This window comes from Phoenix dactylifera, unplaced genomic scaffold (genome assembly GCF_009389715.1).
Source record: "Phoenix dactylifera cultivar Barhee BC4 unplaced genomic scaffold, palm_55x_up_171113_PBpolish2nd_filt_p 000085F, whole genome shotgun sequence".
In the NCBI taxonomy this organism is placed as follows: Eukaryota; Viridiplantae; Streptophyta; class Magnoliopsida; order Arecales; family Arecaceae; genus Phoenix; species Phoenix dactylifera.
Window position 1 is genome coordinate 248609 of NW_024067677.1, and position 69856 is coordinate 318464.

At 36.8% G+C, this 69856-nt stretch overlaps 3 protein-coding genes across 11 annotated transcripts; 2 read left to right on the forward strand and 1 right to left on the reverse strand.

Moving 5' to 3' along the window:
• Nucleotides 1-12517: 12517 nt before the first annotated feature.
• LOC103718092 (protein RDM1) lies at nucleotides 12518-29057 on the reverse strand. Of its 6 annotated transcripts, none has more exons than XM_008806751.4 (4): nucleotides 28954-29040; nucleotides 28730-28805; nucleotides 22632-22781; nucleotides 12518-13292 (listed from the first exon to the last, which is right to left on the reverse strand). In XM_008806751.4, the coding sequence occupies exons 3-4, from the start codon at nucleotides 22777-22779 to the stop codon at nucleotides 12895-12897; spliced, it is 546 nt and encodes a 181-aa protein (XP_008804973.1). In that variant the 5' UTR covers nucleotides 22780-22781; nucleotides 28730-28805; nucleotides 28954-29040; the 3' UTR covers nucleotides 12518-12894. The 6 variants fall into 6 exon arrangements, with proteins under 6 accessions (XP_008804973.1, XP_008804970.1, XP_008804972.1 ...); XM_008806748.4 differs by having other exon boundaries at nucleotides 12518-13295; XM_008806750.4 differs by lacking the exon at nucleotides 28730-28805 and having other exon boundaries at nucleotides 28954-29051.
• A 58-nt stretch (nucleotides 29058-29115) lies between these two features.
• LOC103718091 (pentatricopeptide repeat-containing protein At3g22670, mitochondrial) lies at nucleotides 29116-37887 on the forward strand. 4 transcript variants are annotated; one of them, XR_001880022.3, is made up of 4 exons: nucleotides 29120-29267; nucleotides 29636-31556; nucleotides 31993-32129; nucleotides 37323-37887. XR_001880022.3 is itself a non-coding variant. In XM_008806746.4 (3 exons), the coding sequence occupies exon 2, from the start codon at nucleotides 29854-29856 to the stop codon at nucleotides 31513-31515; it is 1662 nt and encodes a 553-aa protein (XP_008804968.1). In that variant the 5' UTR covers nucleotides 29116-29267; nucleotides 29636-29853; the 3' UTR covers nucleotides 31516-31556; nucleotides 37355-37887. The 4 variants fall into 4 exon arrangements, 2 of the variants coding, with proteins under 2 accessions (XP_008804968.1, XP_008804966.1); XR_001880021.3 differs by having other exon boundaries at nucleotides 37355-37887; XM_008806746.4 differs by lacking the exon at nucleotides 31993-32129 and having other exon boundaries at nucleotides 29116-29267; nucleotides 37355-37887.
• An 11492-nt stretch (nucleotides 37888-49379) lies between these two features.
• On the forward strand, nucleotides 49380-54264 carry LOC103718090 (type IV inositol polyphosphate 5-phosphatase 7). The gene is made up of 13 exons (XM_026808850.2): nucleotides 49380-49960; nucleotides 50077-50164; nucleotides 50558-50626; nucleotides 50789-50876; nucleotides 50995-51099; nucleotides 51200-51703; nucleotides 51904-52039; nucleotides 52327-52520; nucleotides 52612-52720; nucleotides 52993-53141; nucleotides 53245-53531; nucleotides 53858-53939; nucleotides 54217-54264. The coding sequence occupies exons 1-11, from the start codon at nucleotides 49931-49933 to the stop codon at nucleotides 53465-53467; spliced, it is 1695 nt and encodes a 564-aa protein (XP_026664651.2). The 5' UTR covers nucleotides 49380-49930; the 3' UTR covers nucleotides 53468-53531; nucleotides 53858-53939; nucleotides 54217-54264.
• The last annotated feature ends 15592 nt before the right edge of the window (nucleotides 54265-69856 follow it).

The following is a 69856-nucleotide window of genomic DNA, read 5'->3' on the forward strand; positions in this document are numbered from 1 at the left end:
GTGTAGGATTCGTTCCCTTTCCTTTGTATATATACGGTTGTTCATGCCACATGAAACATACAAAAAAATCTCTCCTTTGGTGCCTCTTGTTACCACTCTTATCATGGTATTAGAGCATGCATGATCCTCTAGCTTCTGCTATGTCTAACACCCAATCATCATCTTCCACCTTTGTCATGTCCGACAATTCTTCTATTTTCAATTAGACATCCCAACCAGTCATGGATGTCTCATCTCTCTATTTTCTTCACCCGGCAGATCATCTGGATATTATTCTAGTCTCGACTCTATTTAATAGAGACAATTATCCCACTTGGAAAACAAAGGTATCCTTGTCCTTATTTCATGAGACGTGACTTTTCATGAAAATATATATATATATTTTCAACACAAGAATTTGCCAAATTCACCTACTTCTGTTATACCCCTTCTTGCTCCTAAACATATACCTCCACTTGATTTTTTTTTTCAACTTCATCCATGTCTCCCAACCATACCAACTCATCCTTGCCTCCTCTCATCTCTCAATCTTGCCCTCAACATACCTATTAGCGCCCTACCAACCTTTAAGACTATATATATCTCACCCTCTCCTCCACGTCCTCCACGGCTTCACCTGCTCGTCGGCACTCCTCGGGTATGGTTCATTCCTTGTCTTTTTTGCTTTCATATCATTGTTTCTCTAACAATTATTTGGCTTTTCTATCTGCTCTCTCTTGTCACACCGATCTTACCACTTACTCTCAAGTCATGCGTCACCCTCATTGGCGTGACGCCATGATTACTAAAATTCAAGCCTTGGAAGCTAATCATATATGGATCCTTCAATCCTTTCCTCCTGACAAAAAGTTTATTAGTTGCAAGTGGGTATTCAAAACTAAGCTTAAGGCTGATGGATCCATTGAGCGTCAAAAAGCTCACTTGGTTGCTAAGGGTTACACTCAAGTTGAAGGATTTGATTACCAAGATACTTTTGCTCCTATTGCAAATTTAGTTACAGTACATTGTGTTCTTACCATTGCTGCTGCCCGCAATTGGTTTCTTCATCAATTAGATGTTAATAACGCCTTTCTCCATGGCGATTTGACTGAAGAGGTCTATATGCTTCCTCCACCAAGTTATTGCAAGCAGGGGGAGACTCGTGTTTGTCACCTTTGCAAGTCTCTTTATGGTCTCAAGCAGGCATCTTGCAGTTGGTTCTCCAAGCTTTCTTCAGTTTTAATTTCTGCTGGGTTTCGCTATTCTCAAGCTGATTACTCATTATTTACTCTCACCAGGTTTCTCTTTTTATCCTTGTTCTAGTTTATGTCGATGATCTCCTTCTCGTAGGCAATGATATTTCACTAATCACCAAGTTCAAGACTTTATTTGTCGGCCAATTCAAAATCAAGGACCTTGGCACATTAAAATATTCCCTTGGTCTTGAGGTTGCTTACTCCCTAGTTGGTATTTTTCTTAATCAGCGCAAGTATACCTTAGATATCCTCACTGACAGTGGACATTCAAGTGCACGTCTTGCTCACTTTCTGAAGGAACATCTCAAGCTCAATGACCCTGATGGTGCTCTCCTTTCCGATTTGGGTTCTTATCATCGTCTAGTGGGTTAGTTGATTTACCTTACTATCACCCGCCTTGACATTGTCTTTCCAGTGAACATTCTTAGTCAAATCATGCATCAACCCAGATAACCCCACTACAATGTTGCTATCCATGTTTTGCGCATCAAGTCCTCACTAAGCTAAGTGGTTTTCTTTTTTGCCACCAACACTCTCCAAGTTTCCACATACTCTGATTCCGATTGGGCCAGTCGTCCCTTAACTTGGCATTCCACCATTGATTTTTTTCATTCAACTTGGCACCAGTCTTATCTCTTGGCACACTAAGAAGAAATGCACCGTCTCATGCTCCTCTGCTGAAGCTGAGTACCATCCTTTAGCCTCTACCACATATGAACTCACTTGGCTTAAGACCCTTCTCCATGATCTTACTGTGTCTCATCCTCAACCAGTGCTCCTTTATTGCAATAATCCAACTGCTCTCCATATTGCTTAGAATCCTATCTTTCATGAATGTACCAAACACATTGAGATTAATTGCCATATCGTTCACAAAAAATTATGTGCTCGCCTCTGCTCACGTTCCCACCGGTCAACAACTTGCTAATATTTTCACAAAAGCCTTGAGTCGTGAACATTTTCTGGATTTACTGCAAAAGTTGGGCATTACGGATATGCATACTCCAACTTGAGGAAGAGTATTACGAATATCACACCTTGCACCAATCTGTATTTTTCTTTCTTGATGCATATTATGTGGAATTTAATTCTATCATATTATGTGGAATTTGATTCTGTATAATATGTGTTTTCTATTCTTGATATATATTGTGTGGGATTCGTTCCCTTTTCTTTATATATATACGACTATTCATGCCACATAAAATATACAAAAAAAATTATCTCCTTTGGCACCTCTCGTTACTACACTTAATCATGACATGTAGGGTTAGAAACTTAACTGGTCGACATTTTGGTCAAAAAAAAAAATAGAGTATGAGTGATGCCGCCTCTTCAAGGATTCCATCTTCTTGTTTGATATGAAGGATGAATTGGAGGAAGGATGGATAAGGAGGAAGAATAGACGAGGGAGAGGATGGATATTGGTGAAACATGGATGGATGAATGGAAAATATTTTTTCCTCTATTTGGTATAGAAGGAATGAAAGAAAGGATGGATGATATTTGTATAATATTTTTACAAATAAAAAAGTATGATTATTATTAATTTATGACACTTATTTATACTAAAGAAGTAGAGAAATATAAACTTATAATCTACATAATTTATAATTATATAAAAATTATATAAATAAATAATTTTATTTTAATTAATTTAACAAACAGTTTTATAAATTAATTATATATGAATTATTTTTTATATATTAATCATATAAATAACTAATTAATTTAAAATTTAAGTTGAAACATTAATTAATTTTATATAAATAGTCAACTAAAAAATAGTGAATATAAATAGAAAACATATGATAATTCTAATTATTACTTCTAATTTGGAAATTATGTCCTAAAACTAAAATAATCAATAAAAGTAAGGAAGTGTTGAGAGGAAGAGGGACGATCGTGCTTATGGAAGAACTAATATTTAGAATTTTATTGCACCTTTTGTGGACATTTTGAATAAAAGTTTTCAGAGATGAATAATGTAAACTATGATAGTTTTGGCTTTTTGACTGGTTAAATAACTATTGCTCAACAAAATATCCTAGATTTATAGTTCTCTCACTGAATTTTGTCAGTTTAGTAATTGAAGACCACTACTTGTTGTGGGAAAATTGGTCACATTTTCCATTTGCTTTCAAGTTGTAAACTACACTACAAAAAAATCAGGCATTGCTAAAATGTGCTGGTAGTATTATTACAGATGCTTTCTAAAGTGTCGCAAAAACGTCAGTTATACTACCGATGAAAACCAACATTGCGATGCTTTTTGAAAGCATCGGTAGTTATAAAAAACATCGACGCTTATAAGCATCGCTAATCGCCGACGCTTTTTAAAAGCATCGACGATGAAGCATTTTATATCAGCTATGCTTATTTGCGTCTCTAATTAATGACGCTAATAAGTATCGTTGATATACATTTTAACGACGCTTTAAAGCATCGTAAGAGTTAATTTTTCTTAAAAAAATTAAAACTCTGTATATAAATATATACACCAGACATATATACAACAGAAGTCATATAATAACACATGTCACAATTAAATAGATCAATCGAAATATTCACATTGTCAAATATGATTACTTTTATATTGTCAATTTACATTTATAATATGCTTCGAAAAACATAAAAAATATACATATAAAACTTCTAAATAAATAGTCTAAGAGCTATCAAGGGTCGATCTCATCATCATCATCATCTCTACGAGTACTAGAAATATTAGAAGGCTACAAAAAAATAGAAACTTTCGAAGTTAAGAATATAAGAATCATTAAGCTCATACAAAAATAAATAATAATTAAGTAAAATATTCAAATAGATGTAGTTATTTATCCAAGGAGGGACAAACCTATGCAACAAAGATGCAATCCAGTCAAGCTGAGCCTCAAAGATTGTATCTCCGTTTGATGGCTCTGCCTCATCTCCTCCATCTTTGTTTGATAGCTTTGCCTTATCTCCTCCATCGCTGCCTTCAAACTACAAATCTCACCAGATGATGATGACTCCTCAACACGCTCTGCAATAAGGAATGTAGCCCTGTCCTATATTTTAGAAAAAAACAATCATATTAATGTTTGAAAAAAATGAAACTAATAGAAAATCATTGCACAAATCGATTATCAATACTTACAACTATCTCTCCCGACTCCTTTTGGACAAAGCTACCATCTTGCTGGGTGTAAATCATCTTGCAAAAATCCACGTCACTAGGCTCTCTCCCATGCTCTTCCATCTACAACAAAAAGTATATCGGCAAGCTATATATCATCCATGATACATGATATATGATAGAAGATACACGCATACAAATTCAAGAGTTTCATCTCTATGAATATACGATCGAGTAGTTTGATATATGACAGAGTTTCAAAGAAATATACAAATTTATCTCTACACCTTGCATAACTCTTGGAGCCTAATGTGTGAGGAACCACCTGAGATGCTTGATATGTCTGCCAAACAAAGTAAATAATGTAATATAATCGATGAATATATTTGCATTCTATATTAATAATAAATACAATATAAGGTATTAAGAGAGCATACACAACCTGTCCTCTCTCGAAAAATCAGTACTGAACAAGCTCCCTCCACTAATGAGGGTATACATCAAGAGGACAATTACAAGCAACCTTCTCCTCCAACATACCCTCACCCTTATAGTCCGTCTTTAACTTTTCTTTATAGTCTTTCCATTTGCAGTTGAGGAACTTTAGCACAAGGAGCATAAACTTACTATACACCAAAGTAAGGAATGTTATAACAATGTTAAATCAAAAATTATAATTCTAATAGTAAGCAAATTAACGCATAATATCAAGTTCAATTATTTACTTATACAACTCTAAGAAGGTCAATCGGAAGCATATTTCACTTCGCATAGTTAAGCGAACACAACTGACCTTTCCGCGCAACCGATCCTAAAAAACTTGCTAAAATGCTTCTAGCCCTCTTGAAAGGCTGGCCTAGTTCGTTGCATCGGATGGTGATCTTCTCACTCTCACGAAGCTACCACACATTCCTTGCTCGAGTGGGTCCTTGTCTCATCCTCACTCTCTCCCATCCATCTATAAAAATGTAATCAAAGATGCATTAAAAAAATGAAGGCAAATGAATTAAAATATTTAGATTGTAATAGCAATTAATATATAATATTTCAATCAAATTATCTTGGATCTGAAAGTCACCCATAATATCATTCTTGTCTGGGTAACCAGCAGGAGGCTCGTGTTGGGATTAGGGCTCTTGCTATGACTCGGCTCGTGCTTCTGGGGCTCATGGGGCTACTGGAACTGTTTAGAACATGATCTCATCTGAGACTGTTGAAACTCTACATCTCTGAATCGTTTTTCTCAGCGCATGTTGTTATCTTATATGCATAAATAAGAATCAATATCTTAAATGATAATTCAATACTAAATGAATTGCTAATAAGAAACAACATTTATTAACTAAAGATGATAAGAGAACACAATAATTCATGCAATGTATACATCATAAATATTTCTTACCATTAAGAATCAAGATTATTGCTTTCTTATTCAACATCCATCCTAACCAACTCGTTGTAGCATTTAGTTCATCAGTTGGCTCAACATCCGTTCTTGCCTTCATAAGAAGATGATGGCAAAGTAACACCTTCCGGAAATGCATTCTTTAATAATTGAAGCAGCATAGTGAAAGACTTGCTAGACCACCCATTCAAATATTTCAAATGAAATAAATACACGAAAAAAAAAATTAAATTTTTTTTTACATTTGGATATAGTTCTTGATCACAATCTCTCACCAAGTTATGATATTGAGCTGTGTCATTATTAGATGAATGTATAGATTCCTCAACATACAAAGAATCAATAAATGTATGCTCATCACCTATTACAGTTGCTTCTTGTCCTCTACTAAAATCTATTAAAATTTTAATACAATGTCCAAGAGCATCTTTGAGTAAACCTTTTATATTATTTTCTCCTATATAATTTTTTTTCATGTTACTGGATCCAAAACTAGAGATGTGTTTTATATAGGAGGGTTGGTTACATGGAGACGACAGTATGGACTCTCCATGAAATACCCATTCATTATAACCTTTTAGAAAACCATTCCATACCAAATATTCTTCAATAGTTTTTGAAACGAGAGGAGAATAATTCGCACATTTTCGATATGGACATAAAATCTTTTCATTCATATTAGCTTTCTCAAAAGCAAATTTAATAAAATTTTGAATTCTATCCAAATATTATTTGCTGGATCTCAGCTTATTTATCCAACTTTTATCCATTCTATTAAAATACTGATTTGCAACTTATCTAAAAAAATAAACAAAAAAAATAATCTTATATTCCATAAAAAACATATATGTACAAGAGTTGTATATATATAGATACATATATACATATGCATAATAAAACATATATACTTTTCTTTGTACTGAACAACACAAGCTCACTACACACCCAGCCTTCCTCTACCAAATTCTACGTCCAAATCCGGAATCACGTTTTCCCTCGAGTCCAAGCCTTGGATCACCCAAACTTCAGAGACCCCTCCTCCAAACAAGAAACAAAGGATATAATTAACAAGGAGTAGTGATTTAACTCAAATGACTGATAATCCACTCTTCAATGATGCCTACAATTTTAAGGACACACAAGCTAGATTTTAAATGTGATGGAGGATAAATATCAACCTTGTCTAAATAAAGTTATCCTGCAAGATATTAAAACAAACAACAAACCCCATAGCCCCATAAAATTCAAAGTTTCAAAAACATTCCAAATAGTCAAACCCTCATATTCTCCAACCCTCTAATATGTGCTTCACCTCCACTCCCCACCAAATTAGATTCCTACTTCTGCATTCCAACATTATAAAAGCTTAATGTTACTAAGCCATCATCATGCCCATCCTCCTCTCAGCCCACTCCATTCTTTACCTCTATTTCTCTACATTGTTGACATCTTATTAAATTTAACTAGAGGCCCTCCCCCAGCGCTGCATGTTCCTAATTTCCTAGATTTGGTTCAATCAGCTATCAACCGGATGGCAAGTGTGTTGGACTCCGTCACCTGGAAAAGAAAACAAAAATGAAATAGAAGGAAATGAGGGATCTTCCTCCAACCATTGATGACAAACAACTAAGGGTTCCCCATGGCATTCAAAATGACATAAATAGCCGCAGCTAATGTGATAGAACAATAGTAAATGGCTGGGAGGACGAAAAGGTGCAAATGAACTAACCTTCTTTCTATAGGATTGAGGACGAGGTGACAGAGAAGGAGACCAGGCGAGAGGCGATGGAGAGGAGACCGACGAAGAGGCTGGTGATGGAGGAGGAGGTCAGGCAAGAGGCCACGGAGGAGTAGGCCGGGGGCTAGGAGAGGTTGATGATGGAGGTGGAGGCCAGGCGAGAGGAAGGAAGAGGAGGCCGGGGGAGGTAGCAAAATAGGAGAGAGAAAATTTAGAAAGGCTCGGGCTGAGTCAAGCTAGGGTTTGAGTGTCTTTTGGCTTCTAACGACACTTTAAAGCATCATATATTTTACGACGCTTAGAAAAAGCATTGGAAAAATAGTTTTAGCGTGCCAACACAAAGAAGTGTCGTCGAAAACTAATAACAAAACGATGCTTCTATATAGCGTCGGCAAAGTTGAGCCCACTTAATCTTTTCTCGATACTTCTTTCTAGCGTCAACAATATTCCATCGCTTTTTTCAGTTATTCCCATGGTCCCATTTCATAGGGGATCCATGCATGACCATTAACAACAATTTGTTTATTTACATAATGTCACCAACTGGCCTTTGTTGAAAGAATTGATGTTAGGAATAGGCTTGAGAACAAATTTATCTAATGCCTTTTCCTTAATCAGCATAGGACCTTTTCTCCATCAATTTAGACTTTGTAATAGTTTCCATGGGCTTAATGGAGACTTTATCAGTTACTTACTTACAACAAAAATTATATCTTTTTGTTGACCAACAATTTGTGAAGGAAATATGTATTGTTAGAAATTTTATCAAATAATTGATTTGATAAATTAAGTAATGTGCAATGTTTTGATTGACAATATTTTGATCACTTGTGCTCTGATTACTGGTCTAGTTTCTAGTTGACCAGACCATGATGCATGGCTTTGCTGGAAATTGACAATTGACATGATCATTAGAGGAGACTTCTGAGCCTTCTTTTTTTGATAGAAAACTACACTAAATAATGACTACTACTGACGATAAATACCTAAAGTAGTTTTCATGATAGATTTCATGGGGAAGTCTTTCTAAAATGTTAGAGGAGTCTTTCTGTAAATGCATAAAACATCTAATTTCAATTTACTTAGATTTCCATATTGAATTGGACTTTGATCCTTAATTTATTATGCGCCTTTAATACTTCTAAAATCACATGTATAAGGGTAGTCTAGTGCGCAAATCTTTGCTATTCAAGGTCATTAAATGTACACAATCATACTCCCACATAAAGAGAGGTTATTCTTGTAAACCCATGACCAAGTCACGATGAAGCTTCCCTATTGTTGCACCAAGGCTCCCCCTTAGTCATTTGTAAATTATAGCATTTAATTTTGCCACCTGTAACATTGTAATTTTAGATTCTTTTTAAATCTTTCTAATTTTGATCTTCAATCCTTCAATGGATGTCTTTGGTATTTTTAAATCATATTGTAATTATTTGAGGGCATGCTTTGATTGTTTTGAAAATTATAGAAAGAGATGGTAATGAATTATAGATCAAATCATGGAAGATCTTAAAATCAAACCATGGCAAGCATTGTGGCAACATTTATTGATCATATAGCAAACTTAAAGTCCTCTATATCTGCTAGATTTCTTATCATTGATTGCTTGATTGACAGCTGATTTTAAGCAATTGATTGGAAGAAAACTAAATGTATCGACACTTTGTAGGTTAAATTACATTGTTTAAAATTTTGTGCTCATCATTCATGTATCATATGGCAAGAAATTTCACTACTAAATGTATCAACATTTTGTAGGTCAAATTGCATTTGCTTGGTAGAAGCCTAAAGAAGGCCATCAAGTTTTGATGTGTTTTTAGTTACATATTGGAGCTAGTCAAATAAGCGTTCTCATGATAGTTCAAAACACAGAAATCTATTATACCAGGGTTTTCTAGAGTACATGTATCACAACTCTATCTACCATTTTAAAAGTTTATTTATCATAAATTAATTTTTTTTGATGTAACTAGTATTCAAGTAAATAATTAAAATAAACATCTTGATTCAAACAAACTCTACTAGAATTGCATTTCAACTTGCACAATATCTCTGGGTGGACTTCTGTATCCTCTTGACTAAGATGGTGTATTGGATGAAAACAATGCATTGTCATTGTTCCAACCCTTCAACGAAGATCAAAAGACAACAAATGCATTCAACAAGTTTTTAGGGATGCATACATATTTTAGCATCTTGAAATATAATGGCAACTATCAGGTTGTTTTTATACTACTTATCTCTTAAATTGAAAAGTTGAAGGTGCCCAACCAACAAAAATTTCTTTTTGAGAAACATGGTTGAGCACATCCACCTGATATTTCACAGACAAAATGAAATGAGAAAACAAAGCATAAAAAAAGGGTAGAAACAAGAAAAATAAAAAATAAAAAAAGGTAAAAAAAAGAAGAGGAAGGAAGGAAGAAGCTCTCTTGCCATCTACAACCTGATGTAATAAACGACAATGACTAATTGATACACAAGAATGATGTGCACAATCGCTAATTTGAGACCGCCTTCTAATATGAAAACAAGATTGAAGTTCATCTAATGTTATGCTACTTAATTAATATTTATGAAAGAGGTATTTCTAAAATTTAAAGAAAAAAATGAAATTCGAAATGCGACATAAAAATTTCAAATTGTTAAAAGCTAGATAGGTGATTACCTTTAGATGTAATAATATAAGGATTTCTAGTATCATTATAAGCACATCAAAATTATAGATTTATTGCAGCAGTTATGTAAGCTTTTTCTTGTGAGCACTAGCATGATTGTTAAGTTCTTGGATGCATTAGCTTCTCTAGAGACCACTTATGGAATGGACCTCCAGTAAAAATTTTCAATAGATGACAATTAAGCATATAATTGCATGCACTAGTCTCTCCACTAAGCATTGTGATATTGTTGGTGCCTTTTTTTCTCGATTGAGGTGCAGTCATATCGAGTGATTGCATGGGCATGCTCTTGGTGTCTGAATTGGAACAAGATAAAAGTGATACTAGGTCTAACTATCTTAAGCTTCATGAACTTTTACTACTGAGGCACTATATTCTCAGAGAAGAGGTAACCGGGGCTATAGATCTATGTTACAAAGTACTAACTAAGGATAAATTAAGATAAATAAAAGCAATTAAAGATAAAGGTAATATAAAGAAACTAATAAGCGCTTGATTGGTGAAGGACCTTCTAGCATTAACTTTGATACTTGTTCTTGTTAGTTTGTGTCATGTGGGCCACTATGATCATGCATGGTAGTTATCTTCCTTACCACTCTCATATTCTTTGCAATGCCACCATTTTTTTTCCACATTCTGATTAGTAGTAAGATAAGTGTCACTACCCAATTCTGATACTTATTTATTTGAGCCACGTGGATCACTATTATTTTGCATAACAATCACCTCCCTTCCACTACTCCTATATTTTGAATAGTGCAACCATTTCTCTATATACTGGGTAGTGGTGTTAGTCACCTCTTGGGTTTTGCTCTATTAAAAGACTGTCTTAGACTGATAACTCTTGCTCCCTTTGATCTACACCCTACTTACGCAGCCTGTATGCTTGGTATATCAGTTTGCACCATTGGTGTATCGGCTTACATCTCTGATACTTTGGCATGTATCTTTTTGGTGTATCAGCATGCCTCCTTAGTATATTAGCCTATGTCTTTAGTATATTGGTCTTGACCCTTGATGTATAGTCTGCATCTTTGATATTTCAGTCTGCATCTTCTTTAGTATTTCGGCTTGCATCCCTAATGTATCAACCTATATTTTTGATGCATCAGCTTACACCCTTAATATTTTGGCCTATACTTTTTTTGATACTTGTCAAGAGGTTGGTATGTTTCTAGTAATACTTGGCCTACTAAATATGTATTCTACCTATTGCCTGATTCCTTCAACCTGCTAATTGAGTATAACTTTCACCAATTATCAAACACAACTTAGATGCGTGTGGTTGTTAAATATTTCAGATTGAATTATTAGTGACAATCTAAATTCTAAAAAAAAGACTGAAGATGACTAATTCATGAATTAAACTGGCAATCTGTCTCTCTCTCTCTCTCTCTCCCTCCCTCCCTCCCTCCTCTGATATTGGGTACATGGTTCAACTTTGGTGTCATTCAAAGCAGATACGAGACTTTGAAGCCTTGAACACCCAGCTGTTGCCCCAATTATTATCTTCTTAGTCTCATTCTCGTAATATTGTGAAATTTAGTAGCTTTTCAAATTTGTCAATTTGCTTTCCTTGCACAGTTTTACCGGATTGCATTGGCAAATAATTAGTAAGTCAAATTAAGAGCATGATAGACATGGTTATGGAATCCTGTCATCAAAGTGAATGAGGAATTATTTAACTCCAGGGATAGCAGAGATAGCTGATCCATCTTGAGTACCTCATGCAGTTATGAAATACAAATAATTGTTGCTAAAAATTGGATGCCTAGTAACCTAAACATAAAATTCCACTAACAAGTTTAATCCAAGGAAGAGACTTCATACATATATTATGCCTTCTTCTATAAAAGCAATATAATTGCTGGAAATTTATCAGCAAAAATTATACATATCCTAGGAATGCTAAAAAATGTCTAAAAGAATCATATTTGGGCTATTTCACACACATTGAGCAACAAAGCTGCAAGTTGCACCATCTGTGTTTTCATACAAATAACTGTTTTTCGCTATTCTCAAGATATATTTCATTTAATGTTTTCCAGAAAGAGGACAATACCTCTGAAGATAATGCACATTTTGGAAGAAATTTGGATGACTTGATCATGCTATGATCAAAAGATAATTGCATCTTTATATTAAAAGAGAGATTTCTGAAGTGCTATAATGGAGACCTAGAGGGATTTTTTGATAGATAAGAAGCAGCATTTTCTGCCTATTACTAATGTAGAAAAACCCTTTAAACCAGAAGAGTCGGAAAGCGAAAGGTTGCAGAAAAAGAATATTACATATAATCCACAACTTGGTTAATCTTAGTCCAGCACAAGACACCACCAGTCAAACATGATCTGTTTTAGACTTCTAATTTATTATTCATATGTTGATCCACACATGATTTGCCATGGTTACAAAATTAGGTGGGAATAACCTAATCAAGCACATTTCAGTAGTCATTAATCTACCCTATTAGGCTAAAATAGACCCAACAAACCTTCAACACATACAGCAATATTTACTGGCCATTAGCACTTAGAAGACTTCATGAGCTCGACAAAAATGCAACATTCTTTGCTGTAACTAGGCTCTGAACTCTTAAATACATTTAAACTGCATCTATTGAGCAACATGAAATGAACAAGCTTGAAGTATGCATCAGCTAACCATCAGACCGATCCCATGAAAAATGTTAAATGGATGCAGCCACATCAGCATCATCATGAATCAAAGCCTGAATAGATGCCACTCTCCCTCAGCAGCCTCTTCTCCTCTTCAACATAGTTCTTCCCTCTGCTGGCCTGACCAAGGTCTCGCTTTCGCTTCTCCTTCTGTGAAAAAGAGAGGTTCTTCTTCTCCATATTACCTGCCTGCAAGTTTGTTTGCACATTTGAAAGATTCTCGCCTTGAGCAATTGTAGCTCTAGTACGTTCACGTTCTTCATATGATTCCTCATCTTTATCTGCATCACTACGTTTCCCTGTTGACCAGGACCAGTTTGGCTCTTTCTGTTCAACCCTTGGAGGGGGCACCTTCAAGACTGATGGCCCACCATGATAACCATGCCTGCTTAAAGCTTCATAACTCATACCACCAAGCTTTTTCTTTCTGGGTTCAGCTGCTGTTCATGGAGCTAAAACATGAGTCAAAAAACAAAAAGAGACGATAAAAGAAACAGAAAGGAAAAAATTATAAAAATAGACACAGTATGAGAATTTAATGAGGAATCCTTCTCCAGTTCTTCGCTCCAATATAAAAAATATTTACAAGCTTATTGCATTAAGACAAAGTCAAAAAGGGTAACAAAAGATACTACAGAAGAAAGAAATTTTTTTTTCTCAGTTAAAGCAGGAGCTTGCGAGGTGTTTGAACGATGGCTGCCTCAGCTCATGGGAAGATGGGGTCAACATAGGCATGATACATGGGATCAGAAGCCCAGAATTTAGCTAAATGGTGAGGGGAGGAGGTAAGCCTGTGGACTTCTTCTGTGACCCAGATGAGGGCCTCAGCTTTGGCAGGATGGATGATGGTATCCAGTGGTTGGTGTTCATCCTCACTCCCAACCCTTGATAGGTCCCACTGTTTCAGCAGGACGTTGGTCAGATAGTGTAATGGCTGCCCGTATAACTGCTTCACCGATTTGGCCAGTCCTTGCCAAGATGTAAAAGGAATGACAGACCCCCGGTGAGCAGGAATAGGGATTTGCTTCATATACTCTTGATACATTTCTGCCTTTCTGATCAGGGCACCTGCAGCATTTAGGACATAATAAGGAGAGATCCTGGGCAGACTAGACCAAATGCAATTCCTGAGACTCCTAACGCAAGCTGGAAGTTGGTACAGCCACCCCCTTAAAGACTCCTAACACTGGTTGCTGAAAAGTAAAAGAAAATATAGCTTTCACCATGGAAAAGAAAACTAAGGATTTTCTGTTGGTTGCACAAAGAAAATGAAAGAGAAAGCTGCAAGGTAAAGCTTAATTTTGTTAGAGTGGTACTGTTTCTATCTTATTAAGGTTGCTCAGAGAAAGGATTATCTGAAATTCACTCCCAAAACCACTGCCCCTTGCAGACGAAAAATCTTAGGGTAGGTAAAGAAAATGTATGCTTCATATTTTCTCTTGAAAATCTCCTTTCTTTTTTTCTATTTCTTCAACTGAAAAAAATGGAAAAGAAGATTCCAAACTTACCTTCTTTATTCCAGCTTTCTCAGGAATCAAACAGGGCCTAAAGGTGCTGATGATTGATTCACAACGCATCGGGAACTTCCAATACAGGCCCATCGGTATAGCAAGGCAAACAAAAATAATGAAAAAAAAAGTACTACAGATAGACTCATAATCTGAAATATTTAAGCACTCATGTTTTAAAAAATGAGTTGGAAAGTAGCCATGCTTGTCTTTGATTTGTAAGCTACAGCTCATTAAAATGGATCTGTCTGTTGTCATAATGGCTAGGAAGATCCTGATAAGCAATTTCTTTCAATTTTCTATCCTTTTTTGTGCAATGAGTAGAAGGAACGTGGTTAATATCCTGACAAAATGCCACTTTATAGTGCTAAAAAATTACGGCAAAATAAATAGGACAGATCAGTAAGGGGGTATCTATGTGCGTGCGAGTGCATGTGCAAGTGGAAGCATGCCTCTGTGAAATTAGCCATTACATAAGACCTTTCCCATAAGACATGGGATTGAAGAGCACAGCTGGGAGTTCCAGAAGGCTCCATCAATAGATTAAACAGATGTTACCACTACTTGTTGGCCTGTTGTTAACAATATAGAAATGAGAGGGACTTAGACAGGTAGGGAGATCTAGCTTATTAGTCACAGTTAGCCGCACCCCCCCCCCCCCCCCAAAAAAAAAAAAAGAAAGAAAAAAAAAACTGCTGCCAAGAAAAAAAACAAAAAGCCTCCAAAATTCCCCTGACCTTGGAAAAGTCTAGATGTACAGGGAAGATGCCAAATTTTGATGTAGGAGCTGTGCTCATCTCAAAGTCTTACAAATAAACAAAAGAGCCAAATGAAAGCAATCCCTCTAATTTAGAAGGAGAAAGAACTGATTCACATCTCACAGGAATCAAAACCATCCTGCACCACTAGCATTGAAGAAAATCATTATCCACTAAGAGTGGTAATACTTCATTGTATGTTCTCTAAATACTTCAAAAATATGCTAGACACATCACACCCTAGGTCTCTGGCCAATTTTAGAATGGCATGAGGCCAATGCATTTTCAAGAAAACATGGCCATCAAAATTAAGTCAAGACCAACTTTCTTGAGAGGTAACAAGCTAAAAATAGAGCTAAAGTTATTTCGTAATGCCTTAATCACTCTAGAAAAATCAACAAACCCAATCTCCTTGTACGAATAAACCAACCATAAAGTTATTGCATCTGATGATCATAATACTCTTTTTATACAAAATTTTCTCGGATATCAGCTGATTCCCTTCTAAGACAACTGGCAGAATTTCCTCTTGATATTTGTATTGAAATGTCTTTTTGTATGGTCACATTACCATGCCATCCAACAATAACTTCAACGCAACAGTTACATAAAAGTGTTCCCTTCAAAGTTGCAAGTAAATGCAAACAGCTTTAGCCACCCTGCATCCAGTTTTTTCAAAACTGCTGGAAGGTGCCTAGGCGGGCTGCCTAGGCAGTTAGAGAACCCAGACCGCCTAGGCAGTATTAAAAGATGATATGCCATTTACCCATTGATCTTCGCACATGACCGAAAAAGAATTGCATCCCTACTCCAAAACTTGACCTTTTTCATGCCATAGACCTACAACCTTCAAGAAAATCCCTTTTCACTACTCGCAATGACTTTTTACCAAAAAAAGGCAATTGAAGCTATGGAAAATCCTTTTTAACTACTTGCAATGACTTTTTACCGGAAAAGTAATCGATAATTGGATTAAATAGGTATGCTACTTCGATAAATGCTACATCGCACCATGAATTCCTTTCCCAAATTCTGTCGAATTCTTTCTGGTTTTTCAACAAACCCCTCTAGCCATTCTAAAGAACAACATTGTCAAAAATGCGTAACATGAATTTGATAAGGAGGAGCTTCTTAGCTATGAAAAGCATTTATTCTCCCAGGAAGACAGCTTGATACTATTCTTTCAACAGTATCTCTTTAGAGAAGGATTTAATGGTGCCCCACAAGAATCCCAAGCGGATAATGGGAAGACAAGCATGCGGACAACTCATTCTTGCCAAATTATATAAGCACTATAACTTCATAATATGACTGCCTTTCAAGTACACACGCCATCTTAAAACAACAAACTATCCAAGATTCTAGAGAAATATTCTTCTTAAATGTCCAGTTTATTTCAACAAAGATGAGGATGTCAAATGCAATAGGAATCCAGAAGAAATATATGCTTTGGCAACAAAGAGGGGCTAAAGAGGAAAGTGACAGGTTCCAGATCACTGCTGTTTATTTATCTGCATGTTTCAACTCTCGAGGACATGTGAATGGCACTAAAGTAATTGCTTATACTGAGGTACTAGGACTAGGAGAAGGAAAGGTGGTTGTGAGTTTAATAATGATGAGAACATGCAAGCAACTGAAAAACTAGTGAGATAATGTAGGCAAGTAGGCAAAGTCAAATCCCTAAAATGAGAAAAGAGACACAAACACACAAGCCTTCTCAAAAAAGAGTTGAAGGCAGACAATGATAATGACTGACTCCATTCGCCCTCACCGCACACATATTCACATGCACAAGTAAAGGAAGAAATTTGAAGAGGAAAATTAGCACCAAAACTATAGAAGCAGAAATCATCAAAAGAAACTCTCCAAACAAGTGGGGAGACAAAACAAAAATCAGACAGATTAAAGAGAAAATTCTAAACTGTATGATTTATACAAAAAGGATAGACAACAATGTGTAAGAACAGAAAAAGAACAAGGAGATGCTAGCCACCATGCCTAGACACCCCTGCTTGGGGCCCATGCCTGTCTAACCAATGCACCTGTTTTTTTGCACCTGTTTTTTCAGTTAAATTATGATATCAAATTGCCCTTTCATCCATCACTCTAAATCCTCTTTCTTGTGTCATTCCCGAAAAACCACAACGCCATCAGGTAAATCTCAGAATTCCAAGGCTGGCTTTCTTCCTACATCACTTCTCTCTGCTCCTTGCTACTCTGTTATGACCAGAGCAACAGGAAGGTGAGCGCCACAGGAAGTTTGAGCTGAAAAATTGGTTACATTAAAAATAATGATCTCAAGGAATCCAAGCATGGAAAAGTGTTTATGTTCAGAGGAGAAGCTTAAGCATGGAAAGGCAGGCATGTTTGGAGGGGAGGCAGAGGAAGTGGCTTGTTTTTTTTTTCCCTTTTCATTTGGTTTTCAATCTTTAAGATGGCTGATTTGCAGTCAGTCAATTTGGAGTCTGCCTGGTTTGCTGCTATATTTGCTGTTCTCAGAAGTTTGAACCTGTATACATGTTGAAGAGTGAAGAGTTTATACTAGTTTTCTAAGATTTGGATTTCTTTTGATGGAGGCATTTTGTGGCCAAAGTTTCCGAACCCAAAAATGAAAAAGGAACTCCTAGGGTTTGAGCAAAGGAGTTTGATGTTGGGACTAATTTTTTAAATTGTGGAATATGCTGGAAGGTTTTGCTCGGGTATAAAATTTTGGGTGGCAGTTTTTGATGGCAGAAAAGATGGTTAAGATTTTTTTTCTTTTTCAAGGGAGATGCTTGAACAAACATGTAAGAAGTAGCTTTTTGGCTCAGCTATAGGAATGTTTTCAGATTTTAGCTAGTAATTCAAAAGTTCAAAGATTTTTTAAGCCCTTTGATCTTGCATGGGATCAAGGTATGCTGAACCATGGCCTATCGGTACCGGTTCGGCTTGTTCGGAACCGGAAACGATATCGGGCCCGTACCGAAACGGATCCAGCCGGACCCAGAGAAGACGAAGGCCTAGAGAGAGCGAGCGGGGGAGAGAGCGAGCGGGGGAGAGGCCTCTGTCGCCCACGGAGGGCCGAGGAGGACGGCGGAGCCCACGACTGCAAAAAAAAAAATTAGAATTTTTTAAGTGAAATCGGCAAGCGATTTGCCGACTTCACTTAAAAATTCCTAATTCCTTTTTTGCGGCCGCGTCCCCTGTTTCGATGCGGCCGTAGCCTCGGGCTCCGCTGCCCCCCCGCGGCCTCCGCCGGCCCCCCGCGGTCCTCCGCGGGCGGTGAAGGCTTCTCCTTCTCCCTCCCTTCCCCGCTTGCTCTCTCCTTCTCTTCTTCTTCCCGGCTCTAGCTGGGTTCGGCCGGTACGGGGCCTGTACCGTTTTTCACAGTTCGGACCAGTATGGTACATGTTGAACCGGCCGGTACAGGCCGGTTCAGCATACCATGCATGGGATAGAGAAACAACTATTTGACTTCAATAGATCTACAACATACTATAAAATCAATCCCAAATTGAAAATTTTAGAGCCCAAAAAAAAAATAGAGGAAATGAGATAGAGGAGAAGCACATCTTATTTAGGCTTGGATTTTCCTTCAATCACACTGAATCGGTGTGATTTTGCAAATTGGAGGAAAGGGGGAGTCGTTTAGACTTTAAAGTCTAAACCAAACAAAGAAGAAGATGTTGGAAAGGTCGAACACCTTTTAACAAAAGAAGAAAAGAGGGAGGGGGCTGAGTTCCGACCGGGTCAACTCGCGATCTTCCTTCAATCGCGCTGAATCGGTGTGATTTTGCAAATTGGGAGGAAGGAAGAGCCGTTTAGACTTTAAAGTCTAAACCAAACCAAAAAGAAGATGTTGGAAAGGCCAAACACCTTCTTTTAACAAAAGAAGGAAAGAGGGAGGGGGGCCAGTTTTGAACTAGGTCGACTCGGTGCGAACTGGACGGTTCGCACTGAGTTCGAAAGGAACCGGCCGGTTCGGAATGGTTCTGGCCGGTTCCGGTTGGTTCGGAACCCATTCCGGCTGATTCGGGGCCGAAACCTTATTTAATAGACGAACTGACCTGTTTTCCCAGGGTCAGCTCAATACGGGCCGAACCAGGCGATTCGGTCTGGTTCAGCCTATCTTGGCATTGTTCATAGCATCACTAACAAGTGATGCTAGACCTCTGATGACTCCAGCCACAGCTTAGCAAGATTGAATTGCTTTAAGTCAGGCATGTCTTTGATCCTATTATTTTATTACTTTTTTTAAGATAATATATGTATCCTATGAACAAAAAGTCATCTGAAATAAATGACATAACTCTTTAAATTTGCTCCAATAGCTAGTATGTTCACTAAGAAGACCACTAAATTCTCAAGATGGTCCAAACCACGAGCCAATAGCAATATCTATCTAGACACCATCATTCTTCATAGTTGCTTGATATTCGTCAACTTGTATGTTTCATTGATTTAGGGACTCTCATGATGAACTTGTATCACTTCTGCTAGAAAAATAAGATAATGTTAAACAATGTTATAATTATTACAAGAGTGCATAATATCTTTTTTTTTCCTTTTTTTGTAAGGAAAGATGGGGTTAACACACAAAACAAACCAGAAAAACAAGTTGCGAAAGAAAACAAGGGATCAAGAGGGATGGGGGTTTAGGAGGGAGTAGGAGGGTCACAAGGCAAGGGGAAAGCAAGCAGAATCTACATCCTCCCTGTCCTTATCTGATAGAAGAGAGATCCACAACGAGATGTGAAACACCATTCATTTCTAGATTTCCTCAGTTGTCTTTCTGACTCAAGTTTTCTAGCAAATGTGGTGTAGTCCTGGAAGTAAAAGTTCGTAAATAAACAACAGAACAGGGTTAAAATACAGCAAGATTGAATAAGAACGAGAATAATAGATTTAAGAGTTTGTATACCAGTAACTTGTGAAAAATAATAAGACAGCTGTTAGCTTTGGGTCCAAAAGACTATTTATACTAGGGTCATGGCAGAGCCCTTGATGACAAATAACCTCCATCTGATCTTAGCCATCAAAATTCATTTAAAGTCGCATGCCAGTCACATGACTCATTAGTATAAACTAGGAATATTACTGCTAAAAATAAAACTAAAATGAAGTAACAAAAGAACATATTAAAAGTAGCTAATTAAGAGAACTGCTTGGGTGCTCCTGCATCAAAATAGCAGCTACAACCATGTCCCACATCATCCGTGCATTGGGGTGTATGTGGGAGATTCTCCAAGTATAAATATATTCAACGCAAGGAATGAAGTGAAGATGGAAGGTGAGGGAATCATGGATCATACAAGTCTGCAAACAAGGAAAAGGATGAAGAATAAGGAGATGAGAAAAGGAGGGGACAGGAGGGGTGGGGTACAATGATGGGGGCAGCCAAAGAGCAGAAGAGGAGAGTGGGTTGAATGAACAAGGTCAGACGAGAGGTGATACAATATAGAATAGAGGAACAACGGGATTTGAGCACAGATCAGAAACAAAAATATTTGAGAAACTGCAAGGTCTAGTCTCTGGTCACACCCCAATTTTTAGGGTCCTGTTGACCAATCCTAGGTGATAGAAGGAAGGTGTGGAAGGCTAGGTGCGGCTGCCTAGTTTCTCACAAAAGAAAAAGAGAGAGAGAAAAAAGAGAAATTTTCAATAAACAGTAACCATAACCATCTAGCCTTCTCCCAACAACTTTACATAGGAGTGACAAACCGATATCTGGCCACCATGTATCCCTTTAGTTACGAGGAAGAACAAGAAGAAATGATTATGGGTTATGAACTTACAAGCAGTACCAGCAGTTTGGATGGCCAGTCAAACGGAATGATAAGGGTTGTCTCAGAATCAAGCAAATGTTCCAAAAACCAACTAAGGAAGCTTGATGATGTATCAAAAGAAGCTATAATGATCACCGGATGGCAATGGAAGAACAGGCAAGGAGGCAAAAACAGGATAGAGATAAGACATAGCCAATGTGGTGGAACAGTAATTCACATTTTAGTAGGAATTCTACACCATGTTTTGGATGGAATTTCAGTCCAATAAGAGCTCTAGTATTTTGAGCCCTTACTTAACAGGTTTTTGAGCAACAACTGTCTCTCTTTAACAATAAGTTAAGGTTCAGAACCACTGATTTATACACTGTCAGTTTTTACAGGAACCTTGGTTCTCCGATTTTATGTGTTTTCAATCAACTTTGACCTAGTTGCCTATAATGGGATGCTAAAAGAATTATAAAGCATAGCGCATCTTCTCTCTTCTATTTCTTCTCCAAGGACTCAGTATGATGAGGGAGATCTCCTAGCATGGAAAGTTGGAAAATATTACAGAAGTTATTTAAGGGAAACAGAGCTCTTACTGCGTGCATATTCTATTCCTTTTTATTTAGGATGTGGTCCGAAGAGATCTTTCAATCTTCTTGATTTTAGGTATTTAAGTTCTTATTGCATCAAAATAAAATAGAGTAAGGAAAAATTAGCTCCTTCAAAGAACACAACATGGGTGGGCTGCTTTTTCTTCACCATCGGAACAACAGATAGGTGTTTATCCTTTCAGGTATTCCCTTGCCTTTTATGCTTCTTTGTTTGTTCTTGTTCTTATCCTTATTATTCCTTCTTTTCTCTTCATTATTTCCTTATGATTGAATTGAAATCTGAAAACTCAATGAAGCCTCGCCTATCCCTAGATTCCAACTTCCCAATATAATCTTGAATCTTGGCTCCATAAAACCCAGGTAGCATCCGACAACCTAAATATAATAATCTTTTCCTATGTAATTGTTAAAATCCAGAAAATCTGAATAGACTTGATTGTTACTCAGGCTACAAAAGCATTGATTGTTACAGTTCTAATACTGTAAGAGGATCCCAATATTAGAACTGTATCAGTGCAAGTTCAGGGAAGCAGTCAGCAAGCCACAAGGCAGCAAGCAGCATGCATGATACATGTTGTTTTCCCCACTGGAATTGCAGAGGAACAAACACTATTGCATAGGTGCAAGCCATTAATAACAGGCAGCATGGATGGGATGACTGGTCTAGTCAATCAGAAATAGGCACAGCCCTGGAGCTTTTTCTGTATAACCTGCCTTTCTTGTGTGGTCTTGCTTCGACCCTTCCAGATTTTCATCTCTTCTCTTTTCTTTTATTTACATGATAGGTGTCTCCTTGTGTACCACCTGGGATGTTCCTCCTCCCTTTGTTTATACTTACATTGTATGACATCTCCTTTTGCATTAATAATACTAGTTTCAACCAAAATTTTTGCACAAAAGCAGGATAGTGTAGGGTGTTGCTTCCTAATAATATTGGAGGCCTCTCAACTAAAATATTAGGACAATTACAGAAAAGGATCCAACAATATAAAAATAAAACCAAGGATTTGTTTTCTATAACAACTTCTAAAACTAGAGAAAAGATATTGCTCTTCTAAGTAAGAATCTCCAATGCTTCAATTCATGAAAAAGCAGAAAGGACCATTTCACAAGCTGCAAGAAATAGATTAAAGAACCAAGAATGCACACCTTCTGGCTTGATATCTTTGGATGATTGAGAACCTCCATTTTTGGTGCTACGCTTTGAGCTAGCCAGTTCATCATCATCAGAATCTGAGCCTGAAGAATCAACAGAAGATACTGGGTGCGACTGTTCCCATGGGGCAGCCCGCTTCATTTCTGAATGAGCCCAAAAAAACAAAGTAGAAGCAAACCATCACAGTATACAGATCTCAGAGAATATGCCTAGTTCAAATCAAATATGGAAATGAAGATATCAAGTTTTCTACATTTAGGAAGAGAATAGGTCACACCCTTATATTAACAATCATGTAAGAATTCTTAACATACGGTAATCAAAATGAATTCTTAAGTAACTAAGATCTCAACATTCAAGCATGCTTGGAAAAAGTAATATTAAAAAAATTGACAGCAGGGTGATGGTATGGTGAAAGTGAGTGGACCTAAAATTTCAGTCAGCCTGAACTTCTGGGCTTTGCTAAATGATTACAAATTCATAATCATCCCGGCCATTTCAACTATGATAACTCGAATAGAGTATAAGAATTTGAGTAGGCAATCTGAATCAAGCAATTTTTCCTCAAGCAGCATTCTCACATGATTATTAAGAAGAAAAGATCCAAATTGGAGGGCTGAAAAAACCTACTCAATTGTTATGTGTGAACATTACATTGCAGAGGATATCTCCCTAATTCTCCCCTTCCCCAGCAAAGATTGAAACCAAGAGCAATTTTTCTACCCAAACAGTGCCCTCTAACAGTAAAAATAAACCAACCAGATTTTTGATCTAAGGGGGAAAAAACCTTACATATCTCCTTTCAAGTCATAAAATAATACGAGGATGGTAAGAATGCCTTGAAACAATGGGGAAAATTACATCTAGACCTCATCTCACATCTTTTTCCCCCCTTTATATATATATATATATATATATATATATATATATATATATATATATATATATATATATATCCTAAGAGACAGTGAGACAGTCAGAATCATCGTTTCACAAGCACACATCTTTGATTTCAATAGATACCCCTACATCAAGCCCATGGGAAATCATGATAACTGTCCAATTTTAAGGAAGAACGGACAATTTTCTCCGGAAGAAGGTAAACTATAATCCATCGAAGCTTCAAGAGAAAAGAAAGAAAAAAAAAACTAGAGAGAGAAAAAGAGTGGAAGGAAAAGATAGAAAGATAAAAAGAGGAGTACCTGAGGCGACCGGAGGGGGGAGAGAGAGAGCAACGGAGAGAAGCCCAAGCTTCGCTTTGGATTTCGACTAACAGTAAGGACTCATTTGGTTCGCGGGAAAAGAAGGGACAAAAATGTGGTCAACGGAAAAATAAAGAAGACCTCTTGTTTGGTTCAAGTTTTCAAAGGAGAGAGACGGAAAAGTAGCATTCTTATGGGAATAAGATTCTCAAGTTTCATGAAAAATAAAAATCCATAAAGGACATGGAAAAACTACTTGTCCATTGGTTGGAAATTGAGATCCTTTTTTTTCCAAAGCTACCCTTAAGCCATCAAAAACCATGAAAAAGGTCTTTCCCTTTTATTAAGGGTATAATACATATTTTACACAACTTTTTCAGAAAAGTAGATGCTCAACCAAGCATAAGCCACTCTAAAATGTACCACTTTTTCATGGTCAACCAAACATGCTAAAACCATTTTTCCAAGCATCATATTTTCAGAAATCAGCTTTTCAGAAAAAATATTCCGGCAAGAAAAAATTCTTCCCGTGAGCCAAACAAGTCCTAAGAGAGATCTTGCGGAAGCTCTGCTCTAGTTCTGGTACAACCTATAATCGATTACTAGAGGTGTAGATTGATTTCATAATAATCAATTATGGTGCGATTGATTAGACACTTAAGCAAATACTCATCATTCCAAAAGATCATCATAGAGGTATATGAACGTAAAACAGAACATGATAGATATATTATTAATGAAGCCTAATTAATGAAATATAACTAGTGCAGCAAACTGAAAATAACCACAACAGAACAATAAAAAAAAATACTGCCAGTAAACTCAGACTCCAAGGATGTAATAGATGGCAACGATGGTAATGATAATGGGTGGAGAAAATGATTGATGGACGAAAAAACGAGGGCTGAGCAAAAGATGGTGATAGAACTAGTCAGATAATTATCTCTGTGAGTTTGGTCCCTCCAATCCAATAAGAATCTTCAGGTCGCGCTCCACCAAAGTATCGAGATGAAGGATGACAGGGTCAAGAAGGTGGCTCCAAGAAGAAATAGGTCAAGAAGCAGGATGAAAGTAGAAGGAAAAGGGTCTCTCAAGGCTTCGCCCACGGTGGCACTCACCATTCTAGAGTTTCTTCTTCTCTTTTTTTTTTGTTGTCCTCTCTTTTTATAAGCCGAGTTACTGTTCTGTGAATAGTAACCGGGTCGGGTTACTATTCACGTGAACAGTATTTTTTTATGCTGTTTCTGCATATTTCTGCGTATTTTTTTTCTCTTTTCTAACTTTCCTTCTTCCATACATGCACAATTCTATTTTCAAGACTATCATCCATCCTCCTCCGTTCTTAGAGATGAGTGATGATTGTGGGCATTGAAGAAAGGCTAAGGCTCAAGCAATTAAGTATGGTGATTTGGAGTTAGATTTTCTATCACACCAAGGTGGACCCTTTTTGCTTGGTAGTACTAGTACATGACTCGACTGAAAATCCAAGGCTAAACATGGCTTTGGATGGAAAACACAAAAACAACAAAAAACATAAACTAAGTATAAGATAGAGTCCTGAGACTATATCAAGTTCACATCAGAAGCACCATTCGTATATGTCGGGCTGCAAATGTGTCAGGTCCGGTAGGAGATTTGAGCGGCTTAGATGCATAAAATTAGCGGGGGTTAAACTCAGGGGTGCAAGTTGGGTTGGACCCAAGTTGAACCAACCCACCTATCCCGTTTATAGGGTTATTAATCTAACCCTAGGGTTGGATTAATAAAGTTTTAAGTTTAACTTGGACTCAAAAATCCGACACCAACCCTTATCTAACCTGAATCCGGTCTGACCTAATCTAACACAACTTAATCGACCCAATTCATCATATAATAAATAAATGAATAAATTATATTTTCAATTTATTATATTTATATATAAATATATAATTAGAATTTGTGAACAATTGAGGTCCCCCATTCAACAAATATTAATTCAATAAAAATATTACAAACTTTTTCCATATCTTCAAATTTCTATTTGACTCGATTTAGTCCAATTAATATAGCATAACCCAACTTAATCCAACTAATCTAGCTAGACCTAGCCAACTCAACCCAACTCAAATTTAGCTTATAACGGGATTGGGTTTGGTTGAGTTAGAGAAATACTATCTCAAAAACGGGTTATGTTGGGTTAGAGTTTTGAGATCTAGAGAGGGGTAGGAATAGGTTGCTCTTAGTCCAACCAAACAGTCCAAATTGCTACACCATCCACTCTATATCCAATCCACACCTTGAGGGCTGATGCCTACCAAGGAGTGTTGAACCAGCCCGTACCAGCCAGTTTAGCCCATACCGAACCGGTCCAGTCTCTGACCAGTCCGGTTCAGCGTTAAAAATTTACCATCCCGTACCGGCTAGGCCAAATTTTTTTGAGCTTTTGGAGGCCAAACTAGTGGTACCAGTTCGAACCGGTCCGAACCGGTACCGAACCGGTCCGGTGACCGACCGGTACGCCTACCGGTATCGGTTCAACGATCCTTGATGCCTACCCAACTTGATCCAAATATAGGGCTACAAACGATCGGGTCGAACTAAGGCATGCATGCCCTCGACCCTATCCAATTTCATATTCAAGTTATGAAATTGAACCAGAACGCACCCATTAGTTGATCGAGTTGGATCGGGTGAGTTCGGAATGCTGCTCAAATTTCTTAAAAGACAAGGTGAAGAAAAAAGGATAAACACCGACCAGTTACTTTTATGGTGAAGAAAAAGCGGCCCGCCCATGTTGTGTTCTTTGAAGGAGCTAATTTTTCCTTACTCTAATTCATTTTGATGCAATAAGAACTTAAATACCTAAAATCAAGAAGATTGAAAGATCTCTTCCAACCACATCCTAAATAAAAAGGAATAGAATATGCATGCAAGTAAAAGCTCTTTTTCCTTTAGATAACTTTTATAATATTTTCCAACTTTCCATGTTAAGATATCTCTCTCGTGATGCTGAGTCCTTCTTGGAGAAAAAATGCGCTATGCCTTATAATTCTTTTAGCATCCCATTACAGGCAGCCAGGTCAAAGTTGATAGAGAACACATAAAATTTGAGAACCAAGTGTGAGGACCCATGCAGGCATGTGTTTAGCCTCACATCGGTTATTCACTGGGTAGATCTTGAGTACTTATACAGAATCAAAGAAGCCAACTAATACTTTTTGGCTAGCCTTTTTGGATGAGATCTTAGATTGTTACAAATAGTATCAAAGTGGATCCGACCCATAACCTATGCGAACTAAGGGACACTGCAGCACGGATCCATTGGGGCTAATCACGGGCCGATCGTGGTGTTTGTGATTAGATTTAAATAGATTTGAATTCTTAGCCTAACGAAGACATCAAGGCTTAAACAGGGAGAGTATATGAGGACGAGTGCGGGCGTGTGTTTAATCCCACATCGATTATTCGCTAGGTAGAACCTGGGTACTTATATAGGATCAAGAAATCCAAATAATACCTTCCGACTAGCCATTTGGATGAGATCCTGAGTTGTTACACCAAAGGTCGTGTAAAAACTGATAGTGACTATACATCAGTAGTTCTGGACCTTAACTTATTGTTAAAGAGACAATTGTTGCTCAAAATCCTATTAAGGGTTCAAGATACTATAACTCTTATTGGACTGAAATCCTATTCAAAACATAGTGTAGAATTACTGCTAAAACGTGAATTGTTGTTCCGCCATATTGGGTATGTCTTATCTCTATCTTTTTTTTGCCTCCTTGCCTTTTCTCCCATTGCTATCTAGTGCCCCCTATAGCTTCTTATGATACATCATCAAGCTTCCTTAGTTGGTTTTTTGGAACATTTTCTTGATTTTGAGACAACCTTTATCATTCTGTTTGACTAGCCATCCAACCTTCTCAACACTTTTGTCATCATTGATGGTGAGATGAAACCCCAAGTCAAACCATCTCATCAATCAAACCCACATCACACCAAAGCACTCTGATTTTTCTAAATGTCAATCATGTCACAAGAGTCGGAGCCAAAATGCTGAAATCCAGCCTTCACTAAACCTCCTCAAAATCTTATCAACCAAACCCTTTGAGATTTTGACAGTGCGATGATCAAGCATTGCAAATACTGCCCATGGAGACATAAATTTGGACTTTTAAATCCTACTAATGTTGTAGAGATTAACATCTCTAATTTCATGATACACAATTTTAATACCAGCCCTCCAATCATGAGCCCTCTTATTATTGAGGGCACAATGTTTCAAGCCCGAACCATTGATTGAAATGATAAATGAACTTGGTCACAAGGAAGCAGTACAACAATTGAGTCAACTAATTGAACTGTGATATCATGAGAACATTATTTATTGTTAAATACTTACATATATGAAAAATTATAAATATAAATATAAACAGAAAAATAGTAAAAAAAACATTCGTTAGCATTTTTCTAATAACTTTCAGCACTCCTTATTGTCCATGACATTGCAATAATGCATAATGTCATAGCAACACCATAGATAGAGATTCTAAATGAACCATTGTAGGTAATATAAATTCCAATTCATTAAACTAAATTTGGTTTTTGTCAGATCTACCATAAACCATTAATTAAGGAATTAATTCATAATAAAGTAATAAAGAAACGTAATTAATGTGACCGATTCATTGAACTAAATAACTAAATATGAGAATGTGGGGAAGGGAAGGAAGAAGATATATTCTTGGAGAGTTGTGAAACGATGAGAACCAACCGCGGTTAGGTCTTCAGGCTGACCCCTAACCTTTACCATGTGCACCCTTATGACCACGTCGTGATTCCAAGCAAGAAGAGGGCTAGGCATTTACTCAAACATAAAAGGGGCATGTTAGGGCACGTTATGGTTCTACCTTCACTTTGGTGAAGAACTAACGTCGAAGGAAAGGAAAAGTCGCTAGCTTTTAGCAAGAAAAGAGCTAGTCATTTCTGCAAACATGTAAACGACATAAAAATGTATCGCTATAGTTTCGAACGTTAGGGGGTATTACAATTCCACTAGGGAAAAGTAGAGGGAAAAAAGAAAACATAAAGAAGAAGACGACCCCGGGGGAGAGGCGGGGGGAGGAGGGAGTACCTAGTGGCCGGTGCCGTAAACGAAGCAGGAGCGTCGTGGGAGAGGGAGACGGGAGAGTGGTCGAGCTAAAACCAGCCCTAATCCCCGATTATGAACCGGACTTTAACAAATACCAAAAACCGGCCGGTTCGAGCACGATTTTTTTTTGGGCTGGGCGGGGGAGGGGGACCGGGTTGCGAAAAGCCCGTGTGACGGAAACTGGACGAGCTTCGGCTCTCCTTCCGCTACCATCCATCTCCCTCCCTCTCCACCGCCCACCGCCGGGCCTCCACGGCTGCCGGACCGCCGTCGAAACTGGCATTCCACTGCCTCAGGTACTTTCTCTCCTTTTCTAGTTTTTCCTTTCCCTTGTTTCTTTTGTTTTTAGGCTTCAATGTATTAAATTTACCTTCTACTACAGATTTTTTTTTTTTTTGAAATTCTTGAAATTGAGCGTACATTGTGACCCATTCCATGAGGGGTAAGGAGGTGGGCTTCTATAGGGATGAAAAATGTGTGCTTGCGCTGGTTATTCTGTGGTAGGGTTTTAATAGATTCTTTTTCTTCTATTTTTTTCCGGAGAAGTGATTTTCTCGTATCTTGTTTGTACGAATACTGCCCCATGTTTGTGTTTTTTTTAAAGAAATACATATATCCTTTTGATCAATGCATGTAATCTCATGACCACGGTGCTTGGCAACAGGTCATTTCCTACCTGGAATCTGGTGTGGCTATTGCTGTTGTTGATCCGGTCGTATACTTACTGACAGTAAAGTTGAAATCTTTATTCATTGGAGCACTTTTCTGCAAGTTTTATTGCTATATTGAGGTCAGTCCTGGAAAAAAATCGAGCTTTCTGATTGCAAATGCCAAGAATTCGATTGCTTTTATTGGGTGTTGCAGTATTGCTTTTTGTTTAGAATGGCCTACTGTCGCCGAACTCTTATGGCATGTTTGCAGTTTGGAGCTATAAATCAAAGAAGTTCGGTTCTTTATGAGCTTTTTAATGGCTTCTGTACTTATTCGCCGGAGCTGCCTGATTGGTTTAAGTTCCCGCAGGCCGAGCAGTCTTGTGTGGATTCTGACGATGATTTTGTGCTCCCAACCAAATTAGAGTTTTTGGAAGATAGTGTGAGTAATAGGACTCATGATTGCAGAACTGATGTTAAAGTTGCATGTCATGATAGCAAAAATGTTGATCTTGATGGTATTAGTAGGATTTTGAAGTCTAAGTATGCATCTCCTGAGGCGGTCTTTGTAGCACTTGATCATTGCTCTGTCAAGATCTCCGAAGGTTTTGTCAATAAAATTTTGAGGAGGTTTAACAATGACTGGGTTCCAGCTTTTGGTTTCTTCATGTGGGCTGGTGCTCAAATTGGCTACAAACATTCTTCTGATTCGTATGATGTGATGGTTGACATTTTAGGAAAATCAAAGCAATTTGATGTGATGTGGGGATTGATTGATGAGATGGTTCAGCTTGGGGGTTTGGTCTCACTAACAACTATGACAAAAGTGATGAGAAGGCTTGCCGGAGCCTGCAGATGGAATGAAGCCATAAAGATGTTTCATGACATAGAGAAATTTGGTGTTAAGAAAGATACTTTAGCCATGAACATACTGTTGGATGCCTTATGTAAGGAGAGGAGTATTAAGCATGCGATACATGCCTTTCTGGAGCTGAGGAATGAGATACCTCCTAATGCGAGTAGTTTTAATGTTATAATTCATGGGTGGTGCAAAGCACGAAAATTAGAAGAGGCATGGCAGACTATGGAGGAAATGAGAAAATTTGGTTTTAATCCTTGTGTGGTTACATATACTAGTCTGATTGAAGCGTATTGTATGGAGAAAAATTTCAGGATGGTTGATGCTATTCTTGATGAGATGCATGCCCATGGATGTACTCCAAACGTTGTGACTTATACTATCATAATGCATGCTTTAGGGAAGGCAAAAGAAACCCATGAAGCTTTGAAGGTTTGTGACAAGATGAGGAGAGATGGTTGCACACCTGATACTTCATTCTATAACTCTTTAATTTATATAGTAGGTAGAGCAGGACGACTACGTGATGCCAATGACATATATGAGGAGATGTGCAAGAATGGAATCTCTCCAAATGTAAATACCTACAATACGTTGATTTCAGCTGCCTGTGATCACTCCCAAGAAGAGAGTGCTTTGAAGCTACTTCTGAAAATGGAAGAAAGCTCATGCAAGCCCAACATTAAGACCTACATCCCTTTACTGAAACTATGTTGTAAGAAAAAATGGACGAAACTCCTCTTGTATTTGTTGGCATATATGTGTAAAAAGGATGTTAGCCTTGACCTGAGCACCTATACTCTTTTAGTACATGGCCTATGTCAGAATGGAAAATTGGATCAGGCATGCCTGTTTTTTGAGGAAATGGTGTCAAAAGGTTTTATTCCTAAAGAAAACACATACAATATTATAATCAAGGCGCTTGAAAGGGGGAATATGGAAAGAGTGAAGGCAAAGGTTCAACAATTGATGGTGCAGGCACAAAGCACAAAACAACCTGGTTATCAGTTTATGGCTGACTATCAGATTGGATGAAGACCAATTTAATTGCCATGATAGATTTCTCTGGTGTGCAAGTAAGTTCCATCTTTTTCCACCATGCCACATAGAACCTTTATCTCTTATTTCATCCCATGTTTCACTCATCTGTCTCACAATGATACCGAAGAATGTTTAAGTGTATGAGAAAAATGTCCATCTTGGTACATCGATTGAAAAAAGACCAATGCATTTCTTTCTTCAATTTATCCCCTATCATATGTGCACAAAGTATTCATTCAGAATTACAACTTTGTAAGGACATTTGTCATACAATTCCTCTCTTGTATTACTTTTTACATACGCTACTTTACTTTTGTCTTAGTAATTTATTTTTTGGTAGACTTAGTTACCTATGGATGCCTTATATATGCAAATCCATGTTATTCATTCATTCCAATCAAAGGCAACATCTTTGGCATCAGAAAATTTCCTTCATTTTTCTACATGATTCCTATATTGTTTTTCATTCAGAAAATGTGGAAGGCCCGCCTCAGGGGTACAGTTATACCCTGTCTCTTCTGATGACTCTTCATACTCAGATTCTGATGATGATGAAATGGCTAGTTCGAAGCATAGAAACAGTAATGGAGGTTCTCAACCATCAAGAGGTATCATGCCAAAGGGTTTGACTTCATGGTGCTTGGATCTTTTTCTTGCAGCTTGTGAAATGGTCCTTTTTGCTTGTTTGTGAATTTAAGTTTTGTTATTTTTTAGAAGAACAGCAACTTTTCTCTGGTTTTACAAGTTACTCAACAAGAAGATAAATGATAGAGAACATCAAATTAGTTAACAGATGGACAGGTGCTTGTTATTGTTTATGTTGTGGTATCCTCTTTTGTAATTGTTGTAGTATTTTAGTTTAGAGGCCTCTAGTATTACAAAGTGACACGCTGGACTATTCTGCATTGGAACAAAAATTTTAGTTTAATCTAGTATTATAAGTGCAAAGAAGATACCATCAATGGAAAAAGGGGAAAAAGATAGAAAGAAGGAAATAAATAAAAATAAAGGTTTTAATGCCCAGGTGGTACACAAGGAGATGCCCTACAATGAAAAGAACAAAAAAAAATAAAAATCTAGAAGGGTCAAAGCAAGATCACAAGAAAGGCAAACTTTAAGAAGAAGAAGCCTCAGGGACATGCCCTTTTTTGATTGACTAGATTATTAATCCTGTTAATGCAACCTCTTCTTAATAGCTTGCATGTATGCTGTAGTGTTATGCAATTGATATTTCATGCATACATGCATATGTACATGCACGGTTCTTGTATTGGGATTCTGTTACAACTTGGAAATTAACGAAGCTAAGAGTTTATAGGAAAAATGGCTTCTGCATTTCAAGTCTGGGTAAGGATCATGTGTATCCTGAATTATTGGATTTTTAACAGTTACAGAGAAAAAAAAAGACTAGGAAATTGAGGATGCAGGATTGTACCTTGGTTATATGGATTCAACATTTAAGACTTACAACAATTGTTGGAGAGTTAGAATCTAGGGCTAGGTTAGGCTCAATTAACTTTTCAGATTTTACCTCAGTTAAAAATAATAAAAGAAAGGCAGGAATAATGAGGATAAGATCAAGAGGAAACTAAGAAGCATGAAAGGCAAGGGAATACTGAAAAGCATAGACCTATCTGTTGTTCAAGTGGTGAAACAAAGCAGCCTACCTATATTATTTTCTTTGTGTTGAGTCCAAGCCAAAAGCTTAAGCTATAAGGTAGCTGGGCCCATAAGTATATGAGACCAGCTAGAGTCCCTAACCTATTGAATGAAGGACCATTTCTTAACACCCCCTCTCACATGTAGAGCCCAAGGGACGAAACCTGAAGAACAGTGACATGCATTAGTAAGTCAGAGAATGAAAAATTTGTAGGGTAGAGGGATAGCTGGCTCTAATATCATGTTAAAATCAAAATAAAAAAAAATGTTTGTACCATTAGGTGGATGAGCCTCTGAATACATAAGACCAACTAGAGCACCTACTCCGTAACCTATCCGATGTAGGACCATTTCTTAACACTTTGAAGGAGCTAGCTTTTCCTAACTTCACTTTATTTTGACATAATAAGAATTTTAGTACATAAAAGAAAGATGAAAGATATCTTGCGACTGCATTCTAACTGAAAAACAAAAAAAGGAAAGAATATATATGCAAAGCAACCCTTCTTCCATTAGTTACTGTTAATATTATTTTGCAACTTTCCGTGCTTAGGCATCTCTCTTGTAATACTGAGATCCTCTCCAAGAAGAATGAAGAAAGGAGATGTGTCATGCCTCATAAAAAGATCTTTGAACATCTCATAATAGGCCGCCATATCAAGGTGTTAAATACAGTGGGATGGTGGGGCATCCCACTGTCCCAAGTGTCGAGGACGGGGCATTGTTCTGAGTGCCGGGACTGGGCACCATCCTGAGCATTGGGATGGGACGAGTCTTGGTAATGGACCGGGATGAGACGGGACATCCACCATCCTGATTGTCAAGACACAGGGCATCCTATTCCACAGAAAATCAGGATGGCCCTGTCCAATGGTTTTTTAAAACCTTTGAGCTAGATTTGATCCCTGTTTTATTGAAAGATCAGAAGATACACAAAATCATAGAACCAAGGCTTTAATGACAACCAGCAGTGACTATGAATCAATTGTTCTGGACCTTAAGTTGGTGCTAAAACAGGCTTAGTTGCTGCTGTAAAATCTGTCATGTAAAGGCTCAAAAAACCAAAATTCAAATTGTGTCCAAATTATATCCAAAACATGGTGTAAAAGTTACTTCTGCAATGATAGTTATAAGTTATAACTATTCTACTCTGCTGGTTTCAACTTGATGCCACTTTGGCTTTTTTATGTTTTTCTTCCTTGCTTTTTCTTCCACTAGTGTCCATTATACATCACCAACCTTCCTTTACTGGTTTTGGAGCATTTTGTTGAGCTTTCGAGAGAACTCTTCTTTATACCACTTGACCGACAATTCAACTTGTTGACATTACCTGTAATTTCATAATGTGAAATCAGTTTGTTGATGTTTTTTCCTTATAACTAAAGGCATATATGGTCGTTGGTCATTACATAAGTCCATCACTGTTATTGAAAGTTTTTCTTTCTCTATTTGTAACATATTCCTATCTACTTAGAAGTGACTTTTCATTTCTGCCTATTTCTCCTTTTAGCTCCATTTGTCTGGGAGTTTTCATTGATTTTCTTCCTCTTACATGTGCATGCATGCAATTTTTCTTTTTTTGCTTTTTGGTGTGTGTGTCCCGGGGGGGGGGGGGGTGGAGGATGAATCATTAGGACCAAGGGTTGCCTTACCGATCAATGTCGTACCATACCTAGCATACTATACTATACCGATACCAACCAGTATGCAGTCTCATACCATACCAATACTTGATATGCCTCGCCGTCTCATATCTTACCACGTGCCGACGCTGTAATAGGATGGTACCCATATGGGACTGAGACGGCGAACCTTCATTAGCTCCTTTTGCCTTCAGCTTTTTATTGAGAATGCTCATGTCTCTATGCTCATTTTAGGGATTTGGGTGTGCCTTCACTATTTCATAGTTCTTTAGTAGCTTACGTCTTGGTTAAACTAGGAACCCCTTTTCCTCCTTGAAACCCAATTCCTCAATGTAAGCGATTACTTTGGTGTTATTTATCACCATACATGTCCATCTCAAGGCTTGAAACATGCAAAGACATAAACAATTGGAATTTGGAGCTCACCACTTTCTTCTGATCTTTCTTGTTGGCAAAGTAGTATATATGTTTCCTATGCATTTGTATATGACATGCTCATTTAAAAATAAACTGGATATTTTTTACGAGTATTTTTAGTTATAATGTATTCTTCTAGGGTGGCATGAGGACTTAAAGAGAGTGACCAAAATCAAATTGAGGTTTGTGAATGAAAATATAATGCTTAAAGAACTCGCCAAGGATAAGTTCTCCATGTGCTTGTCTTCCCATGACCCACAGGATTCTTCTGTGGTGCATCATTACATCATTCTCCATATAGAGTACATTATTGGAAAGAACAGTCTCAAGCTGTCTTCTTGGGAGGAGAAATGCTTTTCATGCTTAAGAATCATTTTCTTATGAAGCTTCTGCTATTTTCTTGACATTCTTGGTCTTTCTTTAGAATGTCTAAATGGAGATTGCTGAAAAGCTGGAAGAAATCCAAAGGAACTTGGACAAGGAATTGACGGTGCTAGCTAGCATTTCTTGATGTAGCTTACCTGTTTATTCCCATAACAATATATGTTGCATTGATAGCTGGAGATTCATGATGTGCGCCTCGTTTTGGAGTGTCATTTAAAATTGGGAAGAAATTAATGCATTTGGGCATTCGGCCTTTAATGAAGAATGTGGGGAGGAAGAATAAGCTTAAATTACTCTTTCTAGTAAAGGTCATTTTAGAGTGGTGAAAAAGGATTTTTCTAAAGCTTGTAGGTCTACTATGTCAAAAAAGTGGTAAGGATTTTCTTGAAGGCTGTAGGCCTATGGCATGAAAAAGGGTCTACTTTTAGAGCAAAGATGTAATTCTCTTTTTACAACTTCAAGGGCTTATGGGTAGACGACATATCATCTTTTGATAGCTTGAAGATGCTAAAACTATTTGGATTTACTTCCGACATTGGTCATGGTACTTTATGTTACAATGCTTGCTTAGAAGTTATTGTTAGCTGGTATGATAATCTGACTATAAATTAGACTTAAAATTATTGAAAAAGTTCAAAAAGAGCAATTACTAATTAAATATTCTTGAAAACTAAAAAAATAGGCATGTCGATATAGAACCGGCACGCCCTACTTGTATCGATATTGGTTCGGTACCGAACCGTACCGGCCATCGACGGGTATGGGTCCCGATACCAGTTCGGCGGACCTTGCAATAGATAGATTCACTTAGATAACCTGTAGCTTCATTACAAATCCAAAGACAAGCATGGCTACTTTCAAGTAAGTAGTAAAGCTGTTCGGTTTTCAAAGGCTAGAAATTTGAACATAGTGCTTACGAGGATCCTCGTAGCCCTTACCAACAACAGATAGATTTACTTAGATGAGCTGAAGCTTCACTACAAATCCAAAAACAAGCATGGCTACTTTCAAGCAACTAGGTACCCAGTTCAGTTTTCAAAGTGCTGATAGCTAGAACGAAAGGTTGTTTCAGGCTATGGGCTATCAGCAGTTCTATTTGTCATTGATTTAGGTGGACCAATGAGCTTGTAATGAAAGTTTCCCGTGCATTACAAATTAACATCAGCCCCTTTAGGCCCTCTTTAGTTGCCAAGAAAGTTGGAGGAAAAAAGTTTATGCTGGACTGTCTTTTTTCCATTGTTTTATTATCAAGTGGGGAAAAAGAGATTTTCAAGAAGAAAAATGAAGCATAAATTTTCCTTTGCCGCTACATTTTCCTCTCCAAGGGGTGGTATTGTTGGGAGAAAACTCCGGAAGACCACTTTTCTTGAGCAGTTTTAATAAGATTATAACATCATCACTCTAAAAAAATTGAGCCTTTCCTCTACAACTCTCTGTTTCATTCTCTCTTTTCCTTTCTTACTCCTAGGAAAATTGACCCTTTGATTTTCTTGACCTATTCAGTTTTAATTAAAATAAATCTTTGCTTTTCTTTTCTTCTCTTTTCCACCAGTGCAAATTTTGTTTTCCTCACACTCTCACAGCAATTACTATGAGGTCAACTCTCCATGTTTTTTCCGCTTTCTAAGGGACTCATCTAAACTGACAACTATTTTGCATTTAGACTCTTAGAAATTGCAATTGATCTGGTGTTCCCAGGAGTTCTCCTTTTTATGTCCCAAATGCTGCAGGTGCACCAATCAAGGCAGAGATGTTTCAAGAGTAGATGAAGCAAACCCCAATTCCTGCTCTCTGGGAGTCTGTGATGCCAGTTGCATCATTGCAAGCACTGGCCAAATCGGTGAAGCAGTTGTATTGGCAGTCATCACACTATCTCACCAACATCCTCCTGAAACAGTGGGACCAATTTAGAGTCAGGAGTGATGATGAACACCAGTCATTGCATACCATCTTCCATCCTCCCAAAGCTGAAGCTATCATTTGAGTTATGGAAGAGGTCCACAAGCTTACCTCCTTCCCTCACCATTAGCTGACTGTGGGCTTCTGATCCCATGTATTACACCTATGTTGGCCCCATCTTCCCATGAATTCGGCTCCCCATCGCTGAAACACCTTCCATGCTTGTGCTTTAACATCAAAGACGAGTTTCTTTCTACTGTTGTATCATTTTATTACTTTTTTTCTTAACTGTCTTTATGCTTTATTCTTGTAAATATCTGGTTCTGGATTGGAGTAATGAATTGGAGAGGGGTTTTTCATTGAATTCTCGTGCTGTTGCCATATTAATAAGGCTTTTCATTAGTTTTTAATATTTATTTATTTATTTGTTCACTCACATAACATGACATAACTCAGCTTGACATCTCTTGGATCTCTCAAGATAGAGCATCTAGCTCATGGAATGTGGTACTGTCCCAAGCTTCCTACGGGTGTACCAAACCGTATCGAGGGTGGACTGATATGGTTCCACCCCTTGATTCAAGAAATATGGCAAGGGAGGGAGAGAGGGAGAAGGAAAGAGGGGAAAAGAGAGAGGGAGAAAGGGGGAGAGAGAGAGGCCGAGAGAGGGAGAGAGAGCTTCCGAGACCCACCTCTTTTGGCCGCACAACAACAAGGGCAGAGTTTCTATTTCAAAACAAAATAGAGGCTCGTGCCGACTTTACTTTAGAAAAAAAATGATGGAGCCTCTATTATGGTGCAACTAGAGGAGAGGGGGGCTTTAAAGCCCTCTCTCCCTCTCCCTCGCTAGCTCTTGCTGTGTCAGTATAGATACAGAACGGAACAACATAGCACTGTACTATTTTGTACCATCGGGCAACTAATACAGTTCCCAATACTGGTGCAGCATGCTTTGATCCAACTGATGTTAGTTTGAAGCATTGGCACTTGGTGCAGGATTTGGAGTGTTCCTCTAAAGGAAAGTTTAATACTAGTGTTGATGCTTTAACCTCCAATTATTTCAATGGCCAAATAAGAAAAGATTGAAGTGCCTGGAAGCTTCGTATAAAGTATTACTATTTGTCATCTTTTTCTTTGATATTACATTAAAAAGTTTAAATAATGAAAATTGCCGTGTGCATCTATGTATTTGCTTTTCACATTTCATGAAAGATACCCAATGTTGGAATATGTCTAGAGGTTAAATTTCAGAGAAACTTGGAAATCATGCCTACTATCTAGGTAATACTTTTGCGATACAGGAGTGAGCCATGTAACATCCTTGCTTTTGTTGAACTTAGTTCAATGGCATGGCATTGTTCTTGTTGAACTTAGTTCAATGGCATGGCATTGGATCGACTCAGAACTCGACTGAATCAACTTGAATTGGCAAGTTTTCGAGATGACTCGATTGGAGATGGCTTGTGTTAAGCTCAGAATTTGAATTGATCTTCACTTAGCTGAGTCCCTGTTACTTGAAACTCAGTCCAAGTTGTTTGACTCAATCAAGTTGTGGTCATTAATCATAGTTCATTGCGATGTCATCCTATTTTCCAGATTTTTCATCCAACGCAATAATCATTGGAGGTTGTTTTAGTATATTTGGTGTGAAAATATAGCAATACAAATAGAATGTGGGTGGGTGGAACTTCTTTTGCTCACCCACCCTATAACCCATCATTCTTAGGTCCCTTCATGTGTTGAAGGGGTTTTATTGGCCGCCCTCTCCTAGCTCTCGAGGTTAACATGCAAATAGTAGTAGTTGATAGTATGTGAAACAATCATTGGTGTCTCTTAGCTTTTTGTCTTAATTATTAATGAAATGTATGTTAACTATAGCAATTAAACTTAGACTAGATCAGCCTCTTGGACCTAAAAACTAGTCAATCTGACCCCTGGGTGGTCCGATTTCATAATAGCATTGGATATGCAATCAAACCGGTCAAAAGCTATCGACCGAGCTGATTTGAGAAAAATTAGCAAACTACGTTGGTTAAACTATGTGACTCGAGGCTATGTTCTTGCTGGGAATTAGAGAAAAACCCACTCTACCACCATGATAACACTTGCCACTTTTTAATTAGGATGGCGTTTAATACTTATTCTATTTTTAATAGGTATTCATAATCAATTATTTAAAATATAATCACCTCTTTTTTCATTTTATAGAAATGATATATGCTCATTTTATTCTTTTGATATTTTCAAAACTTTACTATTTACATTTTTAACAAGTCCATAAATTTTGCATATTTTCTACATTATATATTTTTTATTTTTACATAAAATAAATAATTCATGATTATTTTCTATTTATTAGTGAAGCTAAAGAGTATTCTAGGATGTTAATCCAGTGTAGTCTATGGGGAATGGAAAGAATATCAAATCATATGACACGTTTCTCTTCCCCCCTAATCTCATTGTTTCATACCTTTTTCTTCGAGCTAAGATCAGTTTGTCAGCGACATCCAAATGAACAGAGAAATAGTTAAGGCACTGAGGCACCTTGCAATCTAAGATTTTTTAGATGAAATTAGTTCCTAAATCTCAATGTAATGTCCCTAGTAAGCTATGTATGCAACCACACCTGAAAATCAAGGGGAAAAAGTTAAGTTTTAAACTAAAGATTCATCAGACCCTAAGGCCTAACATATGAATTGAGTCATGCTTAGCATAGATCCCATTTTCAGAAAATTATGAATGTTGTTTATAGCTCATGCTCCACCATTTGATATGATTGTTCTCATCAAGGAGAAGAACATAGGACCTTCTCATGAATGAACCCTCGAATGGCTGACGTAGCATCTCTGCGCATTAATTGCGAGCCACTTGATCAAATATCTAGTAGATCATAAGACTAAAAGGATCTCAAAACCTCTGTTGGATCTTAACTCTGAATTCCAGCATAATGCTGCAATATTGTGTTATGTGCTCCTTATTTATATTTTTGTCATCTAAATTCTGAACTTCAATTATCAGAAAGCTAGATGGTCCAAAATTGCCTCTCTAAGGTCCTCCAGTAGTAAATTCTGATCACAGAGATTCGGAAAGTTAATCATCATCTACTGAAGCTTAAACAAATAGTCTGCAAAATTCACTGAGTTCTTGTGATGCAATTACTTTGCCATGATCAGCGTTTCTTGAATCGACGCTCAAAATCTTGAGTTGGGATCTGGATTCAACTGTGCCCATGATTTTTGGTTTGAACAACTTCGGCAATCTCAATTGTTTCAGCTTCAACTTCAGAACATATGATTGAAAATTAGAATATTAATACATTAATTAAAATGAAGAAAAATTCAGAAACTGTGAGTAAAAATAAACTACGAAAGAAATGAAATAATTTTGAAGTGTAACATTATTATTTTGCTCCACTAAATGCATCACTTTGCAGGTTTCCCACTGAAACAATCGATTTAATATTTTAAAACATAAAATTGTAAAATATAATATTTAGGGTCTATATCATTTTATTATTTGATGGCAATCTAGCATAACTTTCACTGAGTTTGGAGCAAAACTAAAGCCTTTTGTTTCAATTTCGGAATTTTTGGTCGAACTTTAGACCATACCTTCTCCATTCGATTCTGACTTGCTTATTTGTATATGTCATTGATAGCATGATCTAATTAAAATTCTCTGCATGTTGTTGGAGTTTATTGTTGTACTCTGCATTACTTCAATATCATGGAGATGTTGCCGAGTCACCAATCCTGATGCCAGATTTTAACACTCTGGTAACAAATCTATGCAAGTTGATGAACTTGTTTATCCTATAAAAGGTTTGAATCTGAATTTTATACCATGCAATTTTTACTATACTTCGAATTTTTCACTTTTTTTCGCACAGATAAATTCTTCACATAATCACATGCATGTACCGGAAATGTTATAAAGCTCAAAGGTGAATTTACAGACAACGCATGTAGCAGAAAGAGTAGAGGAAGATGAAGAGAGAAGAAACACAAACTTCAAACAACGGCAGTTGGAAAATTTCATTTTTAGGGTATCATTTTTTCTGAATCTTTTATGAGTCCAAGTGGTCAGCATGTGTTTTTTTTTTTATTATTTTTTTTTTTCTGTTTAAGAGGGGCCTTATATGCTTTAAATATCTTTTGATCTACCAGTTTTGACTAGAGATAGAGTGGTCACTTTTAATAGTGGCAGTCCACAATTTTATAAAATGGGTGCACAACTTATCCCAGCCGTCCAAATATATGGATGCAATTCATTAGCCTAATGGAGATAAGTTATACAACTAATTCTTAGAATCTTGGGCTACTAATACTAAATAGAGCATGATTGTTCTCTAATATCAAGTCATTGAACCAATATGTATATTTTATAAGGAATATTGTCTAAATATAAATAAAAACAAACAAACCCCTATGAGTCATTACAATAACCTTGAGCAAAGTTCTAGTATTAAATCAAGATATGGGAAACCGATTTTAGCCCTGAGCAGGATGCACCATGTGTCCTTAAAAATAGACTAGGACGGGCTGATACCATAGCTAAGCTAGCTGATACTAAGTCCAACTTGACCAAATTGGCTCTTTTGAACAGATAATGAGAGAGCATGCAGAGGCCAGCTCTCCTCTTTCCCAATCATGGGGAGGTGCTAGGGTTTGGGGCTATGGATCGAGCCAAAGAAAGAGGTAGAGAGGGGGAGAGAAGGGAAGCTAAGGAAGGCTAAATCTAATCCTTCCTCGCACATTCCAATTTTGTTGATGCTAGAATCATTGCATAGGTCTAGTAAGCAGTCGTTCCTTTTTCTTCCACTAATTATCTAAAAATGAAGAAAAATAGGAGAACTCATGCCAAAAGTTTCCTATTTTACTTGAAATTCGAACATGTTGTAACTTGTATCACCCAAAAAAATCACTTATAATTAATTAAAGATAACAAAAGTTACAAAATGAAAAAAAATAAAAGCATAAAATATAGAAGGTATAAATAAAGTATCTTGACATGGTATTGAGATGCATCACCACTGCATTATTAGGATAGTACCATATTGGTCTAGTGAAAACTAATACCATTGTCTATACCATATAGGGGTGGCAATTGAGTCGGGTCGGGTTGGATGCGAGTCGAATCAAAAGATTATCAATCCAAATTCTACCTATTTATTAAATGAATCAAAATTTTAAATTTGAGTCCGACTTGTTTATTAAACAAGTAACCTAACCCGACCCACATAACCTATTTATTAAGCAGGTCAAGTTAAGTTAGACAGGTTAAACGGGTTAGACAGATTTTTAATAGGTTAAATAGATTTAAAGAGGTTAAATAGGTTAAGTGTATTGTTTAAGCAGGTCAGAAACAAGTTAAGCAGATTTCAAACAGATTAAATAAATTAAACGGGTTAGGTCATAACCCAACTCAATTATTAAATAGATTAAACGGATTAAATATTTAAACCTGAACCCAACCCATTTAATAAACAAATTTAGAAAGGTTGATCCATTTACGACAAAAATCTGTTTATGTCAAACCTAAACTTGCTTAAAGCAGATCGTTCATAGATCTGGTTGACGGATCGGCTCATAAATTGCCACCCCTAATACCATATCATATCATGCCTACTCGATATAATATAATGAAACTTATCTACATCCTCACAAACATCACACTGTAGAACCATGGTCTAAATAATGGGATATCTCTTTGATTGGACATGAGATATGACATGCACACCTTCAACATCATTATCAATAGGATTGCTTCAAAACAAAGCATTTTGCTTGATTGCAATCTTCCAAGGTGAGAAACTACTTCATTTGGCTTCAACTTATCAATCATCTCTTGTGATACCATGTCACACTCACATTCCCGGCACAGTATTTTCCAACAAACACCATAGAGAGAGAGAGCAAATCGTGAAGGCTGAAAAGAAAAAAGAGAGCATATATATATATATATATATATATGTTTATGTTAAAGATTTCAAGGGTGCACAAATGCTTCTTGACTTCAAACTAAAGGCGCTTCTAAATTGGGAACATTCCACGACTTTCCTAAAATGCTTATCTGCCTACCTACCTATCCAGAGTTATAGTTTCTAAAAACTATATCATACAAAATTCTACACTGCCGTCAGTCATTCAATCATTTCCCATTGTCTTTTCACATGATAAAAAGGCATTGTTGATCTCTAGGCATTCAAGGTATTTAGTAATTGGAGTTGCATAGAGTTGTAAGCAACAACTCTACTTATAGTATGCACAACTATATTTCAGCATTATTTTGAGCTTGGCCTACTCTTATTTTGTTCCTGGGTTGGGTTAGGTTAGGTTATTTGCACTATTTCTAGAACATGAGTTATGAAGAATATTCCGGTGCACGAGGCTCTTGCCACTGTTGAATCTAGGAAAAAGACGTCTTGCAACTTCATCTCCATGTTCAGTAAAACTATTTCTCTGTTTCCAACCAGTAACATCCAGATCTAAAGAGAGCAACTTTGCAATTGCGTTAAGGCCCACCATCCTTCGATAGCTTCGAGTTATGGCACCAAAAATCATTTAAGTACATAATTATGTGAGAAGGGAACAAAAAGATGGACTTACAGAGAAAACAACTCTTAGTTGGAGTTTTTGCAAGCAAAGGCAATTCGTGGTTTGTTGGAAAAAAAAACAAAACAAAACAAAAATCAGTCGATGGTTTCTTTTGGTGGGTTAAGAACGAGATCTAGACCGACCCACTCAACTTGTCCCCAACTGAACTGGGCTGAAAGCCCATAAACCCACCCCATATTTGTTGCCTTCAAGGATCACACAAGCCATTACCTCCAAATGGATTATCTAAAGAATTGCCTTATTAGCATCATGGTAACTTCCATGCTAGTATTGATTAAGTTCTATGAGACACACCCCATGTTCAAACACCACGCATGAAGCACACATTTCTAAAGCACCCAAATTCAATATCTTGAAAGCGACTGGATTTGATGGAGACAATCACATCCCCATCACAGAGATGTTTTGAGTCCCTAACCATCCGATCACATATGTGAAATTGGGCCCCTGTAATCATTCAGTGCAGTGGTCCAAGGGGAGAATGTTTCTTCTCTTGGTTGGGGAACAAAAGAGAGTGACTGAATTGAGAAAAAAAAGGAGGAGGAGGAGGAAAAGAAAGGAGTTCACTGTTGCAATATACTAGATATACTTGTAGGCTAACATTTAGGAGTATAAAGGGTCTTTGGAGATGTATACTTCTTTCTATGTGAAGAGTTTTAGGACAGTGACACAGAAGAAAAGGCCAGAGTGAGTACAGAAACCTCCCTATCACTCTATTTTAGATATAAAACCGTTAAAGGAGCGAAAGCTTAGTAAGATTGCTAAGAAGTTCTCAAAGCTGAAAAGCAAAAGGAGGTGAGGGATACTTTGCCCACAGTACGGACCCAAGATCTTTGACTGCCCCAACTCTCCTATGGCTTTGATTTTTGGATTCAAATTCATTAAATACTTAAGATAACCCCTCCAGGCCAAATCGGAAGTAAAGGGGGCAAAATGGAAATTGAATAAGTTGGGCATTCCTGAACCATGCAAATGGTAGTATGATGATGCATGTGTATGTGAATGTATGTGTCAGCATGGCCTTATGTTTGACAACCAAGATCCTCTCTGGTGCGGGCTATGCATCGCAAAATGCCATGCATCCCTGGATGGCCATCAGGAGATGAACGACCATCAAACAACGTACGTCGTGTATGATACGGCACGTGCTCGTGAACTGCCTCGTTTGATGGATGGCTGCACATCCCTCTGTGGTGCTGTATCTGCACAAGCAACATGCAGCCTATGCTTCCACTTTGCAACCGAACGAGAGAAGTATTTTGTGGAATATTGCTTGGATTCTACATGGTAGTTATAAACAAGCAAGTTAGGAAACTAGCCTGCATTGAGCATCAAAGTTGGAGAAGGCCTTTTTGACCCATCATGGACACAAAATCCTACATTGTTCCCAAGCGAATAGACTGAACTCTAATAACCAGGGCTTCTTCCGCTGTACCTTTGCTCATATCTTGCCTTTTCCATAATAGAGGTAACTTGGGATGTGAGAGAAAGATAAATGATTCAACCTGATGAGGGTAACGAGACCAACGTTTCAGTGGGGAAAGATTCCGGAACATTTGCTTTGTTTTCACTCGGTATAGCATGCGCGATACTTCGTGTTTGTGTCTTCCTCCTTTAAACCAGTGCACGGTCCAATCATACTGTAAATTTTTTTATTATTAAAAAAGAGAGGGGGTTATCTCCTACCCACCAACCTCGGGTGTCGATAGGACAGGGCATTAGGTACCATAGCCCAGTAACATTACTAGCTCGACTAGTTGCTATGTATGTAACTTGGGGGAAATTAAAACCAATTAAGTACTGTTCTAGTCTTTGTCATCCAACCAATGTATAGGCTACATGGCAAAATGCTGTACAACCCTCGATGGTTGCCAAGAATATCATGTTTTGTTTGATGGCTGTCCATTTTCTAGTGATTGCATAATACTTTATTGTACGATCCGTACATCTTCGTTTGTCATCTGCCCTGATAAACCCGAGTTCAATCTTACAATCTTGTTGGTCGGTGGAAGAGAGAGAGGGTTGAAGGTGGAATAGATGGTTGTGATGCACCATGGACATGGATCGAAAGGCCAAAATGGTTCAAGTCATATAGATAAGGTTCAAATCATAACCTTGTCATGAAATAATAATGTGCTTGTTGAACCTAAGCCCATGTTGTCCTACTTGGATCCCATCAAGGACTTGTGGAGACCTCAGAAACAAAAAAAAAAGTAAACAAGAGAAGATTGGTGGAAGAAAGATCTCCTCCTCACCCATTCCAGAAGTGCACTTAAGGCTAGGACCTAGACATCTCTAATTCCTAGCCTCTCCCAATGTGATACCACCCTTGTCCCTTCTATCCCCCCACTTCCCCCATCTCACCTAAACCAAGGGATTCCTAAGACCCACAGACTGATAAGAGTCTAACAAGGACATTTTTATTTTTTTTTACTTACCAAACACATGCAAAAAAGCCCACCATACAGTAATTTGTTTTGGCCAATATATGATTTTGGGGGTTGATTGGATTGCTTGATGGACCAATCTATATGGACAATGCCCACTCATTGCGCATCTGATGGAATGGTGATTGTCCTTATTTTGTCCACCTACCCCAATGACAGAGAGCCTGTTGGAATTTCCAATTTGGCCTCCAGTTATCCATGAAAGATTTTGTGCTTCAAATACAATCCCTAACCTATGTTTCATATCTTAGAATGTCTCCATGATGTACGTAGCTAATCACACATAAACTATGTCATAGAATTCTATAGCCGGTTTACCGTTATGATTTTTGAATATTTTATTTTCTAATTCTCGCGAATGTATTTGTAATAGAAAGATACAATTTTTTTTCAATTTGACAAAAAAAAGGTCCATTCATGTATTGTAGTAGAGTGGCGAAGTAGAAACTTAATTCCTAATTCCTAAGGAACCTAAACTGCACTCAAGACAAAATTGGATGCTATTTAGGAACTTAGATTCATTCCTAATGTTATTGAGAGTTTAGCCAAAATAAATACATAAATTAAAAACTAAAAGAATAGATGAGCTTCCATTCAATTTTTGAAGTCAGGTGGTGGCGTTAGAGTTAGGAGCTGTGACTGAACTTGGAGAGTTTTTCTACTAGTTAGTTATATTTAATGCACGAATCATATAGTTTATTGCATTGTTTGATTGGCAACCATGGTTCTGCGTGAAGTAAAGAACACAATACCCCATGGTGGTCAAGTCTTTGAAAGCTTGGTTGTTGGGCAGCTCAGGCACAGGACGTACTTTGCCAAGCTTGGCAATTGATTGGGCAAGTAGAATATTATAATCTTTTGAAGACAAGGGCATGATTGACTGGATAAGAACCTACACTATGGACTATAATTTAATCAATCCATCCATACTATTAATGCGAACTCTTAAATTCCCATCATAGAATTGTTCTTTCTCAGCCTTGAGCAATCATGGGAAAGGAGGCCTGCAATAGTAAAAATGAAGGGGTCAAAATCGAAAGAATGAAAACCTGTGCCTTAAAATATCATCTTCTTTTATATATATATATATATAAATGCTCCTTGATCTATTTATTTCATTGAGAAAGAGACAATTTTTAGAATCTTTCTTTGTTATTTTCGCTAGGTTCCATAGGAACAATATTCTACGAAAAAAGAATTCCAACTTTCTAATATAGACATAATAATCGATAATACAACGGATTATCATATATTTTCTCTTTATAAACAGCTATAGTAGTTAGTTTCAAATATATATATGCATGTGTACGCGTGCGCGTCACTAATATCACTATGATGACAATGCTCAACCGAGGAGTCCTCATCTTGAGGAAGTGATCATCCTTTTCTTGCCAAAAATAGTTTTCCTTGGACCTTGCATTTTAAGTTCATTTGATTCTTTGGCTACGAACTTGACCAGCTTATTTGTCTCCACGACCCAATGCGCAATTGATTGCTTTTTTTTGGAAAAAATAAAGAGTCATTGGGCAACTTTGTTGCTGATTGTTGCAAATCTGGAAAAAAAAAATCCATGACAGTAGAACTGGAGGACTAGTAACTATTTAAGCAAAAAAAAGAAAAGAGAAAAAAAGCTAACTAAACCTTGCAAACTCAATATGGCATTGGGTTAAATCAACTCATACTGGAAAAAAAGCCTTGACTAGATGAACACATATGTGGGTGTTTGAAGCACTCAAGTAGAAGTACTCAGAAAGTTTCTAGAGGACACAAATTAGTTTCACCAGAAAGCTACACATTTGCCTTCTTCTACTTACCCCAAGCAAAGCCTTGATCCAAGATGCATAACAAGTTCCAAAACTCTATAAAATGTGGAGTCACCTCTCAACATTCAAACTTTATAGTTTATAGGAAGAGTAGTCATTTGTCCTCAAAACCCCAAATGAGCAAAACCATATGAAGGGCTCCAGACATAGTAAGAGAGCAATCCTCAAAGACCACAACTGCTCAGAGCTCTAGAGACCCATCTATTCTCCATCAACACCCACTAGGGTTGCACATCACTCAAAAGCCATGCCCTAGCATCCCCACAAGCCTTAAGCTTCCCAAACCCTAAAAAAGGCCATCATTCCCCATGCCAAAAGAAAAAGGATAAATCCCTCACACATTCCCTTGCCCAAAACCAGTTCACATACCTCACCTTGAAAATAATGAAAGAAAAATACAAATTTCATCAAAAGAAAAGAACAAATTAAAAGAAAATAAAAAACAGAGGGCAAATCTCTCTCCCACGCCCATACCCATGCAAACGCACATACCCAAACACTCCGAAAATTCTTGAAAGAAAGGAAAGCTCTCTCTCTCTCTCTCTCTCTCTCTCTCTCTCTCTCTCTCTTCCTTTATATCTTTTGCCTTTAACTGCTTTCTTCCTTCCCTGCCCCATGGGAAGACCATGGGGAGGAGGGTACAGCTAACTGACCGCGGGCAGTGGGTGTGGGGGAACATTCTAAAGACTGGCTGGGCCCGGGCAGCAGACGGGGCAGCTCTTTTTTTTTTTGTTTTTTCTTTCACATTCACCCATTTTCTAATATTAGATTTATTTTCAATGTTTTGTTTCCATTGCCCTGTTTGGCTTTGGCCTTGGACTTGGAGTAAAAGGTCATTGCGACTCATGCCGAGAGAGAGAGAGCGCTCCATTCCAACACTTTATTCTCTTCAAATAGATACTTTAATGAGCTCCTCAAAACAAGGATTTGAAGGAGAGTACAGCCTCCCTCCCTCCACGCCTCCCTCTCTCTCTCCATCTCTTTTACTCCTCCTGGCTGCCTTCCATTGTTCTCTTCTTCTGAAAAATTCTATTTTTTTTCACTTCCACGCATTGGTTTTCCAGCTCCCACTGCTCCAATCCTAATAGCTTAGCTTCTTTACTTCAATATCCGAGCCTCCACTTCCAAAGCCCATTTGGGAAAGAGGGAAAAAATTTGATTTTTCCTTTACTAAAGAGACTGTGGCAGGGATCCTGTTAGGTTCCTTTGGTCCTCTCAGACAATAACAATTGGAAGTTTAATAGTTCAGTAAGGGAATGAAAGGACCCAGCTCTTTGTTTTCCATCAAATCTCTGCTTTCCTGTGTGCTTCTGTGAAGAATCCAGGAAATAGTGTTGGAAAGAGGATTGGGCTTGTTTCTCTTTTTTGTACTCCTCTTCTTTTTGGTAAAACATAGAAAAAGATCCAATTTTTACTGCTCTCCTCCCTTCATTCATTCCAAGTGAGACCCTAAATTCGTGGAGAGCTATACGAGGGGAGGGGGAAACCATTGCTTTGCTGTATGAGGGTGTTCTGAAACAATGAGAGATGAGAATTCAAAGAAAAGCAAGGTGTTTTGAGTGCTTCTAATTATCTGTTGAGTAATTTTTTTTTTAAAGAGTCGCTGCATTGTGTCTCTTAGATTTTTAGTTTAATCCTGTTTTCTCTCCTTTTTATGTGGGAGAAGCTCTCATGGTCCAAGTCTCTGGTTAGGAAATGGTTCAACATCAAGAGCAAATCTCAGGACTTTCATGCAGATGATATTGTCGGCCGAGGTAGCTCTCTCTTGTTCCTGTTCATCTCACAGTTCTTTTCTGGTATTTGGCGTCATTTCTTTACTTTTTAGTAGTGGTTTGGTTCATTCTTCCTAGTGTTTTAGTCAAGGATACTAGCTCCATTTCTGAAACAGTACAGATTGGTTCATTGAATCTTCTGTTTCCTCTTGACTGACTTCCGAGTTTAATTAGTAGTAGTCCAGTCTTCTCTTATATTATTTCTCCATACTCCTTGTTTGAATTTTAGTTTTCTGTTAATTAGCACACTTGGTTGTTCAGTGACAACTGGTTTTTCTTTTCCTCTTAAAAAAAAAATGAAAGGCTAAAAAAAACACTTTTCTGCCCAATTCTTCTTCATCTTCCTCTTTTTTTCGAACGGTGCGTTCTTTTCAGGAGGTGAAGATGAATGGAGGAGCAGCTTCTCGGAGAGGGAGACATACACAGTCAAGAAAAGCAAAACAGGTAACACAGTGCCATGCTCGCAGACTAACAGCTTTGGACCACATCAAATCAGCCGTTAGCTTTTCTTTTTGTTTTCATTCTTTTCGAAATTCCTTTGAATTGTCTGCCTACTCGGATGAGCTTCCTACTTTTCTCACTGCAATTTTCCAATTGAGCCCTCAGAGAGATTGTGCAAGAGGAATCCTGATCAAGTTCGGCGAGGAAAGATTGACCTCGATGCAGCTGAAGTCACAGAGACTCTGGACTTCAGGCAATTCAAATCAAACCCCTGAGAACCTCACTCATCTCTCAAGCTTCTTACTTTCTGTGTTTCCCAAGTATAGGATGCTATGCTAATTCTCACTGGAATCCTCTCTTTTGGTGAGTAGGATATTTGTTGCAACCTGGAATGTAGGTGGGAAGTCCCCACCAAATTATTTGAATCTTGAGGACTGGCTCCATGCCTCACCCCCTGCAGATATATATGTCTTGGGGTATATTCCTCACCTCTACATATATTATTGAATCTTCGAGTATTCGATGAACAGGCTGTGGAACTTCGACCGGCTAACTCGAACCTCTTTGATTTCTCAGGTTTCAGGAGATTGTACCTCTGAATGCGGGGAATGTTCTAGGTACAGAAGACAATGGCCCTGCAAAGAAATGGGTGGCTCTCATTCGAAGGACTCTGAACAATCTTCCAGGCAGCAGCAGCAGCAATGGCAGCTACCACACCCCCTCTCCGATTCCGAACCCAGTTGTGGAGCTGGATGATGATTTTGAAGGCTCATCATCAAGACAAAGGAATTCATCTTTCTTCCACCGCCGTTCGTTCCAGTCCCTGAGCCGTAGCATGAGAGTGGATGGAGATATCATGGCCCCACAACCAAGGCTGGAGCGCCGGTACAGCGTCTGCGATCGGGTTATGTTCGGTAGCAGGCCGAGTGATTTTGATCCTAATTTCAGATGGAATGGGTCTTCTGATGATGAGAACATTGGCGGGGAATCACCCAGTACTGTCTTCTTCTCGCCAAAATCTTATGGTTATGGTGCATCCTCATCTGTGGAGGAGAGAGATAAACCAGGAGGGCAGTCTAGGTAATCCCTCAGAAGATTGCATTCTCTGATTCAATTGAACATCTGCATGTCATATCATATCATCTTTCTTACTTTAGTTTCCACTCCTGCAACCCTGTGTAGTTGATTTTGGATGTAAGTTCTATGTTATGATGATGATTATTGAGTCACATACAACTCCCCTGGTTTAATCTTAAATTCGATCTTTGTTGTGGTACTAGATATTGTTTAGTTGCAAGCAAGCAGATGGTTGGGATATTTCTCACAATATGGGTGCGGAGCGAAATCAGAGATGATATAAGGAACCTGAAAGTCTCCTGTGTTGGAAGAGGATTGATGGGTTATCTTGGAAACAAGGTAAAGTGTTATTTATTCTCATTTATTTCCCCTACATACATCCTTGTATACCTCTGGTTATTAGGAGGCTTACCTTTGCTAACTCAGCTATTTGATAAGCTCATAGTGGAGTTACATCTTGAATTATATTAGGTGTATTTAGTTTGGAGATAATGATTTTCTTCTATATTTGGTAAAGCTTTTGCTATGATTTTCAGTTCTGTTTAGAGCAAAGTGTTGTGTTTTAACAACATTTGTTTTGTGAAAACATTTATTTAGAGAAGACAATCTTTAACTTTTCCTTCCAGGGTTCAATTTCGATTAGCATGTCTTTGCACCAAACAAGCTTCTGCTTCATCTGCTGCCATTTGACCTCAGGGCAGAAGGATGGAGATGAGCTACGGAGGAATTCAGATGTCATGGAGATCCTGAGAAAGACGAGGTTCCCGCGAGTCCATGGACTAGGCGATGAGAGGTCACCTGAAACTATCCTTGCGCATGAGTAAGCTAATTCCTGCTAAGTAGCCAACTAAATGAGATCAATGTTCACTTATTTTCTACTAGTTGCTCACATATTTTCCGCTCATTTGTAGCCGAATTATATGGCTTGGGGATTTAAATTACCGAATTGCTCTTTCGTATCGCTCTGCAAAGGCTCTTGTTGAAATGCGCAACTGGAAAGCATTGTTGGAAAAAGACCAGGTAGTAGGGTAATCTCTTTCTTTGTTTTTTTTTTTTTGGTAAAGCTATCCATCTTGCCACAATTTTCAAAGTACTGAAACTCTTTCCAAAGGGTAGAGGATTTCTTGCAGGTATAGATAATGCTTTGTTTCTTCTCATGCTTTACTTTATCTTCTTTATATGAGGTTTTGGTGAAGGAAGATTTTGTGTGTTTTAGAGAAAGACATGATTCTTCTAATCTATAATTTATTCCTTTATCTGTGGTCCAAACCTTTTATTTTTTGAATAAACAGCTTCGGATAGAGCAAAGATGTGGCCGAGTCTTTGAGGGATGGATGGAAGGAAGAATATACTTCCCTCCCACATATAAATATTCAAACAACTCAGATCGGTATGCTGGAGATGACACAAATCCAAAAGAAAAACGTCGAACACCTGCATGGTTAAAACTAAACGCTTACCTTTTTTTCTGAGAAAATTGGAGAAAATTCTCTGACTTTTTATGCTTTCACTGAAGAAGCTAATTGAGTTTGCATGTACTGTAGGTGCGATCGCATTCTGTGGCATGGAAGAGGCCTCAACCAGCTGTCTTATGTTCGTGGAGAGTCCAAGTTTTCTGACCATAGGCCGGTCTACAGTATTTTTACAGCGGAGATCGATTCCATCAACCATAGCCGAATTCAGAATCTGAGTTGTTCTAGCTCTGGGGTAGACATTGAGGAACTTCTTCCATACTCACGTGGCTATACAGAACTCAGTTTCTTCTGAAAAGGTGCAATGGAACAAAGCTTATATCAAAATGGAGGGCTGTACTCCTTTTGATCAAAGAAAGGTATTTTGGCTCCACACATATTTCCAATGATTTCGAACATAAATTGAAGCTATACACTATGTCCTCTTTGTTTCCTCTTTTCTTTTTCCTTTTTGAGTTATATAGGAAGATGCACACAAGCATATGTATGTATATATATACCTATATATTTTTCCCTCATCTGGTGAATGACAAGGAGCTAGTACCCTTGAACTCGTTTTATTACATATAAAACATGAAAGGGGAGTTGTTATACCAGTGGAGATATAGGAAGATACTTAATAGAATTGATTCAAGCTTATAATTCGCTCTAATGTGGTATCTGACATTTTCTACAAACAAACTAGGATTTTCTGAATCTGCTGCATCTAGCTGAAGAGTAGCAACCTCTCTAAGGAGTCGGAATATATAAATTGCCCAGTAAGACAGGTAACTGTCCTCATGCAAACCATCCTTTTGGTAAAATCAATTCTTGATATTCAGTTTTGCCAACATTATAATATGGATGATTTTTTATATATATATATGCATTCGCATCTTCGACTGCAAACAACTCTTGGTCCTCTAGCTTTTTTCATCAAAGTTTTGTCTATACATCAATTGGACAGCAAGGATCCATTGAAATTTGTATACTAAAACATTTATCTCGTTCATCTATAATTCTATTTAAACATGTAACTGACTTCATCTATAATCTTGCTTGCAGAGACAATAGGAAGAAGAGGCTATCCCTCAATCAATAATCTAAAGGCAGCTTCTGTAACCCTCTTCTTTTCTTATTGACTTAAATTTTAGTATTGTTTTAGAGTTCTCACCCTTTTGAATGCCTCACTGTTTCCAACAGGCAGGTGTGCATCACGGTTTTGTGATATAGTCTTGATCACCAAACATGTTCAGTGAAAGAGCTGTTTTCTGCGCTAGCTCGCTAACTACATCACTCGATCAGCAGGCTGGTTTGACCCTCTCAAAAGCCTCAATCTCTAACGAACAAAAAGGCGATGCGCATCAGCAAATCGATCAAGAACTAGCTTTAGTCATCATTTATTCTTTTGCAAGTTAACAAAAAAGAAATGGTGAGCCCGCATGATAAAAGAACTCCTGAGAGGCATCGACCAATATTAGCATGACAAGTGGGCGTCGTCAATTATACCGTTCTAGATTCTTGATATGATTCTTTTGGTTAGGTTGTAGGGGAATCTTGCAGTTGAGGTAGCAAAAGGAGGATAAAAATTGATAATCAAGTGTATAGTTCTTTTTCTATTTTATAAGTTGAAAAAGGAAGTGAAGATCTGAATGCATGCTCATAGCCGTGGAGATAAAGATGTGTAGGCTATTATATTCCATTCAGAGGGCATGGGGTATGGTTTTAGCTGAAAAAGGCTATTCCATTGATTTTGTGTACAGAAACCTGTCTCCTGCTCTTTTTGTTGCAAAAATTATGACAAGCTAGAGAAGGACAGATATGGTGGGCATACCTTCTTTTTTTTGTAGATATATGGTGGACATATCCTTGGACATGAATTCGGAACTGAGAGGAAAGGACACAAGGGCTGGAAAAAAATTGTATCAAATAAAATTTCAACTTTTTAATGGATGGTGGAGGGTCTTAAACTGGGTCCAAGTGTCAGCATTTGGTCACATAAAGATTTCATTGAATGATACTCATACAAAGACACTACATATTGATTTTCTTTATGTTAAAATATGAACATACCCATATTGAATAACCAAAACTATCTCATTTCCATATTTTTGTATTAGGTTGTATTGCAATTTCTTGTTTATTTGTTTTTAACGAAATCTCCTGACTTTTTGTAGCTGAAGAAATTAAAATTTCCTTTAAGTTCTACCATCTACAATGATGTTCATGTATAAAGTTGATGGGCTTCAATTGTGCATAAATCCATCAATTTTAACATCCAGAACAGATCTAGCATAAGTATTCATGAGCTGTAATCAACTCTAAATTTTTGTTTGATTTAACAGAAAATGAATGAAACAGTTTGTCATTTCTTGTTCTATCACTAGACAGAATGTATTGGATGGAATACGGTTCGAAAATAAAAACATAAAAAAATGGCATTAGGGATCAGTCGGAGGCGGGTAGGAGCAATTTCAACAGATGGAATAGTATAGTATACAAAAGATGCTTTATGCATTCCAATTCTGTATTTGAGCAAATAAACTCCAATTCTGTCGAAGATTATCTCTAAAGGGAACCTCTGATAAGTATAAAAGACAATATTCTCTTATATGACTAACCTCAAATTTTAGTCTACTAGCAAAAGACACATGCAATGCACGTTAAAAGAATAAATTAATAAGAAAGAATTCAAAGATTGAAAAGAAGATAAAATTCATGAGTTAAATAAAGAGTATCAATATTGTTGTTAGTTTTTAATTTTAGAAAAGTCCAACAATTGGGGACGTGGATAGGAGATGGATAGAAATGTGTAGATGAGAAGTAGAGGATTAAATAAAGGCATACATGGATTAACTTAATCATATTTTTCACAAATATTTTGGAAGAGAGAAATTAAGACTATTCTAGCCACAAAATTTGACATACAAAATCTCAAATGATATATAGTATATATATTTAAACTTTTAAAGTAAAAAATAATAATAATTAATATTGATAAAGTTATTAATAAAATCATACTTAATTTTTTTATGGCATCTCTTTCTCCAAAGTCAAAATCGTGCTTTCCTTCGTGCCTGCATGGATATGGATTAGTCTATTTTCTTTTTGTTTGGAGGTATAAAGTTGACTTATTAGCTTGACCCGGATTTAAAACATTTATCTCATTCATGCTTAATTCTGTTTAAACATATTTATATGATGGCATGACTTTCTTCCACAAAGGGGGGGGGGGGGGGGGGGGGGGGGGTGCTCAACTTCACTTTTTGGTGCTGCCAAGCAATTTTTTCCATCTTCATTGTGTCTATATGCCAAGGTATTTCAATTAATGTAGAAGCGGAACCATCGGCGCATAAATAAGTCTTATTGTTAGAAATATTAAATTAGATAACTTAATTTTAAATTTTTGGTATATGTAAATCAGAATTTTATGCAGAGTGTTGTTTTTAAGCATAAAAGCCATTTTTTGCACTTTGATACATGATTAGGAACAAATATATATTTTTTACTATAAAACATGGTACACAAATAACTTTGCTGCATGCTTCTTTCAAGGTGGAGTCCAACTTATATCGGCAATCCACCTAGGGTTGATTGAACCTATGCCTATCTTTCCTGATGAGAGTAAAAGAATAGGCAATGGAGGGTTATGCAGATTATCAAGTAGTAGTATTGTGCACATCCAATGCACATGAAAAGAGACTAAAATGTTGAAAATAACAAAATAGATATGATTAATCTATTTTATGATATTTGAAAAAAATTAATAATGGGTTGAAACTGGGCAATAGCCTAATGAAAAGTTTCCATCATAAAAGTACTAGCATTATGTACGTGCAATGCGCATATCCTTGTAAACAAAAAGAGATTTAAAAAGTCTAGGGGTTAGATGAGCCGAGTCAAGCAGAGTGTCGAACTGCTTGGCTCAACTTACTTAGCATGGCTCAATGTATTTGAAAAGCTTCTCGAGTCACTGAGTTTGGCTAGAGCATAAGCAAAGGTTTAGGCAAAGTTTTCCACCAAGACTCAACTAAATTTTGAGTTGAGATTCAATTGAGTCAAGGTGAGCTTCCTCATTATTTTCGAATAAAGCCAATATTCAAGCTCAGCTCATTTATCGAGCATTTAAAAAGTCTTCAAGCTCAACTTCTTTTTTAACTAAGCTAAACTCGGTAGACTAATTGCCAAGCTAAATTCAAGTTTCTCATGAGCAGCTTATGGGTCGGTTGCAATATTAGACGTCTCCAATCAACGCTTGAATTGTAGAAAATGAAACCCCCTCTTTGAATCTACCTCACTATTCTCCTCTCTATTTGAATCTCGAATAATCACCTTCCACTCTTGTCCATGACTTCTTCAAGGCCCAATTATGAACAAATCTAGCTGAACCGAGCTTCCACTAGCTTGAACATAAATGAATCGAGCTTGAGCTTGACTTGTTCAGCTTGTGATGAGCTCAAGCTAGGCACAACTTATCTGGGATTGGAATGTTTATACCCCTAATTATCTATCCAATGTTTATACCCCTAACATATGAATAATTGGTCTAAAACTAACAACGACTTGATTCTTTTGGGAAATTGACCATAATTATCTAACTGGGGCATTGGGGCTTGGGAATTTTTGATTGAAGTTCTTGTTTGAATAAATCATTATGCGATTATGTTAGCTAGCTAAAGATCTTAGTTTTATGTATGTATTCTAGTTGAAGATTTTGGTTTTGCTTGGAGTACCTAATTATCTAATGTTTCATGTAATATAATTTAGTATGTTTGGCTTCCCTCAACTCCCTAGTTGAAATTTAAATGAATTAAACTAGCTTATTTTTGGAATTTAAATTACCTTTTTGTTATAGTTATAAATGACCTTATACTAGGCGTATTTAGAATGATATTTCTTAATGCATACTATTTGCCAGTCTTACTGGATAAAAATTAAAATTAGAGTTAATCATAAGTTGGAATTATAAAGAAGTACATTAGAATCTAATAGTTTTAGATTAAGTAGGACCAAGACAAAATATATAGAATGTAGCATTGTAAAATTAGAAATAAAGATGATGGTGAAGTTGAAATTAAGAATTATGAAACTTCTAGTCATTATCATTATCAGTATTTAGGATCCATTATCTATCAAGAAGGAGAGATTGAAGAAAATGTTATCAAAAGAATTAAAGTACGTTGGATATAATAAAAAAGTGCAACTAGGATATTATATGATTATAGGATACCTATAGAACTAGCTATGCTTTATGGTATAGAATATTTGTTAATTAAAGAATAATATGTGCACAGAATGAGCATGACTAAAATAAAAATGTTGAGATGGATGTGTGGTAATGGAAGAAAAGATAGAATGTGAAATGAAGTAATTTGTGGAAAGACAGAGCTAACAGTAATTGAGGATATGTACAAAAAAACCGAGGAATGCATCAATATGGAGTAATTTGAAACATGTAGAAAGAAAGGAGTAGAGATAGACCAAAAATTACATGAGATAAAATAGTAAGGAAGGACTTGATATCATTACATCTTGTAAAAAGTATGGTCCTAAATAGAGCTACATGAAGAAAAAGGATTCGTATAGTGGGCTCCAATTAATTTGAGATTAAGGCTTTGTTGAGTTGAGCATAGGTGCATCATTATTTTCTTAAAAAAAATGATGAATTATGCTAGCACTATTCATAAATGGAATTCAAAATTAGCATGTGGCTAGGCACATCCCAAATCAGTCATAATGAGGTTGATTGAGTTGACATTTGCAACCAAAATCTCTACAATGAGGTAGCAACTACATCTTCTCTATTGATTAAAATTTTCACATAATCTTGCTTAGCATGAAGATTTTAAGTTTTAACTCACTAATGTAGAGTTTGTGAAATCATAACAGCGCATGTCAATTTTATATGCATAGCCTTGTGATTCTAAAGGGTAGATTACTACTTTCTCCGAAAGGAAACTATAATAATAACAGAGATGAAAAACAATGGATGTAATTTGTTTGATTTTTGAAACCTGCTTCTCTCTCACACACAAACATACATAATTGAAAAAGAAGGGGTCGTGCAACATTAACTACCACTTGCCAGAAAATAACAACAATATAGCATTAACAAGGTACTCGTCTTTAAACTTGGACCTCTCGACCCAAAGTATTAGACCTTTCTACAACTACTCCAATCCTGATGGGATATCAATATTATGTAGAAAATAACCTAATTTCTAGAGGAACACATAACGCAAGCAAGTTTGCCATAAGCTAACAACAGGCTATAAGACAACTTTTCTTCCTTTAATCAAATGCCTTTGTAATAATTAGATAGAAATGAACATGGAGAATTCTGATTATGCCACACCTTCAACCATGAATCGATTTGTTCCTCGAGTAACCAAAGCTTCAAAAAAATTGTCTTAAATGGCTTCATCATAGATAGCAAAACCTCTACCTCCTTGAAAGGTGGTTTAAATGAACCATCAGCATCCACTTGAAATCACATTAAAGTATAGCTCACAAAAGCATTATTATCCCAATTCACCATAGGCTTACTCAAAGGAGGAAAAAACCCTTTTAAATCTGGAGAACACAGGATCGGCTTTGATAAAAAGTTTTATGTTAGACCTATGATAAGTTGTTACTGTATCAACTGTCTCACACAGCCTAGAAAATCCTCACTAGTTTTTTGAGAGGCCAAAATGTGTGCAAGTCTTTTTGTGTGCTGGGATATGGGCTTGTTAAGGCTAGAGGGTATTACATACTAGGGTTTTAAGAAGCAGAGGATTTGTTAGACCTTATATTTGAGGCCAGGTCTTTGCATTCTTTTCATCCTTAATGAGCATCCTTTTATGATCTCAAACCATGAACCACAGCATCAGGTAAACAATGTAAATCCATGCCTGCTAGCAAATTCTTGTTTGTGCCTCTTATTTCTCCTTGCTGTTAAAACTAATATAAATTTAATTTAGCAATTGTGGGTCTCAAGTAACGAAAATATGATCATTGTTCTAAATAAAAAATAAAAAGATAAAGAAGCTTATAACCAGCTACATATCCCATGCACTTAATGCTCTTTACCACCCTGCATTGCCACATGCTGATCCATATGAAAATTCATATGGAGGCAACAAAAGGATAGTAGTATGGAAGCAACAAAAGGATGGCAGACAAGGAAGGCTTATATATCCCCACACAAAAGCTTTTCTTTTCTAACATGAAGATATGTAAAAAAAAGTTCGCCAAACCGGTATCAAGAACTGTACCGGTACATTATTTGTGCAGTACAGTACAATCGGTACGATCTATACTCTATATCAAGATAGGCTTCTTGCACTTTTTTTACTCTGGATTGCCTGAGTGGTATGGGTGAGTGTTATGGGTTAGTACCAAGTGATACTGGATGGTTTTAATTTGTTCAAACTAATTCAGTTCACATGCTGAACTGAACCTCGATACTTATGATATTGTCGGTATAGGATGGTACGAGTCGGTATGGCAAATCTTGATATTTTAAGGTGGCATATATAAAAAATACCACCCTCCCTTCAAAATTTAATCACACATTGAAACACTCAAGAGAACAAGATGGGTTCTGATTGATGCCTAAAACAATAAATCCCAAAGTAGCAAATACCTGCCTAAGTACCCGAAGCGTTTTAAATGGAGTAGCTGAAGCAGTTAAATGAACCATGCCAAAGAAGAATTGTAATTTTTCCTCTTCTTGTTAGTTTCACTTTTGAGAACCTTCTTATAAGTTTTCTCTCCAGTTAATTGGCTTTACTTTCATATTTAATGATAATCAGAAAGATTTGTCATTCTATTCCTCCTTAAATTATTGAAAGATTTCTCTTGTTCTTCTTTATTCATTTCAACTTTAAGGTACTTGTGCAAGGAAAGACCCTTTAATATGTCTGCTTTTTATAGTTTCAAGTCCTAATCTTGAATTTATACTAATCAAAAGTTCTTTCATACGGCTAAGAAGAAGATCTCCTACATTTTAATTGGTCTTGGTTGATGATTCAGGGTGAAAATATTACTTGAAGGTACAAGCATTTGATCACAAAATGCATAATACTTTTTGATGTGTCTAACATAGGAGATATAAGGACATATAAAAGCACATATCTTCACTAGTCTAGACAACGAGGCAAAACTTGTAAGAACAAACGATTTTAATGTTAAAATGATGCCTTCTTTTTGTCTGTATAACTGTTTGAAGCAGCAGCAAAATCTTATCCAGCAGGATGCCTCAAAATCTTATGAAAGGAAATGTATCATCAATAAATTGGATGCCACAAAAGATCAGTATTTGATGGTCATTTTGCAAAGAGTTGAGAAGGAAAATAACAGAATATCATTATCATTTCTAAAAGGATTAGTTTTTTCTCTTTAATGATATCTTTTTAAGTGTTTCAAAAGGGAATCACCAGAACAATAAAATAATATCACATATAGTGCATTTTCGTTACCAATTTTTTAATCACTTGTTCATAGCAAATATAGAAACACTTGGTGCTACATCAATCCCTTAACATGACTAAAGAGCAATCAAAGAGAGAAAGAAGTGGTACCATCATCAGAAAGAAAACAATTGAGGGAAAGAAAACTCTTGTGGGCCAATAACAGCCATCTCTAATCCTGTACAAGATTCTTTAGCATCCATAGAATTGACAATCAAGGATGGGGACAAAACAAACAATCTAAATCTTTGTCATTCTTCAACTAAGGTGCTCCTAAGTAAATACAAAGAAACTATAGATGGTAAGTGGAAGATATTTGCATGAAAACATCTGTAGTTAGGGAACCAGCATCCTGCTAAAGATGCGACTAGAAAACTGAACCTTTTCCATGTCGACCGCTCCATTGACTTCTTGCGCTTCCAGATTTCTTTTCTACATAAGTTGGACTGACTTCACTTGCTTTAGTGCTGCTCGTCGTCAACACTACTCCCTCCTTCTTCATCTGCTTGGCTCGACAGAAAGGAGAGCAAAATGCACGCATATACCTGCATAGCAAAATCTTCAATGTCCTAATAATGATCTTCAAGAGAGCAAACTTAATAAGAAACAAATCAAAACAAATAGCTCCATCGCATAGTTGACAAAAATTTCACTAGTAGGAGTCAAGTGTGCGGTCAATGACTTTAGAATTGACTCCATAAATGGGCATTCTGAAATACATATGTTACCGGATTAATCAAAGTATGATTCAACTCTTTCAGAATAACCTGATAGTACCGTTTGGATTAAGGAAGAAAATAAGGAACTCTAATGGGTTGATCTATGTCATGATATGATTTCTTCTTATCAAAAACTACATTCCCACACGACTGTGGTCACATAATATGGCTATGGACATTTTTTAGATCAATATGGTATTATAAATCTTAGTAATGAAATTAAAAAAAAAATACAAGGCAAAGATACACTGTCCAACCAAGCTTATGGATTCAAGTGTATACTTAAAAATTATGCAAAGAGATGTGTTCTTTGATGGTAGTCAAAGATGTTTAGAATTCCTAATTAAATAAGTGCACTTGATATTACTACGTGTTGGGGGAGTTAGAAACATAAGGAAAACTAATGCCATTTTTACAGCATATAACTACATTTGGAAAGAAAATAAGGAACTCTAATGGGTTGATACTTGACTTAAAAGTCAGACAAGGTTCCCATTATTTTTTTGGGTTCAGGTTAGGTCTTTGGCATGAAAGAACATTTGATATTCTTTCGCGTGTGGACCATCCGATGGGGATGAGCATGTTGAGATTGGAGCGGATGATGGAGTCGAAACTGAAGAGTCGTTAAGGCCAATATGCATGATTTATCAGAGTAGCACAACAATCAAAAAAAAAAAAAAAAAGATAAGATAAGAAAAAGTGAATCATTAATCAACACAATGTAACATGATTCTTTAATGGTGTTTGAATAAGCTAATCAGAGACTCGAATCAATAATGGTATCAAGACTACAAAATCCACAAGAAATAAAAAAATGAACTGCAGATATTTAATTCTTTTGGAAAATAAAATATAAGAAAGAAAAGAAGAACAACGGTCATCCTGGTACTTAAAACAAGAAAGCTCTCTGATCAAAAAGTTGGCATTGAACAAATTATGGATTCAAGAAACTGAGCAAACTAAATCATCAGTTCTTTGAAGCAAATCAACAGAAAGGGTCCAGCACAAATCCAAAAAGGGAAGCAAGGAACAATAAAAGATTCGATTTTGATGAGAGGGGGCCTACCCAAACATGTATACGGGCTCGGTGGCTGGAATCACCTTCTTACATAAGAAGCAAGACCTGAACAACTCCCCAGGCTTCTCCGGAACAAAATCCTCGGTGCTCGGCTCTTGACACGAGGCCTCCACCGAAAAGATCACCGGGGAGGTCAGGCTCACCTCTGGAGCCTCCTTCCCCACCTCTGAGAGGATCGGAGCCCTCGGCGAAGCTATCCTTGTCTTGGACGTCGGAGGCGGGGCCTCCACCACCTCAAGATCAGTCTCCAAATGCGGCGGCGGCGGAGGATTGGTGACGGCGGGATTGGCCGGAGACGGCGGTGGTGGAGGAGTTTGAGGGGATCTCTCTTCCCAAGCGTCGGCGGGGTCACGGCAGAAGATCTTGTCGAGGGGACTGGCCGCCCCGAAGCTGGAGGACCTCAACATACGAGAGCGCTTCCCCATGGAAGTGAGATGGAGAGGATCGAGAGGCTAGGGCTTTGGGGTTTTTCGCATGGAGATCGAGTTAGGGTTCTGCGGTTATAGCAGAGGCGTGGAAGAGGTGGAGAGGTTTGAAAAGTTTTCCCTCGTCGGCCGTTGAATTTGTTCTACTTATTTTCTTTCTTCCTCGATTCTGGATACCGAATTCAGTTCTAATCCTTTTGAGAATTTCGCCGGCTTTGACGGAGATAGGAAGCGAGGTTGTTGAAAGATGGGGATAAATGTCATCGCGTTGGGTTATAGGAGAACAAAATCTTAACCGATATCATGATAAATCCAAAAATAATAAAAATAAAAAGTGTTAATGTAAAGATTTGTTAGTTAAAATATTAAATTTAAAAAATAGATGATCTGAAAAGCTCATGTTGGACGATGTTTTGAGATTGAATGGCACACTTTACCGTGACCGAACATAAATAGTTTTTGGCTCTTGGTTTTAGACTCAAGCTCAATCCATTGGTGTGACCACATCCTGGTGCCTATAAAAAAGTTTGAGTAAATTACAAAAATTCTGTTGATATTTACGTTTATTATATGTATACCTACTAGTTTGTAAAACTTACACTTACACCCAATTAAATTAATGATATTAGTAATTTTGTTTACCTCATATAAAAAGTCAAAATTATCCCTGGGTGATGAGTAAATTATAAAAAGCTCCCTAGAATTAGAAGTAAATTATACTTATATCCAATAGTTTGAAAAATCTATGCTTATCCCCTAAGGTTTGTTTTTATCTAGCACTTTAATCTATAATTTAACAGAATGTTAACCAAACCACTAACATAAATGGAACCTAAATGCCATGTCAGAAAAAATTTAAAAAATAATCAAACTAGCCTTAGGTAATATAATATTCAGCTAAAGATGAGATCAGCCGTGATGTGCAATGGGGTTGAGCTTAATCTTGATGAATTACCAGAAAGAAGCCATCAAGGAAAAAGCAATCTAGACCTCTCAAGTAAGTAGATGCCTCCAAAATTTTATATTGTAGGGAACTAATATCAGGAGTTTTATCACTTGAGCCAGGTTGTCCATAGTCCAAGCTAGGCTATGGAACCTTAACAAATGCACCTTCTAAAAAAAAGAGTTCTCGCGCACGTATTGATTTGGATCCTTTTGATGATAAGCTGCCAAAGCTATTATAGCTCCATATATAGATATAGAAATCCTTGTTCATAGTGATAATATTAAGAAATCATATCTACACTATTTAACAAGTAGAACTTAGCGAATAATACACCGACATTCCCAATCTCTATGATGTGATGCGCAGAAAAGCGAGAAAGGAATTTGATCATGAAGGATAGAAGCTGATTGGGAAGAATGCTCATCATTGGATGTCAGTTGGGAAGAAAGGTTGTCATAGGTCGCTCGTCGTGAAGGGACGCTCGTGATAGGTTGGCGAAGTGAAAAAAAATCCCTAGACACTTAATCACAAAGAGAAGAAGACTTTCGAAGACATAATACTTCTAAGAATTCCGAGAGTTGGAAAAGTGAAAGAGAAGCCTTATTCTTTTATAGAGATAATTTTGACTAAATAGCTAGGCGTGTTCGGGTTGTTAGGATGGACATAGATCGATCGCCCTTTTTCTTCTTTATCGTGAGCTAGGTTTAATAGAGAAGTTTACTAACGCTGTCAATTTAAATAGATAAAAGTGTAGGTTTTTACAAAATATTCGGTATAAGTGTAATAAATATAAACCTCAAAAGGATTTTTGTAAGGTTAATTTGGTCATTTTTTATTTTTTTCGATGTGATATTTGGGTCTTATTAAAAGTTAACTGTTTGACTAACATTCTCTTAAGTTATGGGTTAAAGTATTAGATAAAATAAACCCCAAGAAGGTAAGCATAGGTTTTTTATACTATTGGGTGTAAGTATAATTTATTCCTAATCTTAGAAAAAATTTTGTAATTTACTCAAAAAGTTTTTAGTTTAGTCCATTTTAAGACTTACTAGATTAGGTCTCTGTTGAAGTTAAGCTTTTGGTAATCCTTCTATAGCTAAAGCCATAACAAGTAGTGATCAAACACAAACAAAACTTTTAACTTACTATTTAGTGTGCAAGACTTACATAGCTTTGGCCTCTAAGTATATATATTTGTCGATAGCTTTCCACTCAGAGTTGTTAAACCTATTATACATTGTTGATCTTTTTCCTATCAACTTAAGTTTTTGGAGCCGGTTTAGTAGTTAACAGTACATGAGAGCTCAAGTTTACTGAAAATCTTGAGCACGGGATCACAAATCTACTTTTGTAAGAGGAATGCTCCTTTAGAGAAATAAGGGACTAGCAAATAAAATGATTAATTATGAACCTATCAAATATGATTATTTTTGTTTACGTATGTCTTCAAAGTTGTTAAACCTATTATACATTGTTGATCTTTTTCCTATCAACTTAAGTTTTTGGAGCCAGTTTATTAGTTAACAGTATATGAGAGCTCAAGTTTATTGAAAATCTTGAGCATGGGATCACAAATCTACTTTGTAAGATTAGAAAAATAAGGGACCAGCAAATAAAATGATTAATTATGAACCTATCAAATTCGCCCTATCTGATATGATTCTTTTTGTTTATGTAAGTCTATAGCTTCTGATGAACTCAAGAACTCACCATTAATTATTTCCCAAATATTGGAAAACCTCCAATTAAGGAACATTATTCATAGGTGATGAAAGAAGAGAAACATAACATAATAAAATATAAACTTGTATTTTAGTAGTTTGCTAACTTAATATATACATGGTTTAACTACGGACACACCTCAATTCACATCAATAAATGAAATAAGTGAATAGGAAATATGTGCAGGATTTATACTTGATTTAAATAGAAGCAAAGATACAGAACAACAAACAAAACTTGGATCCAATTTAAGAACAAGGGGTTCCTTCAACACATTGATTTGAATTTGTCGTCTAGAAAGTAGCGGATACATATATATATACACACACACACACATATATTAGCTTATATTGTGGGCACCCACATGACAATCCTGTTGGATAATATATGATCAACACACATCTTACCAATTTAAAGTAATTATGGCTATAGTAATTTATTATTTTTTGATTTTATTAAATTCTTAAATTCATGAATTTCTCGTTTTATAAAGATAGATGAAGGAAGATAAAGAAAGTGGAGGATATGATAGTGGAGGGGTCAAGAGGTAAAGGTGGAGATGGATGAGAAAAAGAGAAGAAATGAGATAGAAGAGGAGAGTAACAACTACAGTGGAGGAAAAAAGATACTTTGATGGATAGAAATGGAGACCCTTGTGTTGATTTGAATTTATTTTCTAGAAAGTAGTGGATATCTCTCCTCTCGAGAGAAGCAAAGTCTATCTTATATATACATACATACACATACATATATATTAGTTTATATATGGGCACTTACACAACAACCCTGTAGAATAATATATAATCATCTCATATCTTTCCGATTTTAAATAATATTAGTGTTATAGTTATTTATTAATTTTTTAAATTGATTAATTCTTTAATCCGTGAATTTTTTATCTTATATAGATTAATGAAGGAAGATAAAGAAAGTGGAGGATTTGACGAAGGAGGGGTCAAGAGCTGTTGGTAAGAATGGAGACAGATGGAAAAATGAGCAGATATAAGATAGAAGGGGAGGGTAGCAACTAAATTCGAGAAAAAAAGGATACTTAGATAGATAAAAATGGAATAGAGAGATAAAGAAGCCACAGGCAACAACTATAATGGACAAGAAAGGAAGTGATCAAGGAGGCGCATGAAAATGAAAGTGAAAAGAAGACAAAGAAAGAGAGGAGGTGGAATAGGAGGGGGCACCATATATGTTGGAGGAAGTTGGCAATATTGTAGGTCAAGATAGACAAAAGAGAGAAATAGAGAGAGAAGGTAGACAAGGAGGAGAGAGTAACAATTATGATAGAGATGAACAGACTTAGTGGACCTTGGTGGTGATGGTGGATATAGCTAAGATAAAGATAGAGTGAGTTAATGTGGAAAAGGAGAGGGATGTTAATAATTGTAAAAGAGGAGATTGAAGAGAGTTAATGAGAGATGACGTGCAAAAGGAGGGCATGGTGGTTCTAGTGTAGGAAGTAGAGAGAGATGGTAGATATGGAAGAGAGAAAAATAGAGAGCAAAAAAATAGGAACCAATCAAATCTAATGAGATTGGATATATGTGGCTTTTAGTAAATCGCATTATTTACACATAAATAGAAATAGAATGGAGCAAGAAAAGTATGGAAAGATTATAGTTGTTGAAAGGCTTACAGAAGAAACAACCTGAAATAGAAAAGAGCATACGAGTGGAAAGCTTCCTATTTGAATCTAGGCTAGAAAGAGAAGGATACAAGTGGGTGGGAACTCACTTATGTTCTAAGTTGTAAACTTATTTGAAGTCAATTTTGATTGTCCAGGGTTTTACAAATTTGGACTCTCTTTACAAACTATTTACATCCTTACAAACCCTTTACAACTATAAATAACAAATTGTAACTTAATTGCTATAATTGGATTTTGTAGCCTACTCATATATGAGTAACCAAATTTATTTGGCTACCAGCCAAAATAATCAGACATCCAAAAAATAAAATTAAAAAAGTTATTCTTATTTTTTCTACTTTTCTCACTTTATCCCACTTGCTCTGAGCATCAATAAAATAACACTTATTGCCTACCTAAATAAGAGAATCTTAAAGGCTATATTTAGAAGATAGCTTGGAATCAAATCTTTTGTTGCACCTTATTAGCTAAATACTTCAATATCGAGGTTAAATTACCATTTCAGAAGATAAAATATGGACTTATGGAAAGTTGGAAAATAATAAATGGCTTACTTTTTCTCCTTCCAACTTATTTAGCCCTCCTAACCAAGCAATAATTCAATTTCTCTTGGTTCTCGATTAATCTTAAATTTGAATAATTTTATTCAAAAAGGTACTTGTTCCTTATTAACCATATAACTATCCAATCTCTTCCTTAAATAGGTTTAACCAGGCTAAGGTTGAATATATACCAAAAAGATCATTTTAGTTAATCTAAATTTCAAAAGCACCCCTCTTTTATTACAAAGTTATAAAGAGGGGCTTCACTCTTAAATATGGTGAAACCGTTTGTCTCCTTTGCTTCTCCAAGTAACCCTATCTTACCTGACTAATTTGGGTTTTATGTTGTTGAACTAAATAAAGTCGATGTAGTTATGAGAGAGAGTAGGGTAATTTGAGTTTTAACATCCTGCAACTTACCAATTAAAAAAAAAATCCTAACCACCCTCCAGGTTTGGAGTAATTGCATATTCCTCCCTAACATTTGGAAAATCTATAATGTCGCTCCTAAACCCGTTAGAGCCAAAGACGTTCTTTTCTTTCCGCATTGGGACTTCCACTCTCCACTAACCTATCCTTTAAGCGAGATAGAGATTTCTCTTCCAAAGATATTTCTCCACTATAACTGAAATAGAGATAGAGAAGAAATAGAGAGATTGAAGACACAACACAATAATATTTCTCTTGCAAAACCTCTTTACATTAGCTTCATATAGTGCTCGACCCAGGAAGCCTTCCATAGAAGCCCAATAAGGACCTTAACAGCTAGTCTAATGGCTTGTTGGTTTTAGACTATTAAAGACTTGCCAATGGCTAGTTTGGAGCTCAATTAAATCCCTCTAATGTGAGATTTAAAGTAGAAAAAAATGAAATTTAAAGTTCAAATTTAAATTCGAATACAGTCAAAAAGATTAACCACTCTTGCATTCCACGTGTGCACGGCTCGGCCAACCGAGTCGAGCGGGGCATGCACATGGTCACTAGCCCATAACCCACAAAGCCCAACTATATCTTGAATTATTGGACTTTAATAAATACAAATCTACTTGTATTAGATTACCTAACATGAAATTATTTGAAAGTATAACAAATTTTAAAATTGGATCTTTCGGAAAAATCATAATGAAAAGATTTCAGAAATTAAAAATATTTAGTAACAA

Bases quoted from the DNA above. Each gene is read 5' to 3' on its own strand.
- LOC103718092 (XM_008806747.3), bottom strand. From the start codon at position 22,779: ATGAAGCGGGCTGCCCCATGGGAACAGTCGCACCCAGTATCTTCTGTT. The intron at 13,296-22,631 runs GTGTGCATTCTT...CTCCATGAACAG, and splicing joins CAAAGATATCAAGCCAGAAG to CAGCTGAACCCAGAAAGAAA.
- LOC103718091 (XM_008806746.4), top strand. From the start codon at position 29,854: ATGGCCTACTGTCGCCGAACTCTTATGGCATGTTTGCAGTTTGGAGCT.
- LOC103718090 (XM_026808850.2), top strand. From the start codon at position 49,931: ATGAGAGATGAGAATTCAAAGAAAAGCAAG. The intron at 51,100-51,199 runs GTATATTCCTCA...TTGATTTCTCAG, and splicing joins GCAGATATATATGTCTTGGG to GTTTCAGGAGATTGTACCTC. The intron at 52,521-52,611 runs GTAAGCTAATTC...GCTCATTTGTAG, and splicing joins GAAACTATCCTTGCGCATGA to CCGAATTATATGGCTTGGGG.